This window comes from Brachionichthys hirsutus, chromosome 19 (genome assembly GCF_040956055.1).
Source record: "Brachionichthys hirsutus isolate HB-005 chromosome 19, CSIRO-AGI_Bhir_v1, whole genome shotgun sequence".
NCBI classification, from domain to species: domain Eukaryota; kingdom Metazoa; phylum Chordata; class Actinopteri; order Lophiiformes; family Brachionichthyidae; genus Brachionichthys; species Brachionichthys hirsutus.
Window position 1 is genome coordinate 8,014,781 of NC_090915.1, and position 71,101 is coordinate 8,085,881.

Consider the following 71,101-nt stretch of genomic DNA (forward strand, 5'->3'; position numbering starts at 1 on the left):
TTTTTGTTTTAATTAAGGACTTTTAGCACAGCAGCTTTCATGTTGGTTGATGGTCTTGGTGGTGTATAGTCGGGGTGTGTGTGTGTACACAGACACAGTGGGGGACTGTGCTGCCCTCCATTCACAAATCAATGTTTAACCCACTGGCTAAAAGGCCTGGCAGGGAAGAAGGAGGCCCAGTTAGTGGAACGGAGAGACGGAGAGCAGAGACCGGACAAAGGGAGCAGGGGAGTCCTTAAAATAAACCTCCTCTGGTGAAGGAATCTCCTCCCTGCTGCGAGGGCATGGCTGCAGAGGATGGAGCGCAAGCCAGAGAGGTGAGAGAGAGAGAGAGTCAGGGCAAAGCTGTGGCAGGGAATGTCATTGAAATTTAAGGAAGGACACGTGTTTGGGAAAGACGGGACATAGAGGAGACTTCCTGAACTGGTTCAGTCCTCCATGTACCTGCTGCTACAGCGATGAAATAGTTTGTGGGAAAATATGTGTATTTACCAGGCAGTAATATCATTTCATTAGATAAAATGTAGGACATATGCGGGTAATATATAATCCATATATAGTGCATATCGGACCCCTTTATGACTGATTTTTTTTACGAGTGAATTGAATGCATATTTTACAAGTTATGATTTTGTAAAAAAGCCTCCATTATAAGTAAATGGGAAATTCCAGATTTTGTCTGTATCCAGACGGGTATCCGAATCACAAAATGTTATAGGATCTAAGTTAGACCAAACCCAATCTCCAGATTTCTTTTCAAGATCCATCCAGCAGTTTTTCCACACAATGGAGAACGTTTCAGTATCGTGCTCTAAAAGTGATTCAGGTTGCTGCTTCAACATGTTAACTACTTTGAGAGGCTGCTCAGACTAACATTATATTTAGTACAGCCCATAATGTTCCACGAGGTTAATTTAAGCATATACTTAAATCAACTTGGACTGGGAGAATCTGAACGCAACAGGCCATGTTTGTTACGTGGAAGTGGATGTTCGAATAATTGCTGGATAATTTTAATCAAATAAAACATCCAATTTAAATGAAATTGACTTTTTAATTAAGCTCAATTTGATTTTCAATTTCAAACAAATTCTCTTAGCAGTTCAATAAATAAATAAACATGCCCAACAACCTGATTAAGACAAAGGTTCCGGGGTGTTTCATTATGATAACACTCGGTGATGTTCGAGGAATAAATTGGATAGTTTTTTGCTATTTTAAAAGTTGAAGAAAGTCCTTTTATTCATATTTTAAAATAGAAACAAGAATACTTTTTATTATATGAATGTTTTTACTTGTTGCACATTCAAGGCATCTCGTGTCTGAATTCTAATGTTGCTCAAGGAGGTGATCTGAAGAGGCTGGCTCTCACACCGCCACCTGTTTTACCAACCAATGTACGGATAGTAGATTGCTTGCTGTTGTCGGGGTCAAGAAAACGACCTTGGGAATTCAAAGAACGCACGCTACAAACAAGAGGATGTGTTCAGAAACTTCCGATCATCTCTGATCATCTCACCGTTGGCATAAAGGCTGAGATTAAAAGATGAAAAGAACATTCTCATATAAATTCATGACTGAGCGTGTCCTGCTAGTCTCGGGTCAGGTTGGTACTCCTGACTTATCCTCTGCCAACACACACACACACACACACCTTCCCCCCCAAACATGCCGCTGCCTAAACATCCCCCAGAATTCTTCAACAGTGGCTGCTCTGTTGCTTGGCAACCAGGCGACGGACAGCGTCATCCAGAGATGAGACGAGAAGCAGGGAAGTCTACACTAATCTCACCATTACCCATTACTTTCCCCAGATCATGAGGTGTCCGCAAATATCCTGTCACATTATTGTTTCCAGATTTGCAAGGATTAAAGACACTAAAGTTAAACTACGTCCGTGTGCATGGACCAGGCTGGACATTTCTGTTTTTATAAGTTACAAATCACGCCTTTAAAATAAATCTCCAGAATCGAATCTATACAGATATTTTATTTTTCTACCATTCTGCGATTCCTCAGAAGTCTTTTTTCTTGTTGTTGAAGATTTGTTAAAAAATAATTCTAATTTTTTTGTTAATGATTTGTTTCATATTCATGAGCGCAAATAATGCAATCATGCATCCCTGAATCACTGAGCTCATAATCTCATTAATTCCTGCATTGCCAGACTGTTTAGTCTGAGCATCAGCTTCTTTGTGCTGACTAAGTATGTGTTGTGTAAAGGTTAACTTCAACATACACGGGTCTCACTGAAGCAATTATGTTTAAGCGTTTGAGTCAAATAATCATAATGGCCACCTGCAGTAAATGCAAAACCAAAAAAAACACCAAACACTGGCTTGTAATTAAATAGTGTAGAGATCTACTATTAGTGCAGCAAAAATATTCTCCCCAAAAATCCTACATTTAAATGTTTATACCTCAGATTATACAAAAAAGAAATACCCTATTTTCACTTGTTCATCAAATATCTTCTTATGCATAAACATGGTTATATATATATTTTTATTGATCCAAAAGATGCACTGACAGAAAAATTAAGTTAGAATGATTCAGCAGCTAAATCTCTGATTCCGGATTCGCAGATGTGAAAATCAAGATTCAGCATTGGTTGCAGTTGAAGTAGAGATTTTTATGCTTAAACACACACACCTACACACACACACACACACACACGCACAGCACTCCTTTTATTGTGAAACACTCACCACTCTTGTGATACATGTGGGATGAGGCGACAGACAGACCGAAGCTGCTGTAGCTGCTGAGTAAGAGGGGATGTGCCACAGCTCAGACGCTGAGTGACGGGTATTGACCCGCCCAGCCAAACCATGTCTCGCTGGGAATGCTATTGATTATTGCCACAGCAATAAAGGTCCCGGAAGCCTGTGAGAATGTCACGACTCTGTGCTGCCCAAAAACCGGCCCCGTCCCAACACACAAAGAAAGGCAGAGACACTTTCTTCCTTACCAGCAGTCACATTCTCTTACGGTTCTGACTGATCTGAGATCAGATCAAAGAAAGATCCTGCATGTTTGCTGGATGGATGTGAGCAGAAATGTAACAATAAAAATGATCCTGTTCGAACCCCAATGAAAGTGGGGACAATAGTTTATTACGGACGAGCAGATAGTTCTCCCTGAAAAACACATTCAGTTCTCTGAATGTGTGTTTTCATATCTCAGGGATTCAAAATATGTGCGAAAAAAGAAAAACCCTCCAATCTTTTTGCAGAAAATACGTCAAACAAAAAAAGAAAAATTGTAACCTCATTTTATGTTTTTGAAGTTCAATTCAAGTAGAGCCAAGCCAAATGCATGTAAGCCTTTAAAACCTTCTTTTCTTTTTACTCTCCTGCAATCTGTCCAAAACAATGAAGATTTTCTTTTTGTCTTTGTCCTCCCTTCACACACCCCCACGTACGCAAACGCCATCTTCACCCTTGACCTCACCCTTGACCTCGCAGTGAAAAGTTAGCACACCCAAGGCTGAACTCTCCCAGAGCTGCTCCAGCCACAAACGCTGGGAAAGTGCCCCTGACATACATGCGTGTGTGTGTGCCAGTGTGTGGTTGTGTGTGACATTTGTGGTGTCATGAATAGGAGAGATTTGACCCTCGACCACTGACCTGTTCAAACAAACGGCTCCTTTAACCCGGCTCTTCGCTATTGTCACTCACGACGGCCTTCGTTTATTCACGTAGCCCACCGTCAGAGTCAAAATTCATTCTTTGCCACTTTGCTTATTATTTTCCTTCCATAGTTACGCCTCTATTCCTCTTCTCATTTCTTCCCTCTTCTCCCATCACTGCTATTTTTTCCTTTTTAAATCTTCTATCCATGTTGACCTCAACGTCCGATTCTGAATCACCACCAAATTTAATCTGAATCGGATCCAGACTGTGGATATTATCGAGTTTTTCCTAAACATGGTAGTACGCTTGCATTTGGGCCTGCTGTGCATTTGATATTAGAGATAGAGATTTCTAACAAGCATCATTTTATATTCCACATCGGAGCATTTCAACGGATTTGTTGTATCTTTAATACCTGAGGAGACAGATCCAGTTGAAATCGGGGTAAATGTGACACTGTGGAATTATAGAGGACAAATGGATTTGTTGTATCTTCAAAAGCTCTGGATCAGGATCCAGAAGAATCCACCATAACTGAAAGTGTGCTTTTAGTGAATAACATCTAAACTTATAATGATATCAACGTGAATCCAATTGCTAAAGGTTTGTTTTCATGGTTAAGGAATCTAAAAATACAGATAAAATAAATGTAGGGCCATTATTCTCGGTGTAAATCACAATATAGAGGGATTGAGGTGCTTGGTGGAGGTCTGCGCTCTGCAAGTGACTTTCTAGTTTTAAATCACCTATAATTGTAGGCTCTCTTCCTTTTATAATTATGGTCTTTGAACAGAACCTTCATTGAGAAACATTTAATTGTGGGCCGCTGTGTGTGAGGTAACCACACAAAGCAAATCGCAGATACTAAATAAAGCAACTTCCTAATTGTTGTTTAGAGAGCTCAGGGTGGCTTTCAGAACAGCAGCCATATTGAGCTATAATGATAGTATTTAAGATGTATTCTTACTTAAATGACACAGAAATACTGATATAGATATTCTCATGGAAAAAAGTACACAAATATTTAACTGCCTCATCTATGCCATACTTTTTGAAAGTACTACATTTTAAATCTAAATATTTTGTATGGAATGTTTTTTTTGTAAAAAATAATAATAGGGAGCATTGTTGATAAATAAACGCAGAAAATAATATCGGTCTAAAAGCAGAGCAGATGACAGTCCAAGATAAAATACTCCAGTAAACCATGAAAAAGCCTGAGAGCAGTATTTGAGTATCGAACATGCTGCCGGTGAACCGGAGAAGGCTCTCGGATCTAACGCCCCCTCTGCTGGCGGCTATTTGAAGTTACTGCCAGAAAGATGACGTCACAAGCCGTGCACAATGTTCTGGAGTGTCATGATTTTATTGATTTATTTTTGACATTTTAGACAAACATTTTCACTGATTTTATATAATCACTCATGTTAACGAGCATTGCCTCATAGAATCGATCTGTTCACGCACAAACGCGGGAGGACCGGAGAGGCTGGCGTCGTTACCGTGAACAGTTCAAAACTTCATGTTTAGAATTGAATGTTAAATGTTGATCGACATCTTTTCCCTCATTACGTCACGGGAAGAACTACAATCAGGGGAAAAAAATACAAATAAAATCTCAGCATCTTTAGAAACGTTCTAACATTTTTTTTTAAAGCCACTAAGCCTAAAGTCTAAGTTGTAATTTCCCGGACTCTCCTGGCTGGATGTGATTATATTCTTGGAGCTTTCACGCCATGTAAAAGGAGGAGGTCGGACTTTTGGGAATGCCCTCCTTTTCCTTCTTGGACTGCATGCTGACGCGTCAGGGCTTTACGCGCTGTGCCGAAGCGCAGCCACCATGATGTTATTCCTCTTTCTCCTTCTGGGGGCCCAACTTTTCCCGACTGAGAGCTACTTTTCGGAGGAAAGGTACCAAGATGAGTCGAAAATTCAGTCTCCTACGGTGGTAGTTGCCATTTTAGCCAGAAACAGCGCTCATTCCTTGCCGTACTACCTCGGAGCGCTGGAGAGACTCAACTACCCCAAAAACCGCATCTCTGTTTGGTGGGTATTTGTAGCATTAGACATTGCTGCAGCAGTTCCTGCATGAATTCTGTCAGCTGCATGCTCTGCTGCTCTGTTTGCGCGTTTTATTCTAAAGGTCATCGGTATGTAAATCAGTTTGTGGACGCAGCGTCGCCCTTCCCTCCCTGGTTCCCTCTGCGCGTCACACAGACACAGAGCAGCCCCCCCCCCTTTCATTTCCTATGTGGTTTGCGTGACAAATATCATCTGTGGAGTTTCTAAAAAAAAAAAAAAAAGATGTACAGTTTTAACAGAGCATTTTAGTGAAAATATTTGTCAAACGCTACAGTTCGGAATTGGATTTCAGTATAAATATTAAAGACGAGATTGAATTCCAACATGCGGAAAATCTGAAATAATTCTTGAACTTAGCGCCCATGTTAAATTAAAACCAACATTCCCTCTGTGCTCCCCAGGGCAGCGACGGATCACAACTTGGACAACACCACGGCTGTGCTGAAGGAGTGGCTCGCTGTCATGCAGAAGGTTTACCATTACGTCGAGTGGAGACCGATGGAGCAGCCCACGTCAGTAAAAAGGCATTTTAATGCATTGCGCTAGAATCATGCAGAGCAAACATCCTTGAAACTCTGATCGCGCTCACTTACTGTCACTGTTGTTGCCTGATGCAACTTGGAACGCGTCTTTATTGGCTCTCCTTGCCGCTCCAGATAGGGCTGGTTTTCACTTTTGCTCTGAAGGAATGATGCGCCATGCTTCTGCTTGTCCAGTCATGCCTCTCTGTCCTTTAGTGGATCTGTTATTCAGTCTTCCTGTCTGCTGTAGTGTAAGTCTTGGTCTGCCTGTGAGACCTGATAAAACCTTTTAATTAGGAAAGCTGCAGTGTAAATCGGCACAACAGCGAGCTGTGATGCGTCTTTTGTTTCTGCCTCAGGTCTTATGCAGGGGAGATGGGTCCTAAACATTGGCCCAACAGCAGATACGAGTACGTGATGAAGCTGAAGCAGGCAGCGCTCAACTTTGCCAGGAAACGTTGGGCCGATTACATCTTGGTATACCTTGAAATCGTGCATCTGATCTAAGCTGTGCGAGAGTCACACGGGCCCCCGTCTCCTAATTGTTCTCATGAGAATCGTTCCTTCTCTGCTGCCGTCGCTTCGTCCAAGGATGGACATTTGTCTTTGTCTCTGTTTCAGTATGCGGACACGGACAATATTCTCACCAACCCAAACACTCTCAAGCGGCTGATAGCGGAGAACAAGTCCGTCATCGCTCCCATGCTGGACTCTCAGGGAGCGTACTCCAACTACTGGTGCGGGATCACGCCGCAGGTGAGTCGCCTGCATGGAGGGAAGCAGAATTCCTCTCGCGCTTGGGAAGATGGATGGGATTTTCTTTTTTCCCCATGTGAAACTTGACATGTTTAAAAGTGATATTCAGGTAGTCATACTTTGTCTCTCAGGGATATTATCGCAGAACAGCAGAGTATTTCCCCACCCGCAACCGGAACCGACTGGGCTGCTTCCCGATGCCGATGGTCCACTCCACCATGCTGCTGGATTTAAGGAAGGAAGGCATGAAGAACTTGGCCTTCTTCCCTCCGCACAAGGACTACTCGTGGCCCTATGATGACATCATCGTGTTCGCCTTCTCCTGCAGAGCTGCAGGTTTGCGTAATTGCGAAAAGAAAAAGGGCGTGCTTCTCAGCTCTTTCAATCATGAATTGATCGGTTCATCTTTGATGTCGCTCAGAGATACAGATGTACCTGTGCAACAAGGAGCGCTATGGCTACCTGAATGTTCCAGCCAAACCTCACCATTCCTTAGAAGATGATCGCCTCAGCTTTGTCCATGTCCACCTTGAGTCTATGAGTAAGAACAGCGTGTATTCACTATTTATTAATAATGATATTTATATTTTAAAAACACACAGGCTAAACAAGAAGAGCACTTTGGGGAGCACAAACCCAATCAAGCCAAAAAGACACATGCATCATCAAAATGACCACGCCTTTATCCAGATCTAGAGTTCTATTTTAAACTTTTTTAGGTCTCATGCCTCCACCCAGTTCTGTCACATTTTCTCTAGTTTGTTAAGTAGTTTATAATTGACCAAAAATAATTCAAAAGACTCTATTTTGCTAATAATAGAATGTCCTGAATCTTCTTCATCTGGGTCCATTTCAAAATGTCATTATTTCCTGCTCCCTGCACAGAGAGAGAAACAAATAAACCAACACCAGGGTGGAATTTATACCTGAATGCTTGAAAAGAAAGAAATGAAATGTTGTTGTAGTTTAGCTTGATTTGATTAAATGTTCTCATTCTGTAATTTATCTTTGTCAAACAGTCGATGGGCCTCCAATGCACTCATCACGCTACGTTCATATGTTCCCCAGAAAGAGAGACCTCATGGGTTTTGATGAGGTAGGACCCAACCCTTTGCTTTTGTAGTTGGATTGTAGCTTGTTTTTTGATGTATTTAAATAGTAACTAGAAAAACACTCCGCCAAGCAGTTCATTCCCCTCCTAACTGGATCTACACCGTCCACATGGTGATCTGGATCATCATCAAATGGTTCTACATTGTTCTTGGTATTTTTATACACCAACCACGAAAAGTAAAAGTTAATCAGATTTTAACTGATTTTTGGAGTTTTCAATGTTAAAATGTAATATTTTTTCCTGACCTTGTTCTGGATCAGATCCAGAGGACATCTTTCATGATGGTGCATATCGGACCCCTTTATGGCTGTGATTTATAGTGAATGAATTGAATGCATATTTCTGAGATATTATTAATTTTTTTAAAGCCTCCGTTATGGGAAAAATCCAGATTTTATTGATATCCAGATTGGTATCCGGATCGCTCTCAAAATGTAATGGGATCTAAGTTAGACCAAGACCCATCTTCAGATATTTTTCATCAAGATCCATCCAGCAGTTTTTCTGAAATCCTGCTAAAAAAACCGAAAAGAAAAAACGCCATCAAAAACACAAGCTCCTTGATGGACGTAAATATGTTTGTTATACTGTACTCGCCCAGCATCTGTAAAATCATCATTTTCTAAGTATATAATTCTAAAGTCCTTCCAGCACAATCCTATTCTATTTTTACTCCAACGGAATGGTATTCATTATTTGTTTTAAAGCAGGCTTGTGTCTTTCCTTTCCGGGCATCTGCTTTTAATTACATGTTTGAACTCAAACAAAAGTCTGTGAAGAACGTTTGAAGGAACTCTTACAGGCTGTTCAGACTATTTTACCCTTTGCAGTAAGTGAGAACCTTGTTTTTTCTGAAGGAATGACCTTTTAAACAGTTTCCTAGAATATATGTTTGTGGACAAAAGTCAAACTTGAGAATTATTGATGTACATTTTAGTAACGACATGCATTGAAATGTTTTTTTTGTCCTCCTCTCCTCAGATATATCTGATTAATCTGAGACGCCGATCCGACCGCAGAGACCGCATGCTGTTCTCGCTGAATGAGCTGGAGGTCGACGTCAAGGTCGTGGACGCGGTGGATGGAAAGTCAGTACACTGTCAGGGAAGGACTCAGGATAGTGAGAGGCGTAATGTGTGTCTTTAAAGTTTCTACGCGGAGAAGAGTAACGATGATTGGTTTTATTTGTGATCCTGCGTTGCCAAATCGAATCCTGATATTTCTAGTTTGTAAAACCTAAGAATTTCTAAATGAAAACTAAATGAAAAGGATGTGTGTAGAAACCAGTAACATAACCAAGCACGATTAAAAGCAATTGTCTGTTCCTAGCTGATTTTTCCTTACCTCTGTGTGTGTGTGTGTAGTGCATTGAACAGCAGCGACATTAAGCTCCTCGGTGTCGACCTCCTGCCAGGCTACTATGACCCGTTTTCCGGGCGCACCCTGACCAAAGGAGAGGTGGGCTGCTTCCTCAGCCATTACTTCATCTGGAAGGAGGTCAGAAAACATCACCCATCTATTTTCTTCCTTTGCGGGTCACTAGCCCAGCTTGCTATGGGCGAGAGGCGGGGTACACCCCGACCCGAATGTGTTGCCAGTGTGTCGCAGGGCCACACAGAGACAGACGACCATTCACGCACACACTCATACATTATCACACACTCATCGTCCTCCCCAACACCAGCCACTCTCATGTCCTCCCTCACTACATCCATGCATCTTCTCCTGGGTCGTCCTCTAGCCCTGTTCCCTGGCAGTGGGGTAACTCAAAAGACAAAAAATAAATAAAAGTTATACGTTTAACATGCATGAAAAACCCAGGATCCACCGGCAGGGAGGTGTTTTAGTGAATACTTGTTAAGAAAGAAAAGCTTGTTATTGAATTGATAATAATTCTAATAATTACAAGCAATCTGTTTGGAATTCTACAAAATGAAGTAGTCAAAACTGAATTGAGTGTCTTTTGCACTCCTCTCAGATCGTGGACATGCAGATGGACAAGGCGCTGGTGTTTGAGGATGATGTCCGTTTCCAGGCCAACTTCAAAAGGCGTGTTCTGAGACTTATGGAGGAAGTGGAACTGACGGAGCTTGACTGGGATATCATGTATGTTAGATATTCACATGCAACTTTTTACATTTTTATTATTATTATTATTATTATTATTTTGTACAGCGATTAGGTTAGATGTGAGGATGCAAAGGACAGGGTGAAGTGGAGAAGGTTGATTTGCTGTGGTGACCCCTGACGGGACAAGCTGAAAGTACAGTAGTAGTAGTAGTAGTAGTAGTAGTAGTAGTAGTAGTAGGTTAAAGGTGAGGGTTGTGCATACGATTTCCTCTTATTTATTTTTGCCGCGTTTATTAATTCAGAAACCTGATTTGTGATTAAATACTTCTCTTACTCTTGCGATCAAACACATTGATCTAAAGCTCAGCTGTGAGGCTGTTCTGTAAATAGATTTTTAAGACAGAAACCTCTGATTAATCTAAGGTTAAGGGTGAAGCTCCTGCCCATGGATACAAATAAAAGCGCTTCAATTGGCCGAACAGAAACAGATGTACTTGCTATTCCGGATTAAAAGCTTGCTGAAATGACGAGACAGATGTTGAAACACAGAGAAACTATTTTAAAGGTATCTATCGGCAGGAGGGTGGGGATCAGTGTCCTTTACGGCGTTATATTTTCAATGGTTGGACACAAATGCAGGACAAATGTTAAAAAAAAATGAAGTTGACCTCATTTTGCAGTACTGCAGCAGATGTCCTCTCCCAGATGTTTTGGATTTCGTCTCTTTTCTTCAACAATGAGGTTTTTTTTCTCTCCTTCACACTTATTATTCTCGATCACTGCAGCTACTTCGGCAGGAAGCAGGTGAATCCTGGAAGCGAGGAGGAGGTGGAGAATGTTCACAACCTAGTGGTGGCCGGCTACTCGTATTGGACTTTGTCGTATGCCATTTCCCTGCAGGGAGCCCAAAAACTGCTCAATGCTGAGCCACTGTCAAAGATGCTGCCCGTGGATGAATTCCTCCCCATCATGTATGACAAGCATCTCAAGTGAGTAAAACATTCATTGTAATGAACATACATATTCTGCATTATAACATGTGCTTTCAACCTATTACACCCCTGCTATATAAAACAGGAGGCTGTGTGTTTTTTAATGACAACATTTCATTGCTTTCCCTTGACTAAATGAAAGCATCAGCTAACAGCTGTTATCTGGCAAAGCACATGAGACACGTGTCAAGCCCTGAATCACAGATTTGAAAAGAATAGTGTCTGGAGGCCCTGCAGAATTTAAGGCTTTGTAGGTTCTGTTTGTTTGGTGTTAAAAGGAAAACTGACTTGTATGCCAAACTTTTTTTTTCTCTTTCTCATGTTTATTTTTGTCGTCTAAATTGTAGGAACCTATTTCAGTTTAAATAATTTTACAAGTTCAGATAAATAAGATTTATAATTTAACGGTTAAATACATGTGCTGTAAGGTTAAGACAGGGTTTTTTATTATGACCCTGATGTCTACTGTGCTTTTATTTTGATTCGTGGGAAGTGGGGGAAATATGGGAAAAATGGTTTTATTGACCTGCTACCTCGTTCTTTCTGCACACTTGGATTGTATATATTTATGGATAACATTTTTAATTTTAGAATCTTGTTTTACGAGTTAAGTAAACCGTTAAATACAAGAAGTGGACTCGTGGAGTATTGTTCGAGTGTTCGGTGGAATGAGACAAGGCAATGTTGAGTGTGGAGCTAAACCTTCAATGGGAACCTAGGAAACTACAATAATGTCCTCGACATGTCCACTGAGACTGCAGAACAGCTGTGTCTCAGACTCTGGTCCCGCCTTCAATGCAGACACTAGTGTGTGAAAGTCAGCGCGTCTCCAACTCTTGTCAAACCAATGCATTCATGTGAAAAGGAAAAGTCTAAATGAGTGCTAATGTTTCATTTTTTATGCAGAATTTTTATGTTTTGACAATTTATATTGTTTTTATTCTGTCATTAAAAATTGGTGTAATCTTTAATACGGTACATGTTCTCATTGCAGTGAGGACTACAAGTCCCATTTCCCCAACAGGAACTTACAAGCCTACAGTACACGCCCCCTTCTGGTCCAGCCATGTCACTACGCCGGTGACCCAGAGTGGGTGAGCGACACGGAGACGTCCACTCTGTGGGATGATGACTCAGTTAGAACGGATTGGAGGGGGTCCCACAAGACCCTGAAGGGGGCTGTGCCGTCGGCCGACATGCTGTCGGCTGCCTACAGGGATGAGCTTTAGTGTGCCGCAGAAGTCGCTGCAGGGTAATCTGCAGCTTGAACGGCTGGAACGTCGCAGAGGAAACAGAGTTCTCCGACTTTGTTTCAGTCCACTCTGTGTCTCACCACTGATGCGTCCAACAAAAGGGACAGCTTTGACCGAAGATGTTGGTTAACATGTTGGTTAACACGTACAGCAGATGCCTTAATAATTCAACTGCGTGAACTTGCACAACTGATTCTTCCTGAGGACAATCCATGTTGTAGTTTTTTTTTTTTATTCTTTCATTTTAAAATGAAAATGTACAGCATTTGCAAATCTGATGTCAATATTGTAAAACATTTCCTTTTGTGTTAAAGCTGACGTACCTCACTGACCATCTCATTGGTTCTCCACTTTGTATCCGTTAAACATTTTGTTTGTGATTCTAAAACATTGAATGCTTGCATTTGAAAAATTCAAGCTCCTTTCAACGTGGGAATGAAATAGAGGTTTTATATTTAACAGAGGAAAAGGATTTTAAGGTCAGATTTTGTACAGTATGTACTTTCAGAAGTTCTCCAGTGTATTTAAGTTCAAGGTAGACTTTTAACCAGTTCTCTCATTGGTATCTTTGTTTACAGCAAAATAGAGACTCGTCCAAAAAGGCTGACATTTCTTGAACATTTCATTGCAAATATTCTGAGTCAGAAACAAAATGACCAAATGTGATTTCAGATTGTGTGACTTGACAGTCTGTATTCTTTTCACTATGATGCTGTATGTACACTTTTGTCAGTCAATGGACAGATTCTATGTTTATATGAAAATAGTACTTAAGAAATGTGGTCAAGTATTTGCATTAAATCGTTGCAGCATGTTGAGACGTGAACTTCATCTGTTAAGTGCAGCCGTCCAGTTCCTGCACAGTGCTTCTTCTTCTCAGAGGGCTTGTCTCTCCTCTTATCAAAAACCCTTCTGTCTATCAAACACATATTTATGTGTCTGTAAAAACCACCTTGACTTAATGACGCAGGCTTTTTGTAGCATTACGAGGGCCATCTCGTTAAATAATATGTTAACACCTTGTCTACACGAGGCGGCTTCGCAATTCTAAGTCTGACTTTGGTTTTCAGTTGGAAAAGGGTGTATTGTTTTCTCCAGGTAACGGACGGGTTCCTGCCTCAAGGGAAGGAGCTCAAGTATCTTGGGTTCTTTGTTCATGGCTGAGGGGAGAGCAGGGCAGGAGACTGATAGAGGGATTGTGGGAATGCTTGCAGAGACGCTGATGCTGTATTTGTGCATCATGATGAAACTGGAGCTAAACCAGAGGCTCTCAATTTACCAGTTATCTTATATCCCCACTGTAATTAGCCTCCTTTGCTGTGTGCCGGGGCCTACCCATCCTCCACATCTATAAGGGGTCGTCTGAGGTGATTTGGCATGCCTCTGCGGGTAGGGATTCTAAGCATGTTGCACTGGGGAGAGGCTCTGGGGTCGACTCAGGATTCTATTTCTGAACAGGTTTGAAAATGCCATGCGTCCACATGGTGAAGCACAATTAAAAGCATTTGTCTGTTCCTAACTGATTTTTCCTTACCTCTGTGTGTGCGTGCGTGTGTGTGTAGTGCATTGAACAGCAGCGACATTAAGCTCCTCGGTGTCGACCTCCTGCCAGGCTACTATGACCCGTTTTCCGGGCGCACCCTGACCAAAGGAGAGGTGGGCTGCTTCCTCAGCCATTACTTCATCTGGAAGGAGGTCAGAAAACATCACCCATCTATTTTCTTCTGCTTTGCGGGTCACTAGCCCATGCTGCCACAGAATGGCCCCCTGTGAGACAGCTGTATTCACCAATGAAACAACGCCACGGTTGGTTCAGACAATTTCCAACAGATGTGGTTCCCATGTGGACATGTTCTTGTGGGGGGGGGGGGGGGGGGGATTCCTTGGAAGCCAAAAGGGAGCATGTGGTGTGTGTGTGTGTGTGTGCTTCAAGACACTTTTTATAGGGGTGTGGAAAAGGGAGCATAAGAATGTTAAGAAACTACGATCCCAAATTGAACTTTTGTGCTCAGGTGACAAATGTGCACAATGAAATATATTCATAAAGATATATATATTTAAATATATATAACTTTCTTTTGAGTGTCACGAACCTGGCTCAATGGGAAGGACAAAAAGGGAGACCACACAGATAGCTCCAAAATAAAATAGGGTAATTTATTTATAAAATACCAAAAGTGGATTTAAAATGTCTGTGGTGCGTAAAGCAGTAATGTCTGCAGTGTCGGGTGTGGTAGGGTGCGAAAATATAAAGCCAAAAGCAACCAGACAAACCAATGCAAGTGGGTGTGTGTAGGGAGACCCCTGAAAAGGGCATCAAAGCGGTATTATCAAGTCTTCACCCCCAATCAGCCCAGGTGGACTCCAACCAGGAGCTCTTCCCCCTTCTCCAGAGTCACCTGTAGGCAATAATAGAGTCCAGCAGATGGAGCAAAACAAGACGGTCTTCCACGAATGTCAGGAGAAGCCTGTCACAAGGGAGAAAAACCTAACTGGCTTTCTCAACAAGACAAAAGGACGTACAGCAGAATAAGTATTGATTAGGGTTAGGGTCAATGTTTAACACTCGGTCTACCAGAATTCTGCAACTACTAGAATGATCAGAGCGGTCATTTTGACTGCTCGGACATTATAATTTGGATTATTGTTATTGTTAACTATTATGAACATTCCAAAATGCTGTGAGGGGGCGGCCAGCCAACTGAAGACACTCTGCTGTTGCGATGCCAATTTGCTTTGCTTATTTGCGTGATGCCGGATTTGAGATAAAAATGCTGTGCAATCCCGCACCATGCGGGACGACTGGTCACCGTCCATCAGAGTCTTCCTCACCAAGGCTCCGAAGCAAGGCTAAAGCCTCCATAACTTTAATTTCTACTTGTCATTTTCGTCTCTTTGGGGTTAAGAGTGAAGCTATAACTCGGTTTTAGCTTCACAGAGCCTAAAGCAGGAGGAAGAGCAGGACAATGTAGCAAAGAGAGACACATGCCGCCCCGTAAACCGCATGCAGTCAACAGTACATTTCACCAGCCATTCCTTGTTTGTCAGCGGCTCTGTAGCTTTGAGTAAAGATGAATTATATATAACTCTAATGCCGTGCAGATTGTACCTTGTCCAGGATGTACTCCGCCTCCCACACAAAGTCACCTGGCTCCAGTTTGTCTCGATCAGGGGTCACCAACCTTTTTGAAGCCGAGGGCTACTTTCTGGGCACAGATTCATGGAAAGGGCTACCAGTTTGATACACGCTTCTGAAATAAAACATTTGCTCAATGTACTATTAATCATTAATAATATTCATCTATGTAAATACACTGATCATGTTTAATGATTACTCACACTAATTATTAACAACGTTTTAACAAGGTAGGGGAAAGATTTGACTTGTTCAGAACTCTTTTATTTTATACAAACTCTTGAGAAACCATGGCTCCCGGGCACCGCGTTGGTGACCCCCGGCTTAGAGGGAACGTTGGTTCGGGTTATCTTTTTTTTAACATGGACATAGTGAGGGAGGACATGTGAGTGGCTGGTGTTGGGGAGGACGATGCAAAGGACAGGGTGAAGTGGAGAAGGTTGATTTGCTGTGGCGACTCCTGACGAGACTAGTCTAAAGAAGAAGAAGAATTTGTAAAAATATCGGCATGTATACTGAATGAATGATTGTGATGGACACCAGGGTGAACAAGGAAAATGTTCACCAGGGGGCAATATAGTGGACACATTTTACACAAAGAAACCAAGAGAATGTCCGTCATCGATAAACAATAAGACACAAACAGTACATTTCACCAGCCATTCCTTGTTTGTCAGCGGCTCTGTAGCTTTGAGTAAAGACAAATTATATATAACTCTAACGCCGTGCAGATTGTACCTTGTCCGGGATGTACTCCGCCTCCCACACAAAGTCACCTGGCTCCAGTTTGTCTAGATTATTAGGATGAATCTGAGTTTTCATTATTATAATCCAACAAAGCAGAGATCACTACAATGTTAGTCACAGACCGGCACTGTAACGATCACACCCTATACCTGTGTCATGACTTGTTTCTATAATATTTACAGCCTCCGACCGTTGGAAAGAGCCAAATAATATTTCTGGAAAACAGAAAAGTGAGAAGTTTGTCTTTAAAAAAAGACAATTATTATTTGGATGAAGAAAGTTTTTGATTATGATTTCTCCTACAGAAAGACCAGTTTCATGGTAAAGGCCGCGTAATTATTGGGCACACGATCCTTGTCCAGGGTAAATATGCTGGCTGAGAATGAGGTCAGTCTGCCCTCTTTACCAAATATGTGCTCAGCTGTATGACCATAAGATGCACTTTGAACTATACGCCCATTGTCTGACGTCATCACGTATGTGGGACGCAGAGACGAGGCAGAACTTTGTGTTTTTATTTTGCGGCGTTCACGCTCCGCGAAGCTTTAACGACGCGCAGCGAGGCTTACGTCACGCACCGTCACGCACCGCCACGCACGCAAAGTGTTTGGACGTTTTCTCTCCTTCAGCGCGATCACCTGCGTGTTTTCCTGCTCACAGTTTGGAACGAACGGAACAAAGTGAGAGTGTTCGCGTGGAAACTATCTCCATACGTGTGCGTGTGCGTGTTGGTGCCAGCGGCGCTAAAGGGGGCTCGGAGCTGTTTTTATTTTTGAGACGTGGCATTAATCGAACTGTTCGCCTGATGCGTATTGCTTCATATCAGGCGCTAATAACTAATCGATATTGATTATTGGCGCACATACCGGCCGTTTTTTGTTTCATGATGACATCTGTGGTTTTTATCGTGTGGCTGAAACGGGCATTGCGCAGGATTTTACGCGGATGTTTTTATTCGTTTTAATGAACGCACAGCTTGTGATTGTTCGCAGGGTCCATGGCCTTCTTGGGGAGAACATTTGGATCCGTGCGGTCTCCTTTCTCCACCTTGTGCCGGACAGCTGCCCGGTCCTACAGCTCAGAGCCCACCAGGGACAAAAGTGTCCCCTACGAGAAGACGCTCCAAAAGCAGGATGGAGCCTCCTCTGGACCGACTAAACCTTTACCCAGGTTAACTCAGTGCTCTCTTACTTTGTGCTGTTGATACATCATATATGAAATAGTATTTTGTGCTATGGCAAGCAATCCCTTCTCATTTAAAAGCTTCTGCAAGAAAAGGAAATAAACATGCTCTAGAGCAGGGGTCCCCAAACTACGGCCCGCGGGCCGGATCCGGCCCATTTCCACATTTGGCCTGGCCCCCTGAACAATATCAGTGACCCAAAATAAAAAATACTTATTTTCCTTTCCATACAACATGAGTAGTAGCCTCCCTTTTATTTTTAATGATGGTCACATACGGCCAGAAAGTTAATGTTCCGATGTTCTGTAATATCAACTTATGACATAGTAATTACTTTGTAATAACAGGGCAAGTTTCCTCACCTCCACGGTGTTATTATTAACAGACAATATCGGTTTCTGGGTGGTTTCTAAAGATGACTCATGAGCCAAGTCTGCTTTGCAGGAATTTTGCAGTGACAAGTTAGAAAACGAGACAACGAAGCCTTGAAACACATGTAGACCAAGAACCCTGGATTAAAAAACAAAATAAAAATGAAGGGCTGAAAGTAATTATTGCACCCACAGCTTTAACAAATGTGTGTGCTATGTTGAGTAGATTTAGTGTATTAGTACATGTGCATGATATTAAAGTTTAGTCTTTACATTTACATTAATTATCACCGCGACACGGAAAAATTCCCAGCTCATGTTACGTTACCTGCCGTCTCCCTCAGGTCCGCCGATGCTGTGGTGATCGGTGGAGGCAGTCTGGGCTGTCAGACCATCTACCACCTGGCCAAAATGGGAATGACCAACGTAGTCCTGTTAGAGAGAGACGGGCTGACTTCTGGCACCACGTGGCACACTGCAGGTAACGAACCAGTGTTTCAGAAGGACAGGTGTTTGTTCTGGTTGCTGTTGACATCACCGCACACGGTAAGCTGAAAAAACACAAGAGAATTGGCACATACAACTTTGCGTAATTACATCATACTGATTTGTATTGCAGAAGGCCGTGGGCTCACCCGAGCGGTCATGAGGCTGCTCGGATGAGGCACAGACCTGAAATGAAATGAAATGTCAGCATGTTTGATAGAAGTTTGAAAGTATGGCGGCTAAAGCGGAGGAAGTAAACAGACGAAACTACACGATGACAAACATAGATAGTATTAAACGGCTTAAGAATCCGTTTGCATCAGTCCTATTTAATGCTATTCATATTTTAAATCTACGTTCTATTTTAGCTTCTTCCTTTTCTAATTTAAGTTCACTTTAATTTACTAATCTTCTAAAGCCTATTATAGTCCTGATCTGCTCTTTTAACTTGAAGGACTTCAGTAGTCATCAAAAATACAGCAGTAATGCACGTTGGCATATTAAATGTACACAACCAGACTGATATACAGTCATCAACTGAATGCAATGCCAAAAGTCACACAGCAACCATGAAATCCAGGATATACTGTGTATGGATTTTTTATTTTATTTTTTAAAGTTATGTGTTTCTATGGTGACGATCCTTTTCACTAGGTCTGCTGTGGCAGCTCCGTCCCAGCGATATCGAGGTCGAGCTGTTGGCCCACACCAGGAACATCATCAGCAAAGACCTGGAGGAGGAGACGGGGCTTCACACGGGCTGGATCCAAAACGGTGGACTCTTCATTGCCTCCAACAAGCAGAGGCTGGACGAGTACAAGCGCCTCATGTCGGTATGGGTCGACATTATCGGCTTTTGTGATGTAAATATGGTCGAATTGCTAGATAAAGGAATTAAAGGCTTATTATGTGACTTGAGAGTTATTGATTACTCGGGTGGACAGCCGTATTACTTGGTAGTGTTTCTAAGAAGAATGCAATGGGTGCTCATTTTTTTGTTTTGTCGTGCTGGTGACATAGTGCTGGTTTATATAGATGAAAATCCTCCTTTTGTCCCTTCCCTCACTTTGGTGGTATCTTGCATGAGATGCCACAAAGTAAAAAAAAAAAAAAAAAAAACACGTGCTGATATGAAATCAATGAATCAATTTTCAGTGGTGTGCAGTTCAAGAATAGAGGAAAACGTAATTCTAAGACTAAAATGCAGCATATCTGATGGTTAGTACGGATTGTCCTCCCTTCTAATGCTGCTGCGAAACATACAGCCGTCATCTTTTGTCTCACTTTTGTCTTGAGCTCCATTGCTTCTTCCTTCACAACAAATCGGTTAATCAAATGCAATTAACCAATAATGTTGATTAGGGTCGATCTGATAAATTTGTTAAGGGAGTTCAAGTTCAAGAGAATAAATCCATCTGACATTAGGTCATCTACTGCAATGGCCTCGGATGCCACAGATTGAATGTTCGGGAAATCCCTGTCAATAGTGCCGATAAAGCACACGTCTCCCGTTCTGTCTAGCTTGGCAAGGTGTATGGCATCGAGGCCCATGTCCTGTCGCCTGCGGAGACTAAGGACCTTTATCCTCTGATGAATGTTGATGATCTCTATGGCACCCTGTATGTCCCAAAAGATGGCACCATGGACCCAGCAGGTACCTGCACCACCCTGACCAGAGCGGCCTCTGCCAGGGGAGCTAAGGTAATGTGGGCAAAATTCCTGTTGGACCTCGCATCCTATAATAATACACATTAAAAACTGTGGTCAAACTCAAGAGAATCGGGTATTTCAGCTCATTTGGAGTCATTATTTTTGCTAATTTTCAATATATTTCCACTAAAAGCTTTATTTTTAGATTCACGCGTCTGTTCAATTTTGCATACTTTCTTTATCGTGTTTGTTTTCTAGACACGAAATTCCACTCAGTTGAACACTGGAGGTTCTAGTTCATGGCCCATTACATTTGGTGTGTAGTTTTTGAAGTCACAACTTTCTACCGCTCAAACCAGTTTTTAGGAGCTGCACCTTTTTATGATGTAACACTTTTGGTGTGAAAATAACTACCCGTAGGTATAACCTTGTGCGAACTCCCCTTCAATGGCTTGTTTGGACAAATGACATTGAAGAGCAGAAAACCAAAGGAAGAACCAGTACGGTCCTTTTTAAAGCGTTCTGATTGTGGTACCCGTGCCGTCCTCGTTCCTTCAGGTGATCGAGAACTGTCCTGTGACTGGGATCCAAGTGAGAACCGATGACCTCGGAGTGAAGCGGGTGAAGGCAGTGGAGACCCCTCACGGAACTATTGACACACCTTGCGTGGTCAACTGTGCAGGTGGGATTCCGACAGGATCAATTAAATATGCGACACATTATAAGCATTTTTTGTGTTGATGCGGAGACCAACACAATGAAAGTAGTATTAAATATCATAAAAACACGAGAGTTTTAATAGAATACAGGTGTTATGTTTGTGTCCGTTGGCGTTTAGTCCACAACCTTTTGTCTACGTCCTCTGTGTGTTACATAAAAGGTGTGTGGGCTGAGAAGCTGGGCCAAATGGCCGGAGTAAAGGTGCCTCTTGTTGCGATGCATCATGCCTACGTGGTGACGGAGCGAATCGAAGGCATCCAGGTAGGAGCTCTGATTGTGATCGGTTGTGTTGAGTTGTGTTAGATTTGGTTAGCTGACATGCATATCTCACCTTGCGAGTTCAGGTATGTTGCGTTACCGGTACATAATTTGAGGGGAGTTACTTCAGCGTTACTGCGACGGCATGTATTTTGTACATTAGCCACATGACGAAACTAGGAAACCACTCCCAGAGAACAAGCCTCCGTCATGCAGCTCTTTCTCCTTGTAGTTGGCTTTGCACCAAAAATGATCATCTTCTGATGACAATTGTGTTGGTCGTAAAGTCGAGCTGTTGTAAGGCGACGGCTGCCTGTATACAATATAAATATATTATGCTTGTAATCATAATAAGGTCAATGCACTCGATTTGCCGGCTCGTTTTCCAAGAGACGTGTCTCGTAACCGCACGTCGTCACACACGTACAGTCATAGTCGCGGTTGTAAAGTCGATCAGTTGTAAATCGATGAGTATCTGTATTAGCTAGTGATGTGACGAGATGTGCCGAGGCTTCGAAGCGTGCGTCGGGTAATGAAGGGGGCGTTTCCGGGAAGCGCGTATCGAGGCTTGCTTTGCTTAGGGGAGGAGCCACAAATGATGACGTCCGACGCCTCGCTGCCCGGCTGCACCGCGTGATTGTGCCGCCCGGTTTGACAGCTTTAGAGACTCCTCAGGCTCCATTCAAAATGTGGGGTGCTGAAGGAGAGTTGCGGTCAGTTCGGAGAGTTTGGAGGGTTTAGGATGTAGGGTTAGAGTTTAGTTCATATTTAGGAGAGTAGGACCGGTGACAGGACGTCCCCTGTCCTGTACATCATTGTCCAAGTTCCACCAGCATCATCTGTGCCCTGTTCCTAGTTCCGCACGTCCCCTGTCCTCTGCCTGATTATGCCGATGCCACTTTCAGACAAACATTGCACAACCTGCCATATTATATTACCAAATTTAATATTACAAAATACATTAAAAAATGTATTATATGTGATAATTTATGTACAGAAATTATTTGGTCATACAGTTCTTGTGATTCATAGTCATTCCCTACAGACACAAACATTCAATCCGTCTCACAGCTTGTCCAGTAGGGGGTGTCTGAGCACATGAAGCTCCGAGAAATGAGCCCTTTCTCGAGTGGTTCAATGCCTCATGAGGCTTCGTCTCACCATCACTAGTATTAGCCAACCCCCCCCCAACAAAAGCTGACACGGCATGGTATGATATGGAATCTATCGCTGGTGCTGTAGAGATTTTGATGAACATAGAAAGCATAGAATGTTAATGAAGTAAAATAAAAGGAGAGTTATCGTTTTGCTCACCTTGATTCTAAATTAACTATTACTTTTCTGCAGCACGACATATTTGATGTAATGCATCCTAAATATTTATTCTGTGCAGAATATGCCAAATGTCAGGGACCATGACGCATCAGTGTACCTGCGCCTCCAAGGTGACGCCTTGTCCGTAGGTGGTTATGAACACAACCCGATTTTCTGGGATGAGGTAAGCTAGAATCCGACCTGGATCACCAAATACTTGTGGGAGGAAGAACTTGTTAAAATTTAGAGTGGATTCACAATAATTGGTCGAGTCAGGACTTTCTCAATTTCATTAACATTAGGAAAAGGTGCTGTTTGCGGATCTTTTGGTCGGGCATGGAAGAAGGTTTTGAGTTTGATACAGAAGAAACCTGCCCTTAGTCCTCAGTGGTTTTGTGTTGTGTGTGTGGTGTGTTTGCACGATTGCCTCAAAACTGCTGTGTAGATATTTTGTTAATTATGTGAAAGCTGGGAACAAGGATCGTTAACATCTTGACTTCTCCAGACACATCTTTGTTTTGCCAGTATTACAATATAAATACTCGCATGTATTTTTGTTTTGTTCTGTCCATGTATTTCTTTTTATTTCCCAGGTGTCTGATAAATTTGCCTTCAGCCTGTTTGACCTGGATTGGGACGTATTCATGCAACACATTGAGGGAGCAGTCAACAGAGTTCCTTCTCTGGAACAGACAGGCATTAAGTCCACTGTCTGTGGACCAGGTACACGCATGCACGCACGCACGCACACACACACACACACACATTCTTATTTCACTCAGCAAAGACACCTGGATGAAGAACACGTTGTTTGTTGCAGCAGATGATATGCAAGTTGTTTTCTATCTTTCTATTGATCGATCGTTTTCTACAACGTGTCTCTCCCTGTCTGTTTTCAGAATCCTTCACAGCAGACCATAAGCCGCTAATGGGAGAAGCCCCGGAGGTCAGAGGCTTCTTCCTGGGCTGTGGCTTTAACAGCGCTGGTGAGAGCTGCAGGATCGGAGGAAAAATGTGGAGAATAAAAGAGTGATTTGTTGTTCCATGAAGCACTAATTTTCTCGATCACAAGATAGCGTCTTATTCGATTTGACCAACAACACTTTCCTGACACACAAACAAAATGAAATCTTCCTATTTCACATAAATACACAGAACACATGTACAATTGTACAAGAGGGATAATTCTTCACAAGGTTAAAGGTTTCACTTCAGGAATTCTATTGCCAGATTAAACCAGCGCATCGTTTCTTAGTGGTTCTATCCTTTGCCCCCACAGCCTACATGAAAGTGATGACGTGCACGATACTCAACCCCACTTACCGTTTTGTGTGTCTGGTCGTAATGCAGTGGTGTTGCCAGAAGGTGGCCTTATTGCACCTGAAAGCTACTGTAACCATTATTAACAAAATAATAAGAATACACAATTTCCCCCCCTTTAAGGTCATGTTATTTTATTTTCTGTACTGTGAAGTAAAATCAACAACTTCAGAGTTGCTGATGACTGTACTGTAAGCAGAGGAATGCCACTGAGCTGTTGTTCCTAATGATTTCTATGCCGTCTGTGCGTGTGTGTTTTTTTGTTGTCAGGTATGATGCTTGGGGGGGGCTGTGGTAGAGAGCTGGCTCATTGGATCATACACGGCCGCCCTGAGAGGGATATGTATGGATATGACATCAGGTACAGTGAAAGTGCAGAAAGTGTTAAAGCTGCGGTGGAACGTCACGGAGCAGGTTTTGTATTTTGGCATGTGAACAGCGAGCAGGAGGAACTGGAAAAATGAGAAAAATCATTCTGTCTCCCGTCTCAGGCGTTTCCACAACTCGCTGACAGACAACCAACGCTGGATCAGAGAGAGGAGCCATGAGTCGTATGCCAAAAACTACTCCGTGGTGTTCCCCTTTGATGAACCGCTGGCCAGTCGAAACATGAGGAAAGACCCTTTCCATCAGGTAGATGAGCGTTTCGATCCGTGTTTCACGTGTTGTATCCCTTCTCGAGGATATAAAGGAAATGGCCTCCTCTGCGTCCATCGTTTATCAGGCTAGTCTTGAAGTAATGAAGATGCGAGGATCGACCTGACTTTATCTCATCTCTGTCTTTATCTTTCCTTCCTAATCTCTCTCACATCTTCTCTGCTCAAGCAGCTGATTCAGGCAGACAGCGGTTAGCTCTGTATCTTATCCCCACTTACATTTATTCATGCACTTTCTGCGAGCAGGATAATAAATGACGCACTTAAGTTTGGTCACCGATGATATTCAGCATCCTTTCCCTTCACTGGTCACAAGCTCTCGATGGACGTTGCTACCGTATTTTAGACGAATCTTGATGAAATTTTCTGTATGATTCATATATGCTACAATCATTCTTTGCTTTCAACTGATCCTGCAGATACACTTGTAGATGGGTCAGTAAAATGCCTGAGATTATCAGAAAGGAATCATGTTTTCCCCCCGTGCATGTTCTGTGGATCAACATGTGTTCTGATAAGCCTAATATCAGACTGACTCTTACCCCAGAAATGGAGAGTCAAATCCCTGAGTCGGCTGCGTCTTTGCAGCGCATGCGGCTTTGTGAATGTATCCATGATGATCCTGATCGGGGTCTTGAACCTGTGATAGCGGATCTTTTTTTTTTTTTTTTGCAAAACTGACTTACTTATTTTGGTGGAATTGTTCCAAAGTAAACTGATTGATAACCCAGCCACACGTTTGGCTGTGTGCGTTTTTGCCTCAGGTGCTGACCGAGCAGGGGTGCGTGTTCCAGGAACGACATGGCTGGGAAAGGCCTGGATGGTTCAACAAAAAGGGACCTGCACCGGTGAGACACGACACACACAAACTGGACACCAGTGATTTAGATGCACAATGCTGTGCTTTGGGGCAGCACAGTGGCGCAGTGGTTAGCGCTGTTGCCTCACAGCAAGAGGGTCCTTGGTTAATATCCAACTTGGGGCCTTTCTGTGTAGAGTTTCTCCGGGTTCTCTGGCTACCTCCAAAAACATGCGGCTTGGGTGAATTGGTCGCTTCAAATTGTCCACAGTGCGTGCGTGTGTGGCTTCTTCGATGATCTGGCGACTTGTCCAGGGTGTACCCGGCCTCTCGCCTGTAGTCAACTGGGATAGGCTCCAGCATAACCTGTGACCTCGGATAAGCGGGTGGAGACGAGACTCTTGTCACGCCTTTACGATGAATGAATGATGCTGGGCTTTTTTTTTTTTTACAAAGCTAACTGATTATTGATTCAGGCTTGCCATTAATAAACAGTAGTGACAGTAATCTGGCCCATGCTTTGTGTTTCACTCACCTTCTGTCTGTATTGTTACAAAGGTTAAAGACTACGATTACTACGGAGCTTATGACCATAAGAAGAACGAGAACTACAAGTACAAGAAATTGCTTGGCAAAGAATACACATTCGATTTCCCGCCGCATCATGATGTGGTAAGATACTAAACGTTTAATTTACCTCCGCCAAGGAGGTTCTGTTTTTGTCAGCATTTGTCTGTCTGTTAGCAACATAGCTCAAAAAGTTAGACAGACCTTGGTAAAGATTTTAGGGAATGTTGGCAGGAACAGAGAATAACATTTTGGTGAAGATCCAGAAGAGATTCTGGATCACTTATAGCTGAGTCAATTCCACATCGGAGCATGTCAACGGATTTGTTCCATCTTTAATACCTGAGGAGACGGGTCCAGATGAAATCAGGGTAAATGTTCACAACAAAACAATTTAGTTTTTGGACCCTTTCAATAATGTCTCCATCACCTCCACAAAGGAGGTTCAGTTCCTGCTGCCTTTACCGAGTCACTGTGGAATAAGTAGAGGACAAACGGATTTGTTGTCAAAAGCTTTGGATCCAAATCCAGAAGAAGCCGCCATTACTAAAAGTGTGCTTTATGTGAATAACTTTTAAACTAATAATGGTATCAATGTGAATCCAATCGCTAAAGGTTTGTTTTCATGGTTAAGGAATCTAAAAATAGAGATAAAATAAATGTAGGACCATTATTTTTGGTGGAAATCACAATATAGAGGGACTGAGGTGCTTGGTGGAGGTCTGCGCGCTGTGCTTTTCTAGTTGTTTGTTATCTAGCAAAATAAATATTAAACTACATGCAAAGTTCTGTTACTATGTGAGAGAGCAAATGGCTCAAGGCCATATGAGGATAAACTCCCTGAAAAAAAATGTCTTCTTGTGGGGAAATAACAATCGTGGAAAAGAGAGATTGGGCCAAAGGTTATTTCCTTGAGGGCGTTTGATACACATTCATCCACGTTGTCATGCTTAGCGAAGAGAGGAATACATTTGTGATTGAAAAATATAATATCGCTTTTAACATGATATATTGCATTTTTTTTAATGCAGATAAAGAGCGAGTGCCTCTCATGTAGACACAGTGTTGCTGTGTTCGACATGTCCTACTTTGGGAAGTTCTACCTCACTGGACCAGATGCCAAGAAGGCAGCTGATTGGCTGTTCACCGCTGACGTCAACAAAAAGCCCGGTCAGTCAAACGCATGCCCGAACATGCATAGTAAATACCACAGTTCACCATGTCGAAGTCAATCAGGAATCCAACATCCTGCAGTGTGTCTGGTTTAAAATTGTCTCCTAATGTTCTCATCTCATTCTCATCCACTAAATCAGTGTCTCAACCCTGTGTTGATCAGAACATTCTTTGACACACCCTTTTAGATTTATCTTGGATTTTCTTTTATGCCTCGTTTCAGCAGGTCCCACACGCGACCCACGGAGTGAAAGTCGGACAGATTGCATTAATAAACAGATTCATTTAAATCGGCACGTCACAGGATGCTGGATGATGAAAATGTTGCAGTGCTTCTTGTGATTAGATTGCGTGAATTTAGTGAGAAATAGTTTTTGATGGTATTCGCTTAATTGTGTTTTCACGTGTTCCAGGTTCCACTGTGTACACCTGCATGCTGAATAAGAGCGGAGGGGTGGAGTCCGACCTGACGGTGAGCAGGCTGCAGCCGGGGGCTGCCAACCTGCCGCTGGCGCCACTTTCTGATGGTGAGAGTTTCATGGTTGTCTCAGTTTAGTGCTGCACATCTGTTGGCTTCACCTTCATATTCCTCTGCAACTCTGATTATGCACTGTTTATTTATGCAGCGCCTGTTCAGTCAAACGGAGGTGAATGGCGTGTCGGTACACACACAGAACCAGTTAATAGTAGAGATATTGGACCTGGAATTTTCTTTTTGCAATGTGGCCTGTGAAGCTCATTAATATGCATCAGGAAATGCGATACGAATAAAGGTGACTGTACTAGTACTTTAATCATTTTTCAGCTAACACCAATTTCTGTGCTGAAAGGTGGAGAGAACCGAGTCCGTATTAGAGTTGATCCGTCTGTCAAAAAGAAGTCAGCATCTAGATTTGTTTTCTGGGTTTTTTGGGGGAGTACTGCGAAAATTACAAATATTGATTATTTATAATCACCTGTCCCTCACAGTGATTATTAAACTACCCAGTTTGTTAAATTAGGTCATTATGACTCCTTTTTTGTTTAAAAATTAAAGATCTGATATCAATCCTTTTCCAATTATGCCGTTGCTCCAGGTGATGTCTACTACTTGGCTATCGGAGGCGGTGTAGCTGAGCACAATTGGAACCACATTAAAACAGTTTTTATAGACCAAGGCTTCCGCTGTCAGCTGAGCGACCACTCGGAGGACATGGGGATGATCAGCATCCAGGGACCCAAGAGGTGGGAATTCATAAGAATGAAAGGAGGGGTTTATTGTCAAGATTTATATTTAGAGATATTTTTAGGAGATGTAAAAGAAGGTAACCGATTGATCGTATCTACTACTGTACTTTCAGCTTGTCAGGGGTCGCCACAGCAAACCTACCTTCTCTACTTCACCCTGTCCTGTGCATTGTCCTCCCCAACACCAGACACCAATTGATTAGGGAATTTGCTGTCAATATATATATATATATTTTTTTATTTTTTTTACAATTGTCTGTAGAATTTTCCCCAAAACTCTACAATGTAACACAAAAATCTGTCAGAAGGTTGTGCATTTTGCACTCTAGTTCCTATCAGAAGATGAACTTTGTTATCACTTCATAATGTGTAGTCTATATATTGATTGATTTCCTGCCCAGCTGCCTCTGTTTATGGTGTTTCTGTCTCCTGATTCCTGTCTGCAGTCGGGACGTCCTTCAGGAGCTTCTAGACACTGACCTGAGCAACGACGCTTTCCCGTTCTCCACACACAAAGTTGTCAATGCTGCAGGACATCAGGTGAGATTGCAGATCACAGCAATGCTAATTAACATAAAGGGCAATTGATTCAAAGCATGAGCTGCAGATTGCACATTGATCGCCTCTACATCTGATCCAGGTACGAGCTATGCGTCTGTCATTTGTTGGAGAGCTTGGCTGGGAGCTGCACATTCCCAAAGACTCTTGCCTCCCAGTTTACCACGCTGTCATGGCTGCTGGTGCAAAGCACGGCATCATCAACTCAGGCTACCGGGCCATTGACTCTCTCAGCATAGAGAAAGGTAACTTTTATAAGTGGTAATAAAGAGCTAACCCTAACAGGACAAGTACATGTAGAGGATGAGTCACCAATAAGTTTAATAGATGCTCTTCCACCTTTCTTTCAACAGTGTTCACAGTAAATGCCTTAATTATTTTAACTTCATCTCTTTATCATTATCAGGGTACCGGCATTGGCACGCTGACCTTCGCCCAGATGACACACCCCTAGAGGCGGGGCTAGCGTTCACCTGCAAACTCAGAAGTTCAATTGCATTCCAGGGCCGCGATAAGCTGGAGAAACAAAAGGAGGCGGGGCTTATGAGGCGGATCGTCTGCTTCACCATAGACGAGTCAGTAAAAAGCCTGAGATCTGATGTTCAGAAAGGAATTAATCAGTTGGTCAAATATCTTTTTAGGAAAACAGAAAACACTGAAAACATGTAAGGATGTTCTGTTTTTCCAGAGCATGTCTTGTGTCTTCTTGTGTTTTATACAAATCATATATTTTTATTTGTGTAGTGAAAAATGATTTTTAAAGGGAATCTGAAGAGTGGCAATATTCTTATTTACTCGGGTTTTTAATGTGCATTCAAAAGTTCATTCATTTAATGTGCATTCAAAATCAGTTATTATTTCTGAAATGTATCCTCTGGGTTCATTTGTGATCTTTGCATGCAATTAAATGCTTCTCTCTCTCTCTCACTCTCTACCAGCAAAGTGCCAATGTTTGGTCTTGAGGCCATTTTCCGTAATGGCGTTCCTGTTGGTCACCTGCGACGTTCTGAATACGGCTTCTATATCAACAAAACCATTGGTTATGGATATGTGCGTAACCCCGATGGAGGCGTGGTAAATGATCTAAACACACATTGCTCCCTGCACCCCCGTCATTATCCTCTGATTTTCCAGCCCTGCGATGGTAATCCGACTTGCTTCCAGTTATTCCGGTTAGACATGTGCAACGAAACTGGTATAACCAATTGAAAAGGAAACGTGAGCAGATACATTATCTTATAAATATTAATATGGTTTTCCAGCTTGAAAAGTCAATAATAGATGGGCTTCATATTTTTATTTTGTTACATTTTGCGAGCTGATCTCAAATTCTTTTTTCAGTTTCTTCTAATGCTTCATCTGGTTTTATTACATTTCTAATTTCTGTATTTATATATATTTGTATTTATTCATTTTTCACAAAACAAATCCAGACATTCATAGCAAAAATAAAGCAAGAAAACGTGGAGGGAGTGTGACAGAAACCCGAAAGGGCTTATCTTAAGGCCAAACCTTTACACTATTCATTAATCTGCTAACAATCACATTAATGAACATATTGAATTTATGATTGAGCATTGAACTTCATACATTACCATTGCATTAGTTTATGATTGTGGTATATATTTAGAGAGCAAGAATTCTTTAAGATACTATTTACTCTTTGTATTTGAAGTTTTCACATAATCTCCAAACTCATTCCATGATTTTGCTCCTCGATAACAAAATGAAAATTGCACTTGAGATATTTTGCTGAGTGGGAGATGAAGAGCCATGCCTTGTCTCGTGTTATAAAAATTAACTTGACTTTTTGTAACAAAGTAGCGACTGAAATAATGAGGGGATATTCAGTTCTTTATCATATAAACAAAAGTACATATTTGATTAATTGTAATGTCATAAATGTTCTGCAATTTTGCCAAAAGTGGGGCACGAGGGGCATCGTGATTTGAAAAGGTCGCTAAGCGAACTTTCTCTTTCTTTCTCTCGTCTTCAGGTGAGTCCTGACTTCATAAAGAGTGGCGAGTTTACCCTGGAGAGGATGGGAGTGACATACAAGGCCAAAGCCCACCTCAAATCTCCATTCGATCCTGAGAATAAACGTGTCAAAGGAATCTATGGATGAAGAATGAGTCTGACTTATTTCTGTCTTTGAGCGATGGGGCTTGGCATCTCAAATGCTGAACATAGAACTCGTAACTTATTTGTAGTTTGATTACAATATACATGATGTACTTTGTTTGGATTGTTTCATATGATGTATGAAGATATCAGTCGCAATCGTGTTGTTTCTATCCACCATGTTGTTGTGCCTACCCTCGATTAGCCTTAATTCTGTCAGCTATTTCATATTTCCATCGAAGTCTTTTATCATGATGACTGAATGAAGGCTTAAAAAAAATGCATTGTTAAATAAGTCAATAATGCCTGTGTGTAATTTAAGTTGACAACATTATGACTGGTACCATTTTTATGAGACATATTCTCATATAAGATTTAAGCCATGAATTCTATATTTGTACTTATGAATCTACAGTATCATGATATAATATAAGATTGTGCTTTATTTCTAATTTTTCCTATGAGGTCATATAGCTATGTAATAAAAAAAAAGTTGAAATTCTAAAAAAGTATGTATGCTAAGTGCTCTAATTTATGTAACTTTTGCAAAATCATGGAAAATGCAGATGCATGTGTTGTCTTATATCTATCAGCTTTTTCGGGGGGGGGGGGGACAATAACGTGCACACAATATAAGTGAGTCAATAAATGACTCCGGGAACTCTGCTCATACATTTCTCAAGCGTCTCGGTGATAAGTACCACTATAGGAACTCTAATGGCAAATGTCAGGTGCTGGGGTGTTTTGTGTTTGACAAACTAAAAGAACATTAAAAAAAAAAAGAAGACCTAGTAGTTTCCGATAGGAGGAGGATGCAGTGAAATGTGAGATCTGAAGTTAGGACAGTGTGACCTTTGTAACAAAATGTTACAGGATTATATTATATTATACTCATCAGCCATGGATGGATGGATTTCAGAATCATCTTAGGAGGAAATGCTTTATTTGAATCCTCAGATGACTCGAACACATTCAGCACCCAAACTACATGCGCTGACTTGATGCACCAGGTGAAGCGTCGCCTTTGAACCGCGTGGCCGCAGAAGTCATCGCAACATCTAGAGAAGAAACAGCTGAACATCGACGCCAGTCAAGTGTTCAAAAGCCGAACCCTGAGTGGTCGACGCGTCGCGGGAGGGAGTGACAACCCGAGGAGGTCCTGCAGCAGACACTTCAGAGACTGTCTGTCCTTTCTCCAGTCTTTGTGACACGCTGCGCAAACGCATGGACGCGTTGCCACCCAGTTAGGTAGGCAGCTGATGAATGTGTGCGTGTTCACGGGCAAACTGGTGCGTGTTGCTGTGCAATTTATGTTTGTGTTGTATTTGTTTGTTCTTCATTTGTGAATATCAAAAAACGCACGGATACATGAGCTGATATTATTGTTATTACACGCAACGGAGTTGCGTTATAATGGAAAAGGCACGTTTTGTGACCTTTCCGTTGTGTGTTTGCACAAAGTGCATCCAGACTGCGTCATTGTATGTGCATGTTTTTGTTTTTGTTTGTTTTTTACACTTCCAAGTGATTAATTTTCTTCTAAAGCAATTACGCGTCCTCGTGTGTTTCAATGCTTTAGTTGTTAAACTCGTTATTTTCACGAGTTCGTTTCTTTATGTGTACACTTCAAATGTCAAAGTGGAGTTTTACAGTAAGGTGAAACTTCCATACGCCCCCCCCCCCCCCCCCCCACACACACACACGCACTTCATGCGGTTACGCAACTGAGCCTGTGATTATTGACGCAATCTATACATCCACCTCTGCAGGATGAGTTTATATCGCGCCATGGCCTTCTTGGGGAGAACATTTGGATCCGTGCGGTCTCCTTTCTCCACCTTGTGCCGGACAGCTGCCCGGTCCTACAGCTCAGAGCCCACCAGGGACAAAAGTGTCCCCTACGAGAAGAAGCTCCAAAAGCAGGATGGAGCCTCCTCTGGACCGACTAAACCTTTACCCAGGTTAACTCCGTGGACGGAAGACATTTGCTTACTGTTGGTGCTATTAAAGTAATTTAATTATGTGCTAAGATAAGCAGTCGGTAGATATTCGGTGGATAGAGGTAAATTCTTGGCAAGTATGCAAAAACGTCTTATAGATTAGTCATAGTTCTGACGACACCTTGAAAGCCCGGTTCCCAGCTCATGTCTTACGTTACCATGCCGTCTCCCTCAGGTCCGCCGATGCTGTGGTGATCGGTGGAGGCAGTCTGGGCTGTCAGACCATCTACCACCTGGCCAAAATGGGAATGACCAACGTAGTCCTGTTAGAGAGAGACAGGCTGACTTCTGGCACCACGTGGCACACTGCAGGTAACAAACTGAAAGAACACAGACAGGTCAAAGGAGTGTGTGAACCAGATACACGCATTCACTAAAGTATAACCTCCATATTGATTTCATGACTTTAGATACTTTTTATTTATTTATTCATTTATAACTCAACACAAGGACTAAAGAACTTTGGCTTAATCGAGCAAAATGCATGTGGCTGCAGACACAGTTCTACTAGATACTACATAGGGTTCCCCCCTAGTTCTAGGTTAAACCAGGGTTCTGAAACATAATGCATTGTGTTGCTTTATTTCAACAGTGATGCTTGATGTCATGTTAACACAAAGTTGTAACATACAAGTTACTTTTTTTTGTTTTTACAAAATCATTAAGAAACAGACTGTGGTAGAAGTACGTACCCAGAATCCATCGGGATATTGTAACGTCAGTTTTTCCCGCACATACTCTCATGATTTCTACGTGTGCCTGCAATATCTGAACTCTTTCCTCGTGCAAAGCATTTTGCAGGTGGCCCTACATGTTTGTGTGTCGACCTGCACTCGTTCTTGATCCGTATGGACGCATCCCTGTATTCCATAGTGCATTCCTCATTCTGTGTCTGTTCATTAGGTCTGCTGGGGCAACTCCGTCATAGTGATGTTGAGATAGAGCTGTTAGCCCACACCAGGAATGTCATCAGCAAAGACTTGGAAGAGGAGACAGGGATCCACACGGGCTGGATCCAAAATGGAGGACTCTTACTTGCCAATAACAAGAACATGCTGGATAATTTCAGGCGTCTCATCTCGGTAAGGATTCGATTACTTGGCCTGTGGGCTTTCGTGATGAAAATATGATAGGTAAATGAAATAAAGGCTTAATATACAATATAATTTAAGTACAATATCCGTTTGATCGTTTGTGTTACTGGTGTATTTTTTAGTATACTGTATGAATGAAGTATTTAACTACCCACTTATTGTATATATTTTCCAGTTAATGGCTTTTCTGTACAGAAGATAATTGCTAGCTAATCTTTAATCAATAAAAAGTCAATCCTTCCAACCCCACGTCTGACATCAAATAGCATGGCTTGTTAATCTAATCTCTCTCTCTATATATATATATATATGGAGGGTTTGGCCCTTTTATGCTCCATGTCGGAACGCTTATCCATTGGTTCCACATTCTTTGAATATATATCCCCTCTATCTCGAGGATTACTCATGTACTAGCATTTGGACCTTGTTGACCCGGGCGAACATGCACCAGCGAACAAGAGGGTACTTAAATATTTGATATATTTGATTTTGATAAGAATTTTATTTTTTTGTATTTTGTTTCTTCTAGCTTGGCAAGGTGTATGGTATCGAGTCCCATCTCCTGTCGCCTGCAGAGACTAAGGACCTTTATCCTCTGATGAAAGTTGATGATCTCTGTGGATCACTTTACATACCGGGAGATGGCACCATGGACCCTGCGGGAGTTTGCACCGCCCTGACCAGAGCTGCCACAGCCAGGGGAGCTGCGGTAACGTCAGCTGTTCTGTTGACTGGTGTATTTCCTATTGGGCCAGCAGTAACCAGTATCTTTTTTACAATTCTTGATACACATCATATTTATTCATTTATTTTCAGTAAGTATTGATTCTATATGGGTTCCATCAACAATTTGCCTATATTGCATGTTTTTTTGTGGTGTGAGGAACCGTGCAACCCAGAAGCAACCCATGCAGGAACAGGGAAAGCAAACGGCACAATTACAATTAGTTGTAAAGATGAGTTCTTATTCCCATATCGCATATTAATAACTCCATGCTGTCCTCGTTCATTCAGGTAATCGAGAACTGTCCTGTGACTGGGATCCAAGTGAGAACAGATGACCTTGGTGTGAAGAGGGTGAAGGCAGTGGAGACCCCTCACGGAACTATTAACACACCTTGCGTGGTGAACTGTGCAGGTGGGATCCTGAGAGGAAATAAATATGGACACTATATATAAGTATTTCTCTGCTGAGCTGAGACCACAACTATAAATCAAAACCAAACATCTACACAAATATCTGTGTGTTCCATAAAGGTGCATGGGCTGACAAGCTGGGGGAAATGGTTGGAGTCAAGGTTCCTCTTATTTCCATGCATCATGCCTACGTGGTGACAGAGAGAATTGAAGGCATACAGGTAGGAGCTCTGTGGGTTGTGTCTCTGCAGCTTCTTTTTTCTTACCCACTACATGGGAGCAAGGTAGTTTAATAAGTAAGCATTCATTTGTCATCAATGTGATAAAGACAGTATGGGTTGGACATTTGGACTCACAAGAAGTAGTTACGTATCATGGCTGAGTCTCGTAATGATCACAAAACCTGCCCTGCATATTGATTACAACACATTCTAAGCTGAACTATACAATGGCTGGTGCAATTTAAAATTGCTTAACTGTAAAAGAATGTTAATTGTGCTATCTTTTTCAAAATAAGATTGTTACTCTTTGTGCCGATTTAAAGCGCCATTTTATTTCTAACAACCTCACTAATTTAGACAACATACTGTACAAATACACATTTTTAGAGACATTTATTTTCAATTGTTATTAAAATCAGACACTGGAATTGCTATTTGAAACAAATAATACAATATCCTAAATAAAACAAGCATAAATAAACATGTACAAAAATAAAGTAGACAAAGTTTGTGTTGCAAAGAAGCAACAAGGTCATGCTTCAACAAGCATTACATCTCATTATGCACGAGCTATAATGAAGCATCCTGACATGCTCAAAGAAATGACTACTGTAACCTACCCTTCCATGGATTCCCCATGAAGACAGATTCACTGCTCGGGCTGTAATGAGTCTGCACGGCTCACAGGGGGCGCTGTGACATTATAGATAGCTCCCTGTCTTCATCAGAGATGAATGTGCATGTTATGTCGAAGAGGATGGGACATTTTTGATATTTATTCGATATGCATTTCAATATAAATGTGTGATTATGTTGATTTATGTTAGATTTATTTAGTGGACAAGACCAGGTATCAGTATTGATACAATTCTGCGTGTGTGTTTGCGTGTTTCAAGTCTTTATGTGTGTCAAAAAACTCGAGTGAATAAATAATTTCTATGTTGAAGGATCAGTTAAGTTCTTCTTTTAATAGCTACTGCTGTATGAGCTACGGTGCGTTCAAGTCCTGCGCTCAGTATCGTTCACATGGACTCCGTAATGCCGTACGCGGCACAGAAGGGAGAGGCAAAGAGTACTTTGGCTTTTATAATAAGCAGTGCGCTGTTTTCCAAATGTCAGCTTGTTCACTGGTATTTTGAGTTCATACCCAGAGAGTCAGCTGACTTTTGAACAGCACCACTCTACTGGAAAGAAATGGCAGCACATACCTAAGGTGTAATTATTGTGTTAAAGACATCAGCTTCAGCAAGAATGTTGATTGTGACATGATTTTGAAGCACTTTAAATCATATGACAATAGCCTCTAGGAACCTACGCTAGATGGTGGCTTATCTTTGGTGCTTTAAATGTGAAACACATCAATTAAAACAATGAATACTTTGCATTTTGTGAACATGAATCAATTTGTTACATTTCTGTAAGGATTTTGCACTAATTTATCATTAAATCTGTGCAGAATATGCCAAGTGCCAGAGACTACGAGGCGTCAGTGTACCTGCGCCTCCAAGGTGATGCGTTGTCCGTAGGTGGTTTTGAACCCAACCCCATTTTCTTGGACGAGGTAAGATAGAACTCGCTGAATAAATATTGCCACTGCTTATATATGTATATGCGTCGGTCAACATTTAATTCTGAATATCCTAATTAAAAAACAGGGTGTAACCTATAGTAAAAATATTTCATGCATATGTGATATTTAATTTTTAACAGGCAGATTGATCAGTATAAGAGATGCTATAAAGCAAGGGCTTAAAGTAATGCCACTAAACGTATTGGCGATAAGCCATTTATATTTACATACTGGTAGTTAAATTTTAAATTGAATCACCATTAATGTTTTGTGTCAATTATTGATTGCTTACATAGCCTATTTCTAATCATCTTAACACTTTACTGATTTCTGTAAATTAAGGTTAGGGTATTTGTCTTAGAGGTTTGGTGGCAAGTTTCTCTACTCTTTGTCTTGTTTGATTAAATTAACATTTAATTTAAGAAATGCATAAATTTATATCAACCCCTCTTCTCTTAATGGATACTAATCCTGAGTTAAACCAGAGAGAGAGAGAGCAAATTCTCAATTTCCGACAGGCATTTTTGCGTCACAGGATGTAAGTGACATGCTTGTTGTTCCAGGTGTCCGATAGTTTTATCTTCCACCTGTTTGACTATAACTGGGATGTATTCACGCAACATATTGAGGGCGCAATCAACAGGATTCCCGTTCTGGAGCGGACGGGCATCAAGTCCACTGTCTGTGGACCAGGTACACACACATACACCCACAAAAACAAAATAAAAGTCACTGGAAAATATGTCAGCTTTTTGGTAAGCCTGCATATCTTAAATTTCTTATCTAAAATGTGTCTCTCACTGTTTTCAGAATCCTTCACAGCAGACCATAAGCCACTGATGGGAGAGGCACCGGAAGTCAGAGGGTTCTATTTGGGCTGTGGCTTTAACAGCTCTGGTGAGTCCTGCCGGAATGGAGATATTACAAAATAAATGGAAGAAAGAAGGAACTAAAAAGACAAAAGAGGAGTAGAGATGGTAGATTAGGAAGATTTCAGCCATGGAAACTGCTACTAACACAGATGATGGGTCGCACAGTTGTATGCTTTCAATTACTAAGTGGCATAGAAGTTCTTGATGGAATCACAAAATTGTAGCACTAGAATGGTCAAAGTGGAGTAATTATCTGGTAAAATATGAAAAAAGGCAAAATTGTGTTTTTCCTTAAATTTGAACTTACTGTCGACTGTCTCAAGGTGCAAATGGATAATAGAGCCTTTAACAGTTCTAGTCCATGGGCATACAGCAACCCAAGTCGCTACAATCCTTACTTACCCCCGGAGCTTTTACAGTAGACGGGGTGGTAGAAATCTCCTCATTTAAAACACATATAAAGGTACAAATGTCGCATTTCAGTTGGAAGCTTTAGTGTGCGCGTTCTAATTGCTTTGGTTCTAGAATGGGCTGACTTTACTGTGAATGTACTGCTAGCTTTCTCTGTTAGATGAAATTCTGATTTTTTTTATCCTTAAGACTTGGACAATTCCTCAGACCAAATGTGGATGAAAACATCAAATTGGATGGGACTTTTCCTCCATTTGTTCCCGTTAATTTTAGACTTAGTAAATGCCATGCTCCTTTTTTTAACCAATGATGAGCAATTGACATTTTTCTACTTTATGTAAATAAAATAAATAAAGGATCCTTTCCTGTTTGAATGAGGGTTATTAATATTATCCTGCAGTCTTCTGGAAGACATAAAATGTCAGGCTGGGGCCACGTTTTTAACTGTGGCTTGATAATTAATGATTTTCAACCAGTCATGCACAGCATGGATGTTCCATGTGCCTCGCACACACACACACACACACACACACACTTTTGCCTCAAGGCTGTCAAAGACAAGAATTCACTGTGAGCTCAAAGTCAAAGCCGAAAGATTCACTCTAATAAATCCAATGAGTCGTCAGAAAGTCTCCAGCGTTGCTTAGCAACTTATATGGCTTATTATCTTGTGTTCCAGTATCTGAACTGTTAATATTTTATCCTGCCCAATATTTATTTGATAGTATAGTTGTGAGTTTATTGTTTGGGGTTCATAAAAAGTATTTTAATATTTATTTTGAGTCGCAAGTTACTCGTCCAGACTGATATATTGGTAAAGTATAGCTCGCGGTAAATTTATTTCTCTTGGAGCCAAAGACAGTTTCATGTTTGAGATCTCACCTGCAAATCAACATTCTTACAAGGCTGCTATGGTGGATGAGGATAAATATAAATGTGCATGTTTTCTCCCTCTTTGGAAGTCGTTTTTTTTTTTATTGCTGGTGGCATCACTGTAAATGTCACAAGAGTGGGGGGAGAGCAGCTATCTTAAAATAATCAGAGAACAATGCAGAAGAGAGGAGAGGGGGTGGTTGATAATGTCAGGCAAAGGAACAAATGTTTGCAAAGCATAAAGGAACAATAATAGAATGATTTACCAACGGCAGGCAAAGAAAGGGGAAGTACAAAGCCACACGAGGTGCTGATGAGAGGAGTGGAAGCAGGAGCATGAGGGTGCACACACAGATCCACTCCCACACATCGGTTTGGTAACCCAAGGTGACATTATCAGCGCTGCCTGCCTCCATATTGTCCTGAAAGAGTTCCATCATCCTCGTAACACCCTGCTTCTTCTCTCCCTTTACCCCTGGCAATCCATCCATCCATCCATCCATCCATCCATCCATCCTGCCACTCAAATGGCCTGGAGGGCCATTGCCCATAGATGAATCAGAGACGAGGATGGAAGGATGGAGTAGGGATGCGAGGTCGTGATGCTGCATTGTGAGGTTGTACTCACACACACAGGAACACGGCAGGGATGTGACTGGATGATAAATATGTCAAGTGTTCATTTGTGAGGATGCAAAGGACAGGGTGAAGTGGAGAAGGTTGGTTTGCTGTGGCGATTTGTTTGTGAGGTTGAAACTTAAAGGGCTCGTGCAGCTGCTGAGGTCAGATTGCTTCGAGGCAGCTGGATCAAAGGATGAAACAAAGGTCAAAACAATCCTCTGCAGGTCATATGACATCTAGCGGCTGTGCCAGAGGACCAAACGACGGTTTTCCAGATAAATGAGAAATACTGCAGAAAGCCATTCACTGGGGAGGTCGACCTAGGAATCAGTTACAATTCAAACGAAAGTCACAGCAGTTAAGAGTTCCTAATGATTTCTATGTCGTCTGTGTGTGTGTTTTTTGTCAGGTATGATGCTTGGGGGGGGCTGTGGTAGAGAGCTGGCTCATTGGATCATACACGGCCACCCGGAGAGGGATATGTATGGATATGACATCAGGTACAGTGAAATGCACAAAGCAGATGTAGTGGAATCATACTGGTCCCTCCTGACTAGCTATTTAGTCAGGGACCAGTAGGTACCAGAATAATGCTGGATTTGAATTGAAGTTTGAATGTGTGTGTTGTGTCTCGGTCAAGTTGAATTATTCTGTCTCCCGTCTCAGGCGTTTCCACAAGTCCCTTAAAGACAACCAACGCTGGATCAGAGAGAGGAGTCATGAGTCGTACTCCAAGAGATACTCCGTGGTGTTCCCCTTTGATGAACCGCTGGCCAGTCGAAACATGAGGAAAGACCCTTTCCATCAGGTAGATGAGCGTTTTCACCTCCCCTGCAGGTGAAGGAAGTGAAGGAAACGACCTTAATTTGAACCTCTTTTGTGAGATAATAAGAATCCTTCCGACGATGACGAGTCATTGAGGTCAAGGCACAACAGCTAGTTCTCACTTTATCCTTCGTAGTGGATCATGTGAGTCTCTCATCAGAGGATCATTGATGGAGAGTCTGGAACACCATGTTGAAGCCAGCAGCCACATGCTCTGCTCGGCGGGGCGGGGGCTGCACCCGAGGTCTCCTTCTGTCATGGGAGGATCCTGGAGCAGCTGGTGCTGGAGCGTGAATAGAGGGGTTTGTGGAAGGGACCTCTTCATGGTCCGGTGTCAACACAGCTCATCCATCATCCCCGTTGTGAGGCAGAATTCCATTTCCATCAGTTCAATAGCAGTGCCCTGCAGAAAGTGCCTCCCTGTCTCCTCATGGCGCTCCGGCTCGACCCTTATTTCTTCCCTGTAATAATCCTGTGGTGTTTTTATTTTCCTCCTCAGCATCTTGACACTGCAGGCTCTATTATCAAGCTAGAGATTGTCCAGATTGAGTCATGACAATTGGACAGGAGTGGAATCCACTCAATATTTGCTGGCAAAGTTCAATTTAACTCAATGTCTGGGCACGTCAGAATTAAGGTGTAAAATTTCACAAAGCCAGCCTCGTCCCTTTGTGTAAACCATCTCTCACAGAAAACAGGTGTACTGCAGTAATATTTTGTTGTTGTGTTCCTCTCCCTGCCTGTAGGCGCGTATCTAAAAGGCAGTAAAGATGCGCGTACTGCAGTAGAGGTGTCTGTTGTAGCCCCATCATTTGGAGGAAGGGTCTATTTTGTGTTCTGTGTGTCCCCCTATTTAGACATCCCATGTGAGAAGCAGGGATGGTAACTACTCGATGCTGCTGAAAATAGAATATAGTATTTCAGTTACTACTGCAAATCAGGTTTACAGGTTCAAACTCCAAACAGGGCTGCACTGGAGGAGCAGAGTGTCGTTTCATGTCCATCGTTTGTCAGGCTTGTCTTGAAGTACTGAAGATGGACGGACAGACCTGACCTCATCTCTGTCTTTATCTTTCCTTCCTTCCCTCTCTCATGTCTTCTTTGCTCAAGCAGCTGATTCAGGCAGACAGTGGGTTAGTATCTCATCCCCAGTACCTGCATTTATTCATGTGATTTCTACAAGCAGGGCAATAAACGATACCCTTAAGTTTGGTCGTCAAGTTTATTCAGCCTCCTTTGGCTTCTTTGCTCATCAGAAACTCTTCAAGGACGTTGCTACCATATTTTATGCATTAATGACCCACTTATCTTTCCTTTCCTGTTCCAGACTTCGATTACGTTCAAATGTCGTAGTTTTCACCAACACTCATGCATTCAGGCAGTCATTCAGAACAGATTACTGTCACATGGCTTTTTACCTCCGGCAAGGAGGTTATGTTTTTGATGCCGTTTATCTGTTTGAGTCTTAGCAACATAACTCCAAATCTTGATCTTGATGAAATTTTCAGGAAATGTTTGGAATCTTACCAGAAACTGATGATTAGGAAGAGATCCTGGATTCTAGATCACACAAAATGAAGCTTCAAAACAAACAACAGACAACAGAAATTTGTAATTATAGTGGGTTGTGTTTGCACATAAACATAATTTGTTTGACATGTCTATGCCAAGGCTTTTTAAAACTTACAGGGAGAGAGAGAGAGTGCAAATACAGTAGTTTCAGATTTGATTTTTTGAATAATGAGGTGTTTGAAAAAGAAAAAGAAAAAGAAAGAGCTCGTGAAGATGTTAGAAAATAAGTCAGAAGATGCTCCATATATTTTATACAATTCTCTTGAAGGTGACAAAACGTACCCACTTTCATTACAGAAATATCTGCAGTATTTACTGCGAACAGCCAGAGGACCAGTGGCACATGTCCAGTGGACAGTCCCTGAAAAAAAGTGACAAGAACCAAACAGCTTCTCAAAGACGTATCTTAAAAGATGGTGTGACTGGTTTGGTCCAACTTTCCATTGCAAGCCCATTAAGCTCTTGCAAATTGCTCCCTGAGAGCCATCACCTTGCAACCGGCCCGTCTACTGCCGGAGAGCCTCAAATAAATGTATGGGAAGGCAAAGGGGGGGAAAAGTACTGAAAGGGTCCAATTAACACATTTTAAATGAGGTTCTAGCCTATGTATTATGCACTGCAGAACTTTGGTCAGCCGTGGAAGCTCTTCCCGTGTAAATAATGAGACAGTCTACTTTTTTTTTGGAGGCAAGGTGAGATTATTTCAGAACACAAACAGCCATCTTTGACACTGCAGCTCACGAATTTTCTCCGCCCGGGTAGCATGGATGATAAATACAGCTTGGTGTGGGAAGTTCTGGCAAGAGACAGGTAGCTGCCTGCTAAGAGAAGACATACCTACCCACCGTGGGCGGCTGTCTGTTTTAACAGGAGGAAAGTCTTATTTCAGTGCTGGTCAAGAGATTAAGAATTAACAACAGAAATATGTTTGCAACCGTTTGAGCAAACAGAGGGTTCTTATTATTCCTTCCATTGTTGATATATTTGTCTTGTTGAAATTTTCCCAGCAACATTCCCAAAGAAGTTTGATATGGTGATAAGATAAGAAAATGCTTTATCTAGTTTTTGCAAAAAATAGCTAATGCAGCTTAGATTATATCAGCACAGCCCTGAAATTCTGGGTATGAATGGGGGACGGCACCAAATATCTAATTAAATATGAGGAATACAATATACCGGTATGTATATGTATGTTATTTCAAAGTAAATCCAGAATTCAAAATTACCTCCACCAAGGAGGTTATGTTTTTGATGTCGTTTGTCTGTTTATTAGCAGGAACAAGAGAACCTTTTGATGGAGCCAGGAATTTTTAAATAAATGACCAGGTTATTTAGTTTAATTTTATTTTTGTGCTCTACGAGTGTTTTTCTAGTTCGCCAAGCTTTTATCCAATTGGTCCAAAGTGAAGTCTGAATAAATGGCTTCTGTCTGCTTCTTCTTCTGCATGTTGTTTTAGGTGTTGCTGGAGCAGGGATGTGTGTTCCAGCAGAGAAATGGCTGGGAAAGACCTGGCTGGTTCAGCCAAGAGGGACCTGCTCCTGTGAGACACCACGCATTCTGTACATGAAGTGAACACCAGTAGTTAGAGGTCCACTGATTAAAGGCCCTCAAGGCTAGCTAAAAAGGAACTGTTCAATGCATTGTTATTAGATTATGGAATTTGTAGATCATTATTGTCTGACTCTACATTTGTCTTTATTATTACAAAGGTTAAAGATTATGACTACTATGGAGTTTATGATTTCAAGGAGCACGTTGACTACAAATACCGTGAGTTGCTGGCCAGAGAGTACACCTTTGATTTCCCTGCACATCATGATGTGGTAAGACAAAAACTGTTTAAGTGTGTTTGTCAGTTCCTCCCTTTTTCAATAATTAACATGATGCCAAACAGTCTGCAAGCATTCTGCACAACCAAGCAGTCTTAGTTCTCCACATTTTGATAAAAATCTCCCCCCATTGAGTCTGCAACATCCTGGAGGGACTGGTTTGATTTCCAGCAGAATAATATTATTAGATTATGTGCAGTGTCCTGTTTTGTTAAATGACTATGGGCCAATAGATTTCAGGGTCCGATCAGTATGAAGTCTCCCAAAAGGGAGCAAGCGTCATGTAGCAGCTCGTACCAACCACCGCGGTCCTAATTAACATCAAAACCCCTTAATTAGTTCTGGCTTTTTAATTTCATAGTTGTAATGAACAATCTTCTTGAAGGATCTGGCTCCACATAGTCATTTTGTCACATTTGGCAAAGAGAGGAAGACACTGTGTTAATTGGCTGTGTTTTATATATTTTTTATTTTAATGCAGATTAAGAATGAGTGCCTGTCATGCAGACGCGACGTTGCCGTGTTTAACATGTCCCTCTTTGGGAAGTTCTATCTGACTGGACCAGATGCCAAGAAGGCAGCTGATTGGCTGTTTACTGCCGATGTCAACAAAAAGCCCGGTCAGTCTGCTGCAGCGTGAATGCATGCACACGGAAGCACAGGCAGACGGATGTCCACATAAGCAATACACTCCACTTTTTTTTTCTTTTTAAAAAGAATCAAAGTAGAATTAATAATACATTCCACTCTGTCAGAGGAGTTGTACACATGGAACCTGGATTACAGATATATATATATATATATAGATTATGAAATCAGCTCCAGATTTTCTCATATCAAATAATGCGCATCTTATTAGTATTGATTGGTGACTGTGGCAGATGTATCACTCCACAGATGTGACCCGTGAAGTCTGAACGTGTTTTCGAGGTTGCACTAATTTTTCAACAGATTATATTTAAACCCACCTAATAATTTAAACCACATCTACGGAGCTTTTGCGAGGGATTTTGCAGAGGGAGCTCTACACAAAATGTAACAATTTTAGTTATATATAATATATAATTATTGAAAAATTAGAAATAATTGTGATACACACAGCCTGGGAGGAGCCTGAACATGCTCATAAAGCCAATCTTGTTCCTCCCTCCCAGGGACAAAGTAGGTGCATCTTAAAACAAAATAAACTTAATCAATAAAGGGTAGAATATTATCAGGGTAAGCAAAAACCCCAATGAGAAATGGCTGCATGTGATGAAAGGGAATGAAAATACAAGCAGTTCAACTGACTCACCTGATAACAGGGAGAAGAAAAAAATCATAAACAAGAAGGGCTTCTCTCTCCCCCCGTACTGGGACTTCTCCTTTGAAGATCATTTACAACATGTTCAAAGGAGACCAACCTAAGGTCTCCAAGGCTACGGTCGCCATGCAGCATAGAACCAGGATTAAAAGATGGGCAGCAAACATTCCTGTATACTATTATTATAAAATACCCCCACCAGCTGCCACCTACATCTGACAGAAAAGAGAAATACATGCACAATCCACACACAAGTAATCTGTTACAAACAACACCAAGGTGTACTTTTATTCTGAAGGTTGTATCAGCTGTGTTTAAATTGGCCCAGGTCTGGCATGAGAACTCAGTGTTAATGTGTTTTCACGTGTTCCAGGTTCCACTGTGTACACCTGCATGCTGAATAAAAGCGGAGGGGTGGAGGCCGACCTGACGGTGAGCAGACTGCAGCCGGGGGCTGCCAACCTGCCGCTGGCGCCACTTCCTGATGGTGAGTGTTTCATGATTAGCTGCTCTACTGTTACAGTTCTGCTATATCGTACTCTTATTATTCCTCATTCTGTTCTTTTCATGCCCATATTCTGCTGTCGCTCTGCTCTGTTATTTTCAGCTTCATATTTCAGGTTATTTTTGGCATTTTGAAATCGATCAACTAAAACATCTTTACTGTTTTCAAGTAGCAATTTTACTGACGTACAGCACATGTCTTTCCACCAATGTGTTGTCTTTTTGCCTATAAACGAAAAAATAAAATTGCATATTGAAATGTATGCACAATACTGTCCTCCAGATATACTGTGCATCATATTCACTTAAAAGGCCTCTGCTCTGTTCGTCACTTGAAATTCAAACAAAGGTGACACAATCACAAACACTGAACCAAATCTTTCTCAGAGTTTTTTTCTGCTGGATTTCTTTTCTTTATTTTTTGCCATGTGGGCTGAAAAGCTCATTAATTATCACAAGGAAGATGAGTGATGTTGAACCCACTTGTGTTTTAGGAGCACTGTTGATACTTTTCAGATAAGACCAACCTCCGTGCTGAAAGGTAGAAAGAGCCAGTCTGTTTTAGAGGCAATTTCTTTGGCCATATTTCTTTTCTATAAGAATAAAAGTAATCTAGTTTTTTTGGTGGAGGTAATCAACACCATGATATACAAATGTTAATGTGGACCCATTCCTTCAGGCGATAATGGAACTACCCAGTTCAGTGAATTGGACAAACGCTAAATATAGCAGGGAGACAATCATAGCCACAACATTTGTTTTGTCCGATGTTCCATCTGTCAGTGCATCTCTTTATTCCCCAGTGACTCTTGCTTCCTGCCGTTGCTCCAGGTGATGTCTACTACTTGGCTACTGGAGGTGCTGTAGCTGAACACAATTGGAACCACATTAAAACTGTTTGCCAGGACCAAGGCTTCCGCTGTCAGCTGATGGACCACACAGAGGACATGGGAGTGATCAGCATCCAGGGACCCAAGAGGTGGGAATTCCAAAGAATTTACTAAGGAGGTTTTTCTTTTTTCTCTTTTTTTTGTCTTGATCAAAGAATAAAATAACATATCTCATAAAGCAATACCAACTGAACTCAAGGTAACAGTAATTACTAGAAAGTACATTATTACTGGACTTTTCCACTTTGCCATCTGCTTGCAAGAAAGATGGCATACCATAGAAATGATGGATACCAGAAATATTAGGCCCGGAATGTGGTCACCAGAATTCAGACTGGTCAGCTTATTTTTCATATTCAGAGACTAAAATTCCCTCTTTAATATTAGCACATTGTGCCTCTGTGTCACATTCATCCAGAGCATTTGAAGATATGACACAGAGTCATGGTATTTAATATATAAAAAAATAATACAGTAAATGATCCAAGATCAAAATCCATAAAAGGTAACCAATCACACACTAGAGTGAAGAATGTTAAAGGGGAACACGACTGGAGGACACAATTATAGAACACAGAAAAGTGAAACAAATCAAACAATAGGTTGAAATAGATCACAATAAAAGACAGGGAGTACAAAATAAAACATGGAGAACAACTATCAAAATAAAACAAGAAACAAAGCATGCCCAATCTACAAAATAAGAAGCCAAATAACTAGCATCATAATTATGACACACTGTAGGCTGTTTGAAAAATTAGGCCGGAGTTATGATTAAGAATGAAGTTGTTGATAAGGCTAGATTTGCATCCTTGAAAATTCATTTCTTCATACGTCTATGAGAAATGGTGTCGTATGAATGTGAAAATAACACAGCAAATTTAGACATGGACGTAGCCCAAGCTTGTCAGTTTCTCCATCTCCCTACAGCTTTCCATTGTTCTCCATTTTAAGGACAAGCCAAGCTACCTTCACCCCATCTCGTTCTCTGAACTGCTCTATCTTCCCCTCTCCTCCTCCTCTCCTCCCCACATCACCATCATCCATCTTTGTTCTTCCCTGTTACCGGCATCAGGGTTAGTCCAGCCTGTGGAGGCTGTCGATTTCTTCTCCTGGAGGCTTTTTCTTATCTTCTTGCCCAAGTTTCTTTTCTGGCTTTGCCTCTTTCAGATCATATCCAGCTCTCTCCTCCACACTCCTGACTTTTTTTTTTTTTTTGGCTTATTCTCAGAGAAAACTTTCCTTTCCTTTCCTTTTTTTTTTCTGATTATTGTTGCTTTTTTTTTTTTTTTGCTTGGTCAAACCAGAAATCAAATCTGGGGGTAAATTACTTGATTGTCCAATTGAGACTGAACCCTTAAGCCGAGAGAAAAGTACAGAATTGATTGAAACAATGCATTTCTCACACACACACGCACACACACACACACAAAATGCACGCATGAATATAAACCAGAAATGTTTGAATCACATAATGCATACCTGTGTACGCAAGGTCTACGTCAACTATGACCACATTGATTGGTTTTTAGAAAAAAAAAGAGAAATTGCTCCCACACAGATATAGAACCATGTACAGAATACACAAATCAAACCTGGACCCTTCCCCACATATCAGGACCCTGGCGTCCTGCCCCACTGTTCAGAAATATCTTCTAGGAAAGGCTTCTACCTGCCCACTCACAAACAAGTTGCAAAGGAAAGCTAAGCTTAGTTTTTATCTGTTGACTCATCTTTATATAATATTGATTTTCTTGCATGTGTGTGTGTCTTTGCGAGATGGGAGGGAATACTTTGGGACAGCAAATATAGTGAATATTTCTCGAGTATTGTGAATTTGAAAAGGTAAGATGAAATATTTATTCCTCTGTAATAGTTTGTTCTAACAAACTGCTGATGCCATTTTAAATACATGGCTTTCATGTGGCCCAAGATGAGCTATCTCCTCATCTGGGGTGTGCCCCACCTCACACCTGTGGTCAGCTGGGATAGGCTCCAGCAGAACCCATGGCCCGCATGCTGGATAAATGGCTGAAGATGAATGAATGACTGAATGAAGTAGATGTGCCTTTCGATATTTTTATTTTGTGTTTTCAGTCGATAAATGTCGTAACTCAAAAAGGTGGTTATTTTGAATGTGCATATCTTGAAAACTATACATCCATCCATCTATCAGAAGATGAACTTTGTTATCACTTCATAATGTGTAGTCTATATATTCATTGATTTCCTGCCCAGCTGCCTCTGTTTATGGTGTTTCTGTCTCCTGATTCCTGTCTGCAGTCGGGACGTCCTTCAGGAGCTTCTAGACACTGACCTGAGCAACGACGCTTTCCCGTTTTTCACACACAAAGTTGTCAATGCTGCAGGACATCAGGTGAGATTGCAGATCACAGCAATGCTAATTAACATAAAGAGCAATTGATTCAAAGCATGAGCTGCAGATCACATTGATCGCCTCTACATCTATCTTTGATCCAGGTACGAGCTATGCGTCTGTCATTTGTTGGAGAGCTTGGCTGGGAGCTGCACATCCCCAAAGACTCTTGCCTCCCAGTTTACCACGCTGTCATGGCTGCTGGTGCAAAGCACGGCATCATCAACTCAGGCTACCGGGCCATTGACTCTCTCAGCATAGAGAAAGGTAACTTTTATAAGTGGTAATAAAGAGCTAACCCTAACAGGACAAGTACATGTAGAGGATGAGTCACCAATAAGTTTAATATATGCTCTTCCACCTTTCTTTCAACAGTGTTCACAGTAAATGCCTTAATTCTTTTATCTTCATCTCTTTATCAGAACACCGGCATTGGCACGCTGACCTTCGCCCAGATGACACACCCCTAGAGGCGGGGCTAGCGTTCACCTGCAAACTAAGTAGCTTGATTGCCTTCCAGGGCCGTGATAGGCTGGAGAAACAAAAGGAGGCGGGGCTGAGGAAGCAAATTGTCTGCTTCACCATTGATGAGTCAGTAAAAATCTTGAGATAATGTGTTGGAAGTTTTTTTAATTGTGTTAAGGGAAAACCAAATACTGAAAATATGCAAAAGCATATTGTACCATTTTAATATTCAGATTTTTCTATTGAAAAATGATTTCATTGTGACTGTGAAGACTGGTCGTTTTCACCATAGCATATATATAAAAAAGTAAAGTAAAAGTCAGTAATGTGTTGCAGAGAGTGAATCGAGTGAAATTGACGGAGCTCTATGCTCTGCAGAGGAGGACACTTGTAGATCATATACTGATATATTTGCCAATGTCTTGTCTGTAGGTTCATTTATAATCCTCCTCTCTCTCTTTCTCTCTCGCTCTACCCACCAGGCAAGTGCCAATGTTTGGTCTTGAGGCTATTTTCTGTAACGGCGTTCCCATTGGTCACCTGCGACGTTCTGAATATGGATTCTTTATCAACAAAACCATTGGTTATGGATATGTGCGTAACCCCGATGGAGGCGTGGTGAGTAACTAATACACACTTGTGTACCCTGCATCCTCATCATTGTCCTGTTTAACAGTGTTGTATTTATTGTTTTCTCAAATTTTGTCTCCTGTTTTGACTCGTGTGACTTTTTCTTTATATATATATAAATATACCGTATATAAAAAAAAACGTGCCTTTTCTTATTTTCATCCCATCCCTCTCTTCCTGTTTGTTCTAGGTGACTAATGACTTCATAGAGAGGAGTGAGTTTACCCTGGAGAGGATGGGAGTAACCTACAAGGCCAAGGCCCACCTCAAATCTCCATTTGATCCTGAGAATAAACGTGTCAAAGGAATCTATGCTTGAGGAGGACACGTATGATGTGGGCGTATGCAGTTGTTATTTGTGTGACTGATTACAAGCCAATTTTAAATGTTTGTTGTTAGAAAGCAAGATAATTTATTTCTTAAATATAGTTTATGGAGTGGATGGAAATGTATCATTGATTCAGGCCAAGTTGATATGTGAGTTTATAAATTCGTTTTTAATGAGTTTTTAGTACTTATTCTTTGACACAGAACAAATCACGCAAAGACACATAAGACAATGTTAAAGTGTGTGTAAATGACACTGTAAACTCTTAAAGGTTAACAAAAGCCTTGATTACCACTCAAGTAATTAACTTATTTGCAAATAAAACAGACCAAGATAATGTCGTTTCATGTCTTAATGATGACAACACACAAAAACAAAGTAGTATCTCAGCAGAGGCCGCTTTGATTTCCCACGGTTTGGGATGTATGAGGCATCATCTGGTGGGGAGAGTTCCTCCCTCACAGGGATAGCGAGGTTCTTCCAGGGTGGAGGTGACCACTGGTATCGCCTGTTTGTCCCACTCTCCCTGGAGATGACGTATAATGGGGATGAACATTTGGTATGCCTGCATCTTGATGTTGAGATGGCAGCATCTACCGGCGCAATATATCAAAAGCTAAATATGATCAACTTTATTTTCTTTTTTTGTGGGGTTGAGAGTATTTTATAGTGACGACTTTAATTTAAGATTTAAAATATTTCTTTTTCACAAGACCCATGTCTAAAACATATCAGTAGCAGTGTGTGTGAAATTATCACCTCAATGTGTTGCCAGTTGATCGAACAATTATTTCCTTCTTGTGAGGTTGTTGATAATTAACATCAACTCTGACTAAAAATAAATGACCATGCCTATCCATATTGCAAGTTAACAAGCGGTCCTTCAACTACTCCCATCTGCTGTCTGAACTGGTTTAATTGGTGGTTAAACTTGCATGCTCGAGTCGGGACTTACAGGAAAGAGAGTCACACTCGACTGGTTGCAGTGCATGGATACGGGAGCTGTGCTGTAAAGAGAGTTCAGCACTTCTCCAGTGAACGAGTCCCACTGTATCTGAGAAAACTGCTCCGTCACACCGACATCGCCACACACACACTGGTCGTTTCCATGGAACCTGGAGGGAAAGGAGGGAGATGGAAGGAAAGCCAGTCGGGTGGGGATGCAGATTGCGATGAGGGAAGCGGAACAGTTTAAATGGCAGTATTAGAATTAACAATAGGAGAAAAGAAAAGGTCACTTTCAGAGAGGAAAATGGTTTTTCAGATTAAATAAAGGCGTAATCAGTCGGAAAAAGAGAATGAAGGATGCAGCTAACATAAAAAAAAAATATGATTTGAGAGAGAAACAGATGGCTTGCATCTGGGCTACCTGTTAATGAAGGTGAAGAATTTCTGCAGGTACCCCTTGTCAACGTGGGTCTTGCAGAGCTCCAGCTTAGTTCGAGGGTAGTAGTGGATGTAGTTAACACACATTTCCTCCATGATCCCAAATCCTCCCTGAACAAACAAAAGAATATGGGTGAGATGGGGAAGAAGGTGTACATATATAGCATGAAGGGTCGGCAGATTGGAGGATTACGGTGAGACTGAAGACAAAGGATGAAGAGGGATTGGTGAAAGTACAACTCCTGCTGTGGTTGACTAATCAATATAAAATATGCATTGAGCGGGTGATGCTCACCACAGTAGGCTTGCTCCTATCTTCTGTGTTGTAAGTGCATTTTGTTATGAGGACATCACCCTGCAGGATCAAGAATAAACACACCAGCAGCTCATTGCTTTTCAAGGTGAGCCCCAAAGAACAAAAGATGGTTCGGCTGCTATCGTTCTATAGTCTCCTGAGAATGATAGCACTGATTTTAAATGAAATTAGCATTTCCTATAAACCCCTTATACAACAGAGAGAAAACAAGCAGTGGAAATGAAAAGATCCATTTTGAAATCGACTTTATACTCACAGGCAAAACATTAACCATTTTCCTTAGGACCCGGATTGTCTATAAGCAAGAAGAGAAAGCAAATACAGAATGTTCAACACTGAAGATAATAAATGAATGTATACACAGAATAAGAGTAAGATCTTAATAGTGGTTCGGCAAATTCATTTTATTTATATAGCGCCAGATCATAACAGAAAGTCATCTCAAGGCACTTTACAGAATTAGCAGGGAAAGACCTGCAGGGAAAGACAGAACCCAACTTGACCCACAAGAGCAAGAACTTTGGAGACGGAGGCAGGTAAAAACTTCCTTGACAGCAATAGGGTGGAATTTTCAAAAGATTAGACTTTACAGCCCATTTTCTTTTTCTTTTTTTCCCCAGGCCCTGAAAAGGCTGTCTTTCCATTAACAAAGTGCAACAAAACTTTACAGTTGTAAATTGTTTTATTTTATTGTTGTAAATATTCCCCTTCACAACTTTCATTTTATCTGTTTCTCTGGCATTTATAAAAAACCACAAGTAGATTTCCATTGAAATTAATGAAATATACTTTATATTTTCTTTAGCTTTTGGAGATAAGACTTATTTCACCATTTTTTGTCTATTATGGACTTTATTCCAATTTGGTGGAAGGACTGGAATTTCCAAGATACTTGTTGAAAATATTCTTTTTCCCTGTGGCACAGAGGGTTAGGGTTAGGGTTAATATGAGATAAAATGCACAAATCTGGATCTCTGCATTCCGCTTCTCTCTACACTTAAGCCGGCTGTTTCTCACCTGGTAGTGTGTACTGAAATGCTTGTCCTCCTGTACCACTTCCAGCTCTTTGCCTCCCCTCACCAAAACTGTCCTCACCCCACGGCCCGCCAGGTGCGTGTGCAGCTGGGATGCAAAAATATAGATTCCCCCCGGAGGCAAAGCCTAGACTGACAAAAGGGCAGATAGACAGCTTGTGCTTTGCAGACCAAAACTTAAATGATTGAAATATGAAAGACAGCAGCAGTCCGACGTTTGGACACACGTTCCAAAGGCTTGTGGCAGTCTTAACCCTGGAGAACCCAAGAACCATTTTTATACCCTTTGGATAGCAGTAACCAACAGCAGCCAAATCTGACCCTGTGAGTTCTCCAGGGTTAAATGTTTGCCCAGCATTCTTAACAATCTAACTATAAATAATGATAACAATAATGATGATGCCATTTTGTTTGTGTTCACACCGTCTGAGTGCACTTGGAGCTGCAGTATCCGCTGAGGTCGAAGGTGTGTTGTTTGGGTGGTATGGCCATAACAGGAGTGTAGACGAGGCCGAGCTCCACAATTCCAGCATCGTACCGCCTCAGACTAGGAGTGTAAAACAGCCGTATCCCTGATGAGTCACGACGGCCTGATGGAATATTACAATATTTTACATGCAATCAAATTTCTCAAACAACGTGAAGTCAAGTCAGGATATAGTTATAGTGTCACAGAAAGTTAACACATGTGTTCCGTACAATCCTGGCGAATGCATACTGCAGCATTTTGAATTTATCTGAGGTTATTTTGAACAGAAAGACAACGCTGCGTTGCAATCATTCAGCCCAACAATTAAAAAAGTGGGGGGGGTAATATGTTGAAAATAAAAAAGATGTATGCATATGGTGAGTTCAGATCAGGAAGAGATGAGCGTCTGCAGTGACTCACAGAGGTGATATCAAATGTTATATCTGAAAACTAGGACAGATAAGGCTCGCTCTAATCAGGAAGAGCATGGAGAATCCTGCTGCTTGATTATCTGTGTGTGTGTGTGTGGGTGTGCACAAAAAAAAAAAAAAGCATGTAGCTATATGCTCAGATTCAAGTGTGTGTGTGCATGTGAACTTCAGGTACCAGATATAAGGAGAGGGTTGTGGTAATGGACCTCAAGGCGAATGAACTTCGAGGAACGTGGTCCACCTATCGGCACACCTGCATCAGGAGGATAGTAAAACGCCTGGAAGCAAACACACACACAAACATACATGTATTATGCACAGCTGCATGTCATACAAATGCTTTAAAACTGTTGAGTCTTTTTGCAACTTGCTCATGAAATGCAAAAGTCAGGTGCATTTTTGCATTTAAACAAAGATATTTCTTTGGATACTTTCATTCATTAAACCGTTGAAGTGTTTCAATGAAAAAGATCAAACTATAAAATCACACTGTGACCTTTCTGAAAACGTCCTTGTTAGAGGATGCCAAATACACACACATACACATACACAGACCCTGGACCCCTGCGCAAACACTTTCCCATAAAGTGTTGAAAGACGTGGACTTGCTGGAGTCTTGATAGGTTTTACTAAAAATTTCCAAACGAGAACATTTCATTTCACTCACAGCAGGATGTCTTAACCATCGACTACGAATCCACCTGAAGGCAGCGCCTCGTGCTTTAAGATACCCCTCCTTCATCAAAGTGGTCTCTGCATGTGTGTCTCACAAATTCCAAACCTTATGTAAGAATATAGCAGCAGCAGAATATAAGACTGAGCAAGATGTTAAACTATTATGGTAGGATTTCAGTTCATCGTCATTCGTCAGTGCCTTCATTTCACAAGGAGGACATCATGAGACACATTTGCTGATACTTAGAATTTGTAAAGGCAGAAATCACTGCTGCTGTCATGTCATAACAGGTAAAACCAGCAGGGGCTTTCTTTCTCCCCATCATGCACCTCTCTATTTTTTGCTGGCAACCTCTCCATTCATGCTACGATGGTGTCAAGAATTATTGCTGTTCTCCCTCTCTCTCATTTTATGTTTCTTGTCGGGCAAGGCCAGGCTCGCCTTCTGTGGTGCAGGGAGGGGGGAGGGGGGGGGGGATGAAACGGCGGCGTGAGAGGTGATGAAAGAGGCCTGAATATTTCCCACCTAATCTTGTCTTCACCGCTCACGGCTCAGAGAAGGCATCCTGCTTGTTTTTTGTTTAGCTGGCAGATAATCCAATCAGAGAGGGGCCAGCAGGGAGCCAAGCAGAGAAACATGGTGACAGGCGCTCTGCCCTCTTTGCTTTATGTGTTTCAGAGGCAACTTGCTTCCACGCTTGGTCAGCCCACTTGTTGGTCGCCATGGTGCATAAGTCTAATTTATAAATGACTGACTGACTAGTTGACGTGAATACTTCAGTTCGAGGTTACTGTAAGAAAGGTAAACTTTTAGCAGGATGACATGTTTGAGGAGATCCAAAAAGATTGTCAGATACGATGCCACCTCTTGGATTCATCTCATGCCGTGCTTAATTTTGTGCAAATGTGTGTTTTCATGTTTCTGTTGGCCAGATTTGTGAATATTTGCATCTGACTGTGCTTCCCACACACGCGGACGCTCTCCAAGCTCAAGATAGATTTGTGCTGCATGTAGGATCACATTTACAAGGTTTTCTGTTCACAGTCTTAGGCTCTGATATTACTCGCGTAGGAGATCTTATTCCAACTCTTTAAAAAAAAAAAGTTAGACACATTTTATGTGTTGCAAATTGTTCATGTTTATGACACAAATTAAATTTTATTTTATTTTGTTAATGGAAGGATCCTACTGAGGATGAAAGTGAGAGGATGTGGGTGGGTGTCCTTTTCCCATCATACCTCGGCTCCCATAGCCCAAGCAGCAAGAACATGGCGGCAGAAGTTGAGCTGGTTCGGCTTCATCTTGTCGTCACAGGAGCCGCTGTACTCTGGAATATTGAGGATATCCGGAAAACATTCGAAGACTTCGATGTGGTGTACAATGGCCTCGTTACCTGGAGTTATTGCCGACTCGTACTGAGAGACACAAAAAGACATGGGAATAGAAACAGGGGGGAAATAAAGATTTTTCTTAATATGCTACTTCTATATATATTCAAATAATCGCAACATAATTTACTGGGATTCATTTAATTTAACACACTATACAACAATTCCCATATCTGATTCTGAATTTGTACTGTTCACATTTTATATAGTTAAATACACCAGATGTGTATCTATGAAGAAAAAAGTATGGATGAAATTTTTTGGTTGTGCTGTTGAATTGTGTGAATAATGTTTTCTTCTTTATAACCATAGCTGCTTGTGCATGCTCATCTAAAGCACTCACCCTGTCAGGTGCAAATTAATTCTTTGTTAAGTGTTTTCATTTTTAAGGTCGTTTATACCATAATAATATGGTTCTTGGGCATGTTTTCAGGAAGCTTCTTTATGAAGCACCAGTAAGTGGTCTCTTGATTTGGTATGATGACATTTGGTGCCAAGACATCCAGTGTCAGCGAATCGGGAGGCAGCGTAGGCGAGGGCGTGTTTGGGCGCAGCATCAGCACTCTCTGCAATCCGGTGTGCACCCGGGACAGGTCGAGTAGCTCCAGTGAGGGAAGCGGTTGATCCAAGAAGCCGTAGATGATGTGCACAGTTCCCTCCTGGTGCAGCGAAAACAGACAGGGAAAAGAAAAAGCACAGAGAACTTTTCATTACGTTGTCATAGTGATGGTCACTAGTAGTGGCTGCAGCTCTACAGGTCTGGAATGGTACCATGGTAACTATAATCGTTGATAATGAATACTTCAGTACTATATGCCCTCATCATCAGTCGCATTGCATGCACTAATGAGCAGAGCGCCAGTCTACTGTGTCGTATGTTACCGCGTTATCTTCTTCTCACCATCTGTAAACTATCAAGTTCGATCAGTTCTTCATATGTGTGGACACGAATGAAGGTTAACAATGATTTTAAAAAATTCCGTCGTGTTCACGTGATTCGGGAAGTGAAAAATTCATGATAGCATGAACCAATCAAAGATTGGTCTACGTCCTACGCAGTGCATGAGACAGACTTTTCACACCTGGATGAGGTAGTCTCTGGGATCACAGGTACTGAACGGCCTCTTGAAGAGCAGATAGTATCCATCAGGCTTCTGCTTGGCTTCGATCAACTCGTAGTCTTGTTGGCTGTCCAGTGAAACATGGCCTTTGCTGTCGCTCCACGCATCCTGAAGGTCAAGATACACAATACCTTTGAAGGTGTGCAATAAACGACAGTCAGCAAAACAATGTACCGGTATGCGTCATTACGTTTCCTCATGGGTGAAATTTGGGTGAGATTTGAAAATAGAGCTTTTTTTAATTGTGTATTTGATTAATTTAAGGCAAAAACTCATTCCTGTTTTGACACAATTATGCTTTGCTTTTGTAGAGTTGATTTTTACATCCGCCGAGACGGAGGTTTGGCAATTGCCATGTTTGTCCGTCCATCCGCCCGTCTATATGTTAAGCAAGATAAATCTAAATTTTACGGATCTTGATCTTCAGGGAACTTCTTTATCAGAGAATGTTGGGAATGTTACCAGGAACAGATTAATGTTAATGTTACTAGGGTGGGGATCACTATCCCGAATGTCATCTGGATCTGATCCAGAATGAGGTCAGGAAAAAATATAAAATGTTAATTTAAAAACTCCATTTATGGATTTAAAAATCAGTTAGAAATACACATAAACTCTGATTCACTTTTATTTTTCACGATTGGTGTAACAAGAACAATTTAGAACCTTTTGGTGATGATCCAGATCACAATGTGAATGGTTTAAATCTAATTATGAGTGGAACGAGCTGCTCGGCGGAGGTCCGCGCTCCATGAGTTAATACATTAATTTGTGAATTGTGTTTGATTTAATTGAAAGAAATGAGTCAACTTGGTGGTCCCTGATCCCAGCCCAGCATGAGTAACTCCTCCTCTCTGCCAGGAGGCTTTGGAACAACTCAGTCTATCTGCTCCTGCTATACGTTCCTCACATTCTCATCTGGCAGATAGCACCAAAGATCTCTGTTTATTTCTGTCTCCCTCTCTGCCCCTCTTATGTAACTGTTCTTCACAAATCACAAGGATTCTGAGTCCAACAAATGTGAAAATACATGCAGTATATATAGAATAAAACAAATAAAAAGGTGGGCAGTAGGCCGAAGCAGTCTGCGTTATTTTTCTGTGCACAGAACATGAGCTCTACCGAGGATTGTGAGGCAATGTTGTTTGCTGTTTAAGTTTTGGTTCTAGTTAAAGTTAGAAAGTGGTTTTTCAAGTGTGCAACATTCTGTTTCAGCTTTCAGTGTAGTTGGAATGTCTATTTGGTTACGCTAAACATGCCCCTGTATTTTTACTGGATCTTTTAGCAATGCAATCCAATGCTATGACTCTGCAGACTGGGCAGAGAGCTCCCCTGAAATGCATTTAGCATTGGCTAAAAATATGCTTCACTTGGTGTAAGGATCTCTGCTGTGAGTGGCCAGCTGCTAATCCTTAGGTTTCATACATACTAGTTCACTGGATGTGACTGGATGTATTTTAAGGCTGATTGTTGAAAAATGCTAAAACAAAATGTTCTCCTAATGTCTTCCAGGACTGTGAAAAAAAAAAAGCCTAGTTATTACTCCGCCAAGGCGGTTAGCAAAATAACTCAAAAAGGTACGGATGGAATCGAATTGGGAATGTCACACTAGTGTTGTTTTTACCCTACAGTATTTGAATTGCTTGTTTTAATTTACTATCCTTTTTTTTGGACCCTGCAACAGAAATGTTTCTGTCGTTGTTTCTAATGTATTCAATGTTAGCAGGAACAGATGCTTACTTTGCAATTTATTCACCCCCCCCCCCCCCCCCCCAATTGTTTTTTTTTTCAGTTGTAATTACTAATCATTCTGCTTCCAGGTTTTAATTCAAAAAATCCTATAAATAAATGCCAATTAAAAGGAACATGAATGGGATTTTTAAAGCAATATCAATGCATACGGACATTTTCAGCTAAATAGACCTTAGTGTAGGATGTTTGTGGAAAACATGAAGCATTTTACACATTTTAATCAGCACAGCACAGCACATTCAATTTATATATATATATGATAATATCTCCCAATGATTCACAGATGAACTTATTATATTAATGAAGTCTGAATAATTTCCAATTAGCTGTCACTTTGTGAAGATGTGATTGGAAAGAAATCTCTCGCCCTCGAGACCAAAGACAGATGAGGATCACAAAGACATAAGGATAGAGCCGCCCCTCATGCATGAATTTTACAATCTAAAGTGTGAACGTTACACTTCCTGTTTAGAAACTGGATCAATAACCTCATCTTTTTAGGAGGAAGCTTTGTGTCAATTTGACTTTGTATAAATTTAACTCCCCATTTTCTTAAAAATGTAAATCAGTTGAAAGATTTTACATATTTCATTGCTGCCTACCCCAAAGTAGCTTTTAGTTCCTGTGTTCCAGAGCACCACCAGGTCGGCGTTGGTCAGCTCCCCACGGTCAGACATGCCCAGGAAGATGCCATGCTTTAGGTCTGCAGCCCTCAGCTCCATGTAAACCTCCTGGTTGGGGTAGCTGATGTTCCAGGCCAGCTGCAGCTCCCCCAGTGGGTCAAGAGGAACCCGAAAGGGCATGGGAAGAGGTGGGAGATGTTTGGACAGGTTCGATTTTAGACTGGCGACGTCAATGGCTTTGTTGGGTGCCTGATATGAAGCCACCAAAATGACCATGAGCGCAGCCAGGGCGGTGAAGTACATGATGGTGATGTCCTGAAGGCGAAGGGTCTTATTGTAGATTCTCATTGCCGCAATGACGGAGCAATCAGCGGCAGGTCACGGAATATTTTATTCTCTGTAGGTTGTCCTCGGTATCTCAAGACAGACCTGATCTTGAGTTAAGTCTACAAAGCTTGCTCAGTTTTACGACAGAGGTTTGAATCCCCAAATGGAAACTCGGACCGTCTCCCTTTGCCTTGTCAGCTCTGCTTTGCGCTGTATGTCCCACCCGGCGGTCAGGTTGCTTATTCTTTTCTTCCCATGTTTTCTATACTCTTTAGGTCCTTCTTTCCTAAAGCCCTTGACTTTCTTTTGAGGACAACTGACTTCTCTGATTCCCAGTCCTTCTGGGTGCTGTCTCTTTCCTCTGAGTAAATGCTCGATCTCAATCCCCTCCCTGTTTTTGTTGTTGTTGGGGGGGTGTTTTTTTTTTGGGAGATACTCCTCCTTTTCTGAGTTGTCTGTTTTTGTCCATCCTAATGGAATTACATTTGTTGGGTAAAATTGGATTGTATCCTTTAAGCCCTGGGGTCGACCATGATTCTCCACATCTGCCAGCCCTTAATTGATTCAAATCCAACCATGGGCATTATCAGCGACAATCGACTTAGACTAGCTAGACGTTATTGCTCGCTCCATCTCTGTCTACTTCCTTTTTTATTATTTTATTTTTATTATTATTATTTTTGGTGTGGTGACCATGAATCATGCTTTTTTCTTGTATATTTCCTGACAATAAGTTTTTTACACCCCCCACCCCACCCCAAACACACACACACGCATGCACACATTGTCTCTCACCTGGCTTTCTGGTTAAGCAATAATGCATTAAGCTCTTTCCTGAAGCTGCTGCCTGAGGCTACAGGGGACCTAATCAATCGGCTAGTTATGACTCACAAATGCAAGAGGAACACATTTAGGCAGGTCTGAAAGGTTATTATAGAAAGGCGGGTTGGCTTGTGCACATGGAAAACATCATTATTTTAATTTTCACTTGATTTTAAATGTAATGAGGTTTTTAAAATGACAAACAGGGAGCTTGGTGCTAACACAATCAGCATTTAGAGCAAAAACAAAGTAAAGAAAATAACTTGTAGAAAAAAAAGAGCCCTGCAGGTTTTAATTGCTCTCCTTTTCACAGGGGAACAGGAGTTTAGAAAAAACTGCATTGCTCATATTGGCTCACTGACAAACTGTCATACTGGAGCATTTGAAAAGAACTGAGAGATCTTTAATACCTCATCACCAAAACCAATCATGAATGGAAAGAAATAGCATTCCAGACAAGTGAGTTCTAATACTGTGATTTGAAGTACGGAAGCAGAAAATGTGTGTGAGGTCTTCAGACTGCACACAGTTATGTAGGCTGATAGAGGGAAGTATTATCAGTTTACAGATTTATAACCATAAAATTACTGTTGGGTTACAAATCCATAAGAAGATGCAGATTTATTGCTACAGCTATTGCTGAGTTAGTGCTACAGATGAAATAAATCATTATGCTAATGCCCATAGTGATATGGTTACTGATTTGCTGCACTATTTTTAATTTCTTATGATTTGCAACTCATTGCATATTGTTTTTATTTCCATTTGGCGGCACAATATACCAATGTTTTGTTTTTGTTTTTGTTTTTGAGAGGTGGGGGAGAGAACAAATTTGGAAATGATTAATCATGAATTAACAAGTAACTCCCAATCAAATTTTTGATTTGTTGTTTAATGATGTCCAGCGAAGAACAATGACAACTTCTGACGCACCAATATGCAGTACCACTTAGCTTGAAAGGAACAATTACCATTAGATAAAGAAGTAATGAGGGCTCATTTGTTCAAAACTGCATCCAGCCTATTACTAGATTCCGTATATGACGTCAAACTGTTGAATCCTGCCTCTGGAAAGGTTTGGTCCTGTGCAGAAAACAGAGCGAGAGAACAGAAAGACGCAGCTGGTTGGTTAATGTAATAAAAAGACTCCCTGAGGCGCAAAAAGAGACAAACCTCCTTCTCATGTCTGTGGCCTATATGTGAAATCAATAATCTTTAGGTGCCTTTTCTTTGTTTCCTTCCCTCTTTGTCAGTCTTCCCTCTCTGAAACGCTCGTCTCTGTTGGGCAGCTCTCTCCTGCATCATCTCCTCACACGCTTCCTTCCTTCTCACTTCTCTTATATGCTTACACGTTCACTTATCTTTTGCCTGCCACTACTGATATGTCAGCAAGCAAAAAGGAGACATGATGACATAAAGTTGTTGGCGATCCGGAGGGAATAACAGGGAAAGAGGGGGAAAGAATGCGGGGCTGGAATCCGATTTTGTTTCATACACAGGGGGGGGGGGGGGGGGGGGGGGGTCCTTTGTGTAATCCTGTCTGTGGCTGTTTATGCAAAAAGGATCTGTCGTTATCCTACTTTGAACACTGCGGATATCGGCCCCCAACAATTTCCGATGGTAGTTTGGAGAATGCATGAACACACATATAACCACAATAATTCTGAAAACCAGAAACAAACAAACGATCCTTGTTATGAATCTAGTTTTATATTTTGTGGGGAGTGTTTCTGTGTTACTCTGTGATTTTCATTATATTTTGAGTGTGATTGCATTAAAATGCGTGGCAGATGGATGAACCTACGACACTGAGTCTGACACGTAGTCGTTGCATTTGCAGATTTGTGGCATAGATCGTTGGTTTTAGCGGAGTACATGGTGTACACATAACCTTTTCTTTTTAACAAAGCTGTAGTTTAACCTCAGTGAGGAGCGCTTGACATTTGCACTCTGTCACAGTCTGGGCCTGTCTAATACAGTAATCAGTATCAGTATTACAGTAACACATTTTAATTTTCAGCCTAATTACAAATCCTTTACAGCTCCTCTTCACTGCACTTCATCGTCAAAGATTCACCAGTGGTATATATATATATACCGCATATACTGTAACACATTTATGTTATTATCTATCTCCCTTAAGAGTTTCAGACCCTTTCCAACATGTACATTTTCACATTCATTTCATTGATGTAATAAATATTCTTATTTACTTCCAACTAGAATCTCTCCTGATTTAAATGTTATTTTGATAGATTGAAGATTATTTAACCTTTTTTTTCCAAGTTGTGTGGTCTTATTACATTGTGAATTTTGTCTCAAAACGTTATAAGTACCAAATCACACAAGACCCACATAGTGCCTGGAAAATGTACATCTTTCAAGGCTGTTTCGTATTCCAGCCCAAACAAAAAGACTGCTTTCTAGTTTTTGATGCTGTTGTTTACACATAATGTAACCTTTATTCCAAGTCTGACATTGACTCTTATATTTTCAACAAAAAAAGCAGAAACGCTGAGCATTTGAGTTAATCTTTCGCTTGTACCCTCTTACAGCAAGAGCGGGACGGTTTGGAAAAAAGCAGATTTCACCTCAGCATGACCAATCCAATCATCTCTTTCTATCCTATAAATATTTCAACACAGCACACTCTCCAGCCGGCCTAATATCCCCTCTGTGAGTATGAATAATGATTGCAACTCACACTGATTCGCTTAACATCATCCAAAACTTCCCCTCATCTGATCTGAAAGGGTGAAGTGATCCGATTCGATTATTTGAGGAGACGAGTGGAGAGTTTGGAGAGGATAAAAGGTTGAGTGAGAATCAGGGAAAGGGAAATAAGTTGTAAGTTTCAGATTTACAGAGGCTGACAGAAGAGGGACAAAAAGACAGGCACAGAGGTAGGAAACAGTCTTTTGCATTCATGGATTGCTTCCACATCTGCCCTTCAATCAGAGATAGAGTGAAAGGACCAACCATAAGAGAGAAAGATAATCCTCCTAGCGACAGTTGTGCTCATCGTCCTAATGGAACGAAAAAAATGTTTTGTTCCAGACAGGGAACAAGTTTAGTATTGAGCAGAAAACCACAGGAATGACTTAACTATTAAATGCAGCCTATATGGTGACATTAATACCGTTTTATAAAACTAATATCCCTGTATGATAAATTAGGCATAACAAGAAGGCCTCAAATCTATGAATACTTGATCAAGATAATCCCTCCCCCTGATGGGGATGGCACATCAACGTGTTTATTGTAGGGGGGTTGGAATGGGCACATCATATATGCTGCCTCTTCTGATATAAATAGACATTTCCTTCTGCATGAGATCTATCCGTCATCTCTTTCATACTTTATTTCCAGTGACATCAATACAACTGCAGGCAGTGAAGTGTCAAAAGTGATAATGTGCCTTGTAAAAACTTTAGGGCAGAAAGTTTGTCTATCTTTCCTTCTTCTTTGCATCCACACACATTTGTTTTGCCTTGCATGAATTGTAACCACACTGCTGTCAACCAACCAACCATCCACCCATTTCCTTAACCGCTTACCCATAACCGGGTCGTGCTGGAGCCTATCCCAGCAGTCTACGGGCGAGAGGCAGGGTACACCCTGGACAAGCCGCCAGTTCATTGCAGATCCACACATAGACAATCATTCACACACTCACACAATTAATGCAACCTATTCACCTAAGCTGCATGTTTTTGGTGGTGGGAGGAACCCGGAGAGAACCCACGCAGACACAGGGAGAACATACAAACTCCTTGCGGAAAGGCCCCAAGTTGGATTTGAACCTGTGACCCTCTTGCTGTGAGGCAACTGCGCTACCCACTGCACTATTGTGGCACCCAATTTTAGTAATGTTGGTGATCTCAAAGTCAAAGTTGACTCATCTTTTGAGAAAGCTGAACATTTTCAACTAGAAAGTGTTCAGAGAGCACAAATCACTGCCAGTGTTGCTCAGTTTGATGTCTCTGTGAAGATCACTTCTTAATGCAATTTGTGTCCAGACTTCCTTCTCCCTGTGGCACTCCTTGTTGTTGTAAACAAATCTGTAAAGGAGCTGAAACCGAGGAGCCCAGTGCCATCTCCTGAGAACAATAGATGCACTTCTTCTTCTTCTTCTTCAATCCTTTTGCAGATGAAACGTGGGCATTGTAAAATGTTACTCTGTATAATAATCAACAACAACAACCTGAGACTTTTCCACCGTTCCATATGTTTTCATGGACTGTGTATGAAACAATGGATGTTCTTTATGTTCTGATTAAACAGAACGTTTTCTGAGAATGAAACAAAAGTAATATTCCTTATTTTGAATCGTCCCACTTTGATGCCTGAATTCACGCGTCGTTGCAATGAAGAGAAAAAAAGCACCCTACTCTAATCTCCATATTTGATCAATGTTTTCAAAAATTCAAGAGGGGGATTTCTTTTTTGCCATGGCCTTCTCTGACTGGCTCCCCCTAGAGTCTAGAATCATCGCTGCCAAATCAAATTATTCAGAGGAGCTCTGTCTTTCTCCAGCTGCTCTGATCCCAACAAGGTTAAATGGGAGATTGATGGATGGATGGATGGATGGATGGATGGAATATATTATTTCTATGCAACAAAATAATTCCAATCAACTTCCTTATGTCTAGTAAACTTCTGCTTGGAAATCAAATGGGGCTATCACGCAGCGCCCCGTCTTTTTGTTCTCCCCCCTTCTCTCCTCTTCTCTACAGCACCCATGGCCAATCTAAGCCTGTGACTGAAGCGTCATCTCTCTCAGGCTGCATTCACTCACTCCGCGGGTCCGCTCTGCAGGCGCTGAGAGCCACTCTCTGAATTTTAAGCGCGTTTGCGCTCGTCTCCGCGCAGTGGCGGACGTCTCTCTGCAGAAGCACGGACATCTGACAGGCGTGCAGAACCTGCTGTAGGACGGAGTAGGACCGGAAACGACCGACTGGCTTCATATCGTAAAGCATGGGACACAAAGAGAGCAAGACACCGGGAGGAGAGCGGATGGCGTGAAGAGATCGACCCAAAGAATAGAACAGGATTAAATGCTCGGGTTGATTTGGCCGCGCAACCCGGAGCAGAGCAGACCTCGAGCACCTCGGATGGAGGGAACTGGTCGCTGAAATTGAGATGTCGTAAGAGCCCGTCTCCTCCTCCATCACGCATGCTGCCGAGGCTGCTGATGGCGCTGTTTGCGTAGGAGTGTTATTGGCGTCAGCCGGCGGTAAAGCTGCCTCTACTTTCCCAACAACTCCAGACAAGCGGTGGATGGACCAGTGCGCGGCTGCAAGCTTGCTCCGAACTGTGTTGTTATTATTCCTTTATTTGGTCGGCTTTGGATTGTTTTTTTTGCTGCCAGGCTGGAATTGGACGATGACTAGAATGTATCAGGAAAAGTAGTCCAGACCAAAGACTCACCATAAAATATTTCAAATCTAGAGGAAGTATCTATTTTGTTTGCTTTTCACAACAGAAGCGGGGATTGAGCCCCTTTGCCAGCATCTTTTTTTTCTCTCCTTGTTGATTTAATTGAGAAAACACATCCGGCAGAGGTCCTGAGCGCCGAGGCACCACGACCCTCGATGTGACCCTCTGAATTCCTCTTATCTCTGCAGGTAAGACCCCCCAACCTCAAAGACAGAAGGCTCACCGCCCTTCTTGCATATTTATTTTGGTTTTAATACTACCTGAATGAGTCATGTGCTGTACAGATAGATAGATAGATAGATAGATAGATATAGATTCTGAGTTTCTAAATTCAGCACCATGGACAGCACCACTTTGGTTTACATCCATATCCATATTTTAGTCTACAATCCAGGGAAGGAGAATCTGAGTGTGTTTATAGAAGCTTGATAGGATCACATCTAAGATACGGTTGTTGGATTTAACATGAAAACATGCCGACAGAGAGAATTGGGGGAGGTTTAGAGTACTTTGCATGACAGACTTGCTGGCTGGCTTGTTCACCACATGCTGACAAACCAGCATGGCTTGTGAGCCACAGCTCCAATCACCAACTGTTATATGACCACATCCAAACTGTTTGCTTTTTTTTAGACTGGTTGGAAATGCACCTCAAAGCGTTTTGAGGCCTTGCAACAGGAAATTAATTCCACTGAATTGTCTTCTTCTTTTGGCTTGTCGCCACAGCAAATCGACCTTCTCCACTTCACCCTGTCCTTTGCATCGTCCTCCCCAACATCAGCCACTCTCATGTCCTCCCTCACTACGTCCATGTCTCTTCTCCTGGGTCGACCTCTAGCCCTGTTCCCTGGCAGCTCCATCCTCAGCATCCTTCTACCGATATAGTCCCTGTCTCTCCTCTGGACATGTCCAAAGCATCGAAGTCTGTCCTCTCTGACCTTGTCTCTAAAATGTCTGACCTTCACTGTCCCTCTTATTGTCTCATTTCTAATCCTGTCTAATATTCTTCTCCTCCACTTCTAGCTCCGCCTCCTGTCTTTTCCTCAGAGACACTGTCTCTAAGCCGTCCATCATGGCTGGCCTCAACACTGTCTTGTAGATATTTCCCTTCATCTTCACTGACACTCTCCTGTCACAGAGCACACCTGATACTTTCCTCCACCCGTTCCAGCCTGCCTGCACACGATTCTTCACTTCCTTTCTACATTCTCTCCATCACTCTGCACTGTTGAGCCGAGGTACCCGAAGTCCCTTCTTTACGTCTATTCCTTGTAACTTCACTGTCCCCCTGGGGTACTCTTGCTTACCTTCATACCTCCACTTCTCTAAATTCGAATCTCCCTGCAGATCACAATGTCATCTGAAAACATCATATTCCAAGGAGCTTCCTGTCTCACCTCATCTGTTAGTCTGTCCATCACCATGGCAAACAAAAATGGGTTCAGAGCTGATCCCTGTTGTATCCCACCTCTACACTAAACTCCCATGCCAGTCCTACTGCACTGTCTTAGTGATTGGGAATGTTATGCTGTAAACATTTCTACCGTACTGTTAAAGCAGGCGGGAAACCATATTTTTATACTCCCCATTTTGGAAAATAACTTTGTAAGTCTTAAAATTCTGCTACCCTCTTCCAACTTTCAGGCTTTCTTGTACACGTAAATGATTTGAAGGTTTATAATTAGCATTAGTCCCTACTGAGTGTCAGCAGGAAAGAGTTACTGGATCAGTTTACCTCAGCTGAAATATTTCACCGCTCCCTCATGCACTGAAAGGTGTGAAATCACATTGCGTCACAATGCAGATGGGTGACGAATTAAAGGGACAAAACCTGAACAAATGAGTGAGGTAATGCAGAGTGTGCTGGGACCTTTAGACAGGGTCACTGAAAATCACACCAACACTTTAGTGTGCGTGTGCTTCGCTTTCTTTTTGATTCCCGGGGTGGATGAGAGGGCTTTATGTTCGATTCACAGAGCTACAACGACTTTCGTCAGTAGTTTGCGCTTTCGTTTTAACATCATTGGGAGTTTAAACTCTTCTTCTCAGACAGTATGACCTCATAAGGATAGCAGAGGGAGAATGACAACATGGGCTATATTTTGAAAATATATCAAGAAATTGATTACAAATATTAATGCGTATGTTCTTAGAGGGCCTGAGGCAATGAAACAGAAAAAGGCGGGGCCTGTGTTCCCATGGCGATTTCTTCAGTGACCCTTTGAACAACCTTGGCCCCGTGGGAGATCAGTCATACTGTGTGTGCACAAAGACAAACAACACACACACACACACGCACACACACACACGCACTGAAATTCCCCTCAAAGCGTGACTACGAGTTGCTGTCTGCTTCTTGTCTACTGCTGCTTGTCCAGCCTCTCACTCATTACAGCAGGAGAGAGAGGAGGAAGAGGAGGAGGAGGAGGGCGCTGAAGGACAAACAGATGAGTGGGATGTGAAAGCAAATTTCAAAGACTGCTGGTTGATGAAAAAAGGTGTAAAGAGAGGAACGCATATAATATAGGGAGAGAGTGAAGGAGAAGAGGAAGAGGAGGCTTTATTAATGGACTAATTACCTTTAAATCCACTGTTGGTACAGCAGCTACATGCTGACATGCTCACACATCACGCTCATGCACAGATGGGTTCCCACACAGACACCAATGTCACATCTAGGCATGAGCGTTCGCACACACAAACACACACACGCACACACACATGCAAGGTCAGGTCAGCTGCCCTTATCCCAATGAGTGACCATAAAAAACAACAACCTGAAACTCATTTCAAATTGTCGAGGCGAGGCGAGGGACTCGGGGTTGGGGATGAAGAGAGGCAGCAACAGGCGACAGCTTCAGCATCGCATTTATCTGCCAGGTGTTGGGATTTGAACTGTGCCAGACATAGCATTTGTTAATAAACCAGAAATCTTCCCCGTTGATGTGAATCTAACGCAACTACGAGGGTTTATTTGCTCAGCTGGGCCTCATTTCCGTGGTTATGGCTGTGATTCATTGTGGTTACGTCTTATTCAGCAATTTTGTTTGATGAGTTCTGAGACAGGATTGGCATCACCACACACACATTTATGCATCAGGCAAAGCTAGAAAAAAAATAAAGAAATAGTTATCAGAAGACCAAATGTGTTGTAAACAGACATCTCTGTGTCCCAATTACCAAATTATCTTGGTGTGATTGGAAAACTGTAGAATGGAAAGATAAATCCCGAGGTGGCTTTTCTAAAGTAATCCGTTTTCATTATGGACAATCATTTTGGGGATTCGTTCATAAGACTGCTCAGCATCTTGCCGAAGTGGAGAGTGGTGCTTTTATTTTAACCCTCAATTATATTCAATAGAATGTAATGGCTTGATGTTTACACTTTGCATGGTATCTGTAAGTATAACTTATAACTTAAAACCACGTACGGCCTGAAGCAGCTTTACTTAGTGCTATGGGACTTTATAATGTCTAATCCGAAAGTAAAAGTTACAAACTTCACCTGAAAGCGATGAAAATAATTTAAGAACAAGGAATCTCAGCAAGGTCAGGGCTCACTCTCTGCAACAAAACACACTTGAGGAGAGAGTTTATCATGAATAAATTCTTAGATTTCAGATTCTTATGGATTGCTGCATTCATCCTAATTAATTCAGCCATGAGTGCCATTCAGTTTTTGCACTGGTAATAGTTCTTTTCCTGTCTACACCCACTAGTGACTCTCCTCCACACTATCTTTGGCCATCTAGTCCAGTGTTTACTTCCCTGTTTTTAAAGACACATGAATGCAGACACGTGTAAATCATGTGCTGCTGGAGAAATATCCTGCCTTTGATGTTTGCACACACATGATTTATCCCTTCCGGGCATCTTTCTTCATAATTATCAGTACGGAGGATGAGCAGAATATGTCTCCGTGTCAACGGCTGTTGTCTCTGCTTGAGGGTGGAGAACAGACCAGAGACAAAGACAGCAAAGTTAATGGAAGGAAAGGCTAAACAGAGACAGAAGGTCTCCTGGGGAAAGGACGCGGAGTGAACAGGCGGAGATAAAGAGTGGGGCAGTGGAAAGCAAGAGAAAGATGACAAAAAAGGAATGACATGAACTGAAGCATGCCACAAATATGGATGGGGATATAAAAAGTGAGACGAACTAAGAGCAACGACGCTGTGTGGATGCCTGACTGGAAGTCAAGTACAAACACACTCACAAGCATAAATACCTGCAGAAGTCAATTCCCAATACACAAGCATTCATTGTACTGCTGCTCCTCTCCTCTCCTCTCCTCTCAGCAGCAGTGAGTGCTGAGATAACCAGGTTATGATGTCATAATATGGCCTGACCTTTATTACACCACCTCTTGTTTAACTACATTTGTTGGGGCATCTGACTGTGTGTGCGTGTGCGTGTGTGTGTGTGTAGGTGTGTGTGTGCGGGTGTGTGCGTGTGGATCTGTTTACAATGGTTGCGCTGTGCGGACTCACCTTTGTTTCTAGGGACAAAGCATGAATCTTCTTGATGTGAATCATAAACTGTAAAATGAAAAGGTTTAGGGTTATGGTGAGTCTTTAGGACATTAATCACTAAAATGTCCTCCACTGTGATGCAAACGCAAACATGAGTGTGTGTGTGTCTGTAAAATATGAGTACTTACCCATTAAATACTGTGTGGTACATCGTTATGCTCAGATTTAGATGACGTATCGGATGAATGATCCATCATCCGTCGCGAGGATGTTATGATGGATTGGGTTTCATGTCCTTGACTGGCAGGACCTCATTAAAATAGCGTGCCAAAGCGACCTGCCTGTCTTTCAACCTTCCCTCCTCAGTCATTCTTGTCACTTCCCAGACAAGAATAAGTGATAGAGTGAAAGACATCTGGTTCAACTAGAAAACATAAAAAAGTGATTTTTTTTATTAGGTGCAGCAGACCTTGTTACAACAAGCATCAAGGACTGTTGATCGTTTGAATTTTTTCTAAATGATGTTTTACAGGTTTTCTTCAACATAGAGACGACAAGAAATGCCCCAAAAGAGGATATTTCCACATATAAATGCTGCTTGTAGGTGTTGTAATTT

At 41.7% G+C, this 71,101-nt stretch overlaps 4 protein-coding genes across 4 annotated transcripts; 3 read left to right on the plus strand and 1 right to left on the minus strand.

Annotated features, from left to right (window-relative positions):
* The first annotated feature begins 5,478 nt into the window (after positions 1-5,478).
* Positions 5,479-12,485, plus strand: cercam (cerebral endothelial cell adhesion molecule). The gene is made up of 12 exons (XM_068752648.1): positions 5,479-5,681; positions 6,119-6,229; positions 6,598-6,715; positions 6,860-6,994; positions 7,126-7,330; positions 7,416-7,535; positions 8,014-8,090; positions 9,090-9,196; positions 9,473-9,605; positions 10,087-10,214; positions 10,964-11,167; positions 12,165-12,485. Exons 1-12 carry the CDS (start codon positions 5,479-5,481, stop codon positions 12,397-12,399), a joined length of 1,776 nt encoding a protein of 591 aa, XP_068608749.1. The 3' UTR covers positions 12,400-12,485.
* Positions 12,486-17,303: 4,818 nt separating this feature from the next.
* LOC137908312 (sarcosine dehydrogenase, mitochondrial-like) lies at positions 17,304-30,958 on the plus strand. Its single transcript, XM_068752703.1, has 21 exons — positions 17,304-17,476; positions 18,205-18,341; positions 19,001-19,179; positions 19,868-20,047; positions 20,555-20,678; positions 20,877-20,977; positions 22,368-22,472; positions 22,882-23,011; positions 23,188-23,274; positions 23,879-23,969; positions 24,100-24,241; positions 25,029-25,112; positions 25,622-25,735; positions 26,662-26,800; positions 27,217-27,330; positions 27,880-28,027; positions 28,477-28,570; positions 28,671-28,833; positions 28,995-29,163; positions 29,527-29,662; positions 30,585-30,958. Exons 1-21 carry the CDS (start codon positions 17,304-17,306, stop codon positions 30,711-30,713), a joined length of 2,739 nt encoding a protein of 912 aa, XP_068608804.1. The 3' UTR covers positions 30,714-30,958.
* A 1,539-nt stretch (positions 30,959-32,497) lies between these two features.
* Positions 32,498-50,223, plus strand: LOC137908378 (sarcosine dehydrogenase, mitochondrial-like). The gene is made up of 21 exons (XM_068752777.1): positions 32,498-32,670; positions 32,885-33,021; positions 33,613-33,791; positions 34,333-34,512; positions 34,818-34,941; positions 35,061-35,161; positions 36,618-36,722; positions 37,295-37,424; positions 37,542-37,628; positions 39,918-40,008; positions 40,175-40,316; positions 43,363-43,446; positions 43,616-43,729; positions 44,217-44,355; positions 45,412-45,525; positions 46,374-46,521; positions 48,716-48,809; positions 48,914-49,076; positions 49,232-49,400; positions 49,757-49,892; positions 50,095-50,223. Exons 1-21 carry the CDS (start codon positions 32,498-32,500, stop codon positions 50,221-50,223), a joined length of 2,739 nt encoding a protein of 912 aa, XP_068608878.1.
* A 442-nt stretch (positions 50,224-50,665) lies between these two features.
* On the minus strand, positions 50,666-59,776 carry dbh (dopamine beta-hydroxylase (dopamine beta-monooxygenase)). The gene is made up of 12 exons (XM_068753291.1): positions 59,408-59,776; positions 57,015-57,161; positions 56,334-56,591; positions 55,783-55,959; positions 54,044-54,146; positions 53,392-53,558; positions 52,952-53,095; positions 52,191-52,229; positions 51,914-51,973; positions 51,602-51,729; positions 51,188-51,347; positions 50,666-50,758 (listed from the first exon to the last, which is right to left on the minus strand). The coding sequence occupies exons 1-12, from the start codon at positions 59,774-59,776 to the stop codon at positions 50,666-50,668; spliced, it is 1,845 nt and encodes a 614-aa protein (XP_068609392.1).
* Between the last annotated feature and the right edge of the window lie 11,325 nt (positions 59,777-71,101).

What these genes read in the sequence shown, in the direction of transcription:
- cercam (XM_068752648.1), top strand. Translation starts at nt 5,479, where the DNA reads ATGTTATTCCTCTTTCTCCTTCTGGGGGCCCAACTTTTCCCGACTGAG. An exon ending in AAAAACCGCATCTCTGTTTG is followed by an intron (nt 5,682 to 6,118) that starts GTGGGTATTTGT and finishes TGTGCTCCCCAG; the next exon opens with GGCAGCGACGGATCACAACT. An exon ending in GTTGGGCCGATTACATCTTG is followed by an intron (nt 6,716 to 6,859) that starts GTATACCTTGAA and finishes TCTCTGTTTCAG; the next exon opens with TATGCGGACACGGACAATAT.
- LOC137908312 (XM_068752703.1), top strand. Translation starts at nt 17,304, where the DNA reads ATGGCCTTCTTGGGGAGAACATTTGGATCCGTGCGGTCTCCTTTCTCC. An exon ending in CCTCTGCCAGGGGAGCTAAG is followed by an intron (nt 20,048 to 20,554) that starts GTAATGTGGGCA and finishes TCGTTCCTTCAG; the next exon opens with GTGATCGAGAACTGTCCTGT. An exon ending in GCTGGCGCCACTTTCTGATG is followed by an intron (nt 27,331 to 27,879) that starts GTGAGAGTTTCA and finishes CCGTTGCTCCAG; the next exon opens with GTGATGTCTACTACTTGGCT.
- LOC137908378 (XM_068752777.1), top strand. Translation starts at nt 32,498, where the DNA reads ATGGCCTTCTTGGGGAGAACATTTGGATCCGTGCGGTCTCCTTTCTCC. An exon ending in GTCCACTGTCTGTGGACCAG is followed by an intron (nt 37,425 to 37,541) that starts GTACACACACAT and finishes CACTGTTTTCAG; the next exon opens with AATCCTTCACAGCAGACCAT. An exon ending in AGCATCCAGGGACCCAAGAG is followed by an intron (nt 46,522 to 48,715) that starts GTGGGAATTCCA and finishes TCCTGTCTGCAG; the next exon opens with TCGGGACGTCCTTCAGGAGC.
- dbh (XM_068753291.1), bottom strand. Translation starts at nt 59,776, where the DNA reads ATGAGAATCTACAATAAGACCCTTCGCCTTCAGGACATCACCATCATG. An exon ending in CAACCCTCTCCTTATATCTG is followed by an intron (nt 53,559 to 54,043) that starts GTACCTGAAGTT and finishes ATATTCCATCAG; the next exon opens with GCCGTCGTGACTCATCAGGG. An exon ending in CGAGTGTGACTCTCTTTCCT is followed by an intron (nt 50,759 to 51,187) that starts GTAAGTCCCGAC and finishes CGTCATCTCCAG; the next exon opens with GGAGAGTGGGACAAACAGGC.